Below are 72,089 nucleotides of genomic sequence, written 5' to 3' on the forward strand. Positions count from 1 at the left end.
TCATGAATGAGTAAAGAGTTAGCCATCTGTTGTAGTGAAGGATTTTTATCAAGAGTTTGTGAGAGAGCCCTCTCTGACCAAAGAGGCTAATCTTTGGTCTAAAGTCTGGTTGAAAGAGTTACATGAAATCTTGCTTGGTTGCAGCCCTCAGTACTGATTTTGTGATAACATTTTGGTGCGTCTGCCGGGAGCCTGAAGTCTATTCATTCCCAAAATCAATGGTTGAACTTCTGAAGGTAGCAGGAGCTCAGACATCTTTTTGAGGCTGCAAAACTACCTTGGCGACTCCACACATCAAATAAGAAATTAGAAGGTGACTCCACTGCTAGAAGATCAGTAGCTTGATGAAGTTTCAAGATGGATTCTACTGCAAGAATGAATGCCAGGTATGCTCCTATGGATCGGTCTCATATCCCTGGTTTTCCAAATCCTATGCCGGAGGTTGATTGGTTAGAGGATCTTCCAATATTCAAAGATGAAAAGAAAGATGATGCTGCTCTTCATTTGGTTAGGTTTCATATGCATGTACGCAGTCTTAAGGTTCACTTTCCTGAGGATTGTCTCATAAGGATGTTTATGGCCACTTTAGAAGGAAAAGCATGGTCTTGGTATAAAAGTTTGGAAAATGGTTCATTATCTTCTCTTGCTAATTTCCATAATGTGTTCTATGACATGTATAAAGAGTGTCATCCTTCCTTATTGTTGCTCAAAGATTGTTGTAGACATTCTTTAAATCTCATTCAGTACTTGGAGGATTGTTATGGTGATGATGAATTTATGGATGAAGAAATTTTAGAGGCTCTTCATAACAATGCATTCCAGCACCAAGGAGAAGATATAACATCCCATGAAACACAGCATGAAGATCAGCAGGGGTTTAGTTGTGAAACCCATGTTTCATCCTTTGATATTGATGTAGAGATGCAGCAGATTGGTCAGGCTTCAGATCATGATGAAGATGAAATTGATTGCACCCAAAAAGAAGAAATATTGGAGGAAATTTCCTATGACCCTCAGGCAGAGGAAAAACTTGCTCAATTTTGTAATTCCTTGCAGCAGCTTACTTCAAATAACGATCATAATAGTGAGGAAAATTATATTTTTTATGACAATCATTCAGAAAAGCAGTTGGATAGCATATCAAAAGAACCTTGTGTGGTTGCGAATCAGTTGTCTAAAGATGTGGAATATTATGATGATCATCAACATAACCATGTCTTCTTGGACCCTGTAAGTGAATATATGGACAAGCTTTGCACTCCGGTCTTTCATTTTCATTTGCATTATGAAGATCAAGTATATTATGAGTTGAGTTGGTCATCTCACTACCATGGTTATGTTGAGGTCGAATGCAGTCAAGAGCCTCCCATATCAGAAAAGACAATTGATTGGCTTTATTGGAAATATCATGTTGCTTGAGCTACAAGTGAAGTTTGAATTGTTAGGGTAGGTAGGTAGGTAAACGCAAATAAGCTCAAGGTCAACTGAGCATTTTTCAGTAGATGTAGTTTTCTTTCTCCTCAAGTCATGCTTGTCAAGCAAGTTTCTGTTTGTCATAAATGGATAAGGCACTGAAACTACAGGTTCTTAGTGTACCACAAGGGCACACTATCCCAAGTGGAGCCACTGTTATCACTAAAAATTCTAATGCCAAAATTTCTCAGACTAGCTTGAAGACAGTTTCGCAGCGCAACATCTTCTAGGTGATTTCGTAGCGCATAATCCATATTTTGCACTGGCTGCGCTACGAAATTGGGGATTTGTTCGAATCCATAGCAACTGTCATGCAAAATAGCTCTGGGGTGGATGCATTTTACAGGTGGCATGTTCTCAAGCTCCTACATGTATGCTTGTCATCAGTTCTGAATCTGAAGGGAAGTATTACAGGTGAAGGAGTGTTTTGAGTGGGATGGTAACTTTTATGCTTTGCATCCACCACTGTTGCCAAGCAGAGACAAAGGAAAAGTCTGAGGTATTGCAGCTGCAAAACAACCTAATCCCCAAAGGTGCAGATATAACAAGATACAGGGACTACATTAAAGATCTTGGTAAGAATGAAAGGGTTGAAGTGATTGCACTGCCGAGTTCCTTAGTGCAGCGTTCTGTTTTTCAAGATGCACTAGATTTGTTGGTTTCTTTAGATGCTCTGAAGGCACCATCTCATCATAGGGGAAAGTGTGAACCAACATTATATGGCAATTTGCTTGGGAGTCTTCCCCTTTCTTTGGAGGCATCAATGCTTGTCATTGAGTTTGGTCAGTGTGGCTTTCTTAGAGAGGGTGCAATAATTGGTTTATTGATGGATGCATGACCAATGCCTATCATACAACCATTTGGGCAGCAATCTTTGTTCAATAAATATGTGGACAACTATTATAATGATGCTAATGGATCTGTTGGTTCTTCATATCATACAAAGACTCTTATGGCAAATTTTTGTGCAATTCTGTTTTGGCAACGGATTTTGAAGGACAAGCATCGATTGCAACGACTCATTCAAGTGGCTGGCAATGAGATCTTCACAACTCAGACACATGATTTTGCTTCAATTTCTCCTAGGCTTGAGTAGGAGTGGTCTTCTTTCCACCATTTGGTGCCATCATCACTTCGTGCTATTGTTGAGACATGCCCAAGTTTCTCTGCATTTTGGAAGGTTCACCATTGTATTACAATGATTATGATTTCAAGCACACATGCTTTCTCTCTCCAAGACAACGTGAAGCAAACTTGAGTTTTGACCGTTGGCACTGAACTAGCAGATGATATTGTAACAAATGTTTGCATTCAGGCTTCATGTGTTGACTCAAGGTCCTGTCATCATGATATTGAAACAAGGCAAATAAGGCATATTTCTCTGTTTTAAGTTGTCAACTTCCAGGAGGTATTTAGAGCAGCTGAAAGAATATTTTAGAAAACTGAAAGAGGTTTTTATTCCTAACATACTGAAATAGAAAAACCTCTTTCAATTTCTTCAAATTGATTATGAGCTGGGAGAAACGAGTGACTAAAGGTTGCGCTACGAAACTGCTGTAGATGCAGTTTTTAATTTCCTGTTTTATACATAGTCTTCAAGGATCGATTCTGGGCAGCTGGAGTAAGGTTTCAAAAAACTAAAAGAGGTTTTTGTTCAGCACGGATTGGTTCACAAAATCCTCCTTCAGTTTTTCCAAATACGTTTTCTGTGAGAAGTTATGAGCTCTGTCCCAAGAGCTATTTTCAGGCAGAACAACAGTTTCGTAGCTGTAAGGAAAGGTAGCAAAAGCTTTGCTAGTCAGGTAGATGCAGTGGATGAGGTGTACACCTGGACGGTTTCAGCCATCAAACAAGCCAAACATGTCAGAAAGATGAACATAACCCTGAGAGCTAGAAACAAAGGCTTTGAAGAAAGAGGTTAGCAGTTTGAAGAAGAAACTAAGTAAACTAGCTGATTAATCCAAGGGGAAATTTGCTTTTCAAGTTTTGATAAATTTTGGCTGTCATCATTTTGAAACTTTTTGGAGCCTTTACACCTGTACAAAATAGCTGAAGAGATCACGGAGTTAAGTCATCAGTGCTTTAAAACTCATATGCTTTGTTTTGATTACCTACAGCAGTTTCGTAGCGCGCTACGAAACTGCTGTAGATGACTGTTTATGTGAAAAATTTGAGATTGATGCTGAGGTCAGCAAATCTTAAAGGGATGACTCGAGGCTAGCATGGAGATTATATAAAGCCATTCAGATGTTTAAAAAGGTGCCAGGTGTAAGTATTCAAGGAAAAGGTGAAATTTTGTCTTTTGTTAAAGTTTTCACTTTATATCCGAATTTTTAGGGTTCTGGTAGGGTTGCCGAGATGTTGAGTGGTACACCTGTTCAGTTTATGAGATGGCCAGATCATTAAGTTTCTTCCATCATACGTGACTATTAGAGGATTAAATGGCTTGAAGCATGATCTTAAATGCATGAACACTAATGGGAGGCAGAGACCGTGAACATAGGGCACAGATTCTTATTTGTTGATGAATCATCCACATATCAGGCATCCGAAGCTGCTCATTCAGTGAATGTTCTTCCAGCTTGGCTTGGCTGTTATTGAAGTGCTACAGGTGTCAAGTTTCAAGAACGCATCAATGCACACGAGGAGATAGACTTGAAGTTTCAATGGGAATGGAACCCTCTGTTTTCGCAGCACAATACCTTTGTAATTAATTAGTTTGTTTAAGATATAGATAAGATAATTAATGATAGAATTCCGAGCTCCCTTCATGCTTGTTGAGGAGTCTCAGGTAGTAGTATTTTGGTTTGCTATATATAGAAATGACTCTGATGTAAAAAAGGTTGGACATTTTATACAAAAACAGAGTTATTTGGGCCATTGTAAGACTTGTTACAGTAATAGTAAAACAGTGTTGATTTCTTCTCAAGATTCTCGATGGATTATTGTGTTCAAATATAATGGTGGTGTTTTATATTATATGTTCTTTTACAGCCTTGTTATAGCACAATCACTCAGAATTCATATCTTATGCTCTAACTTCCTGTGTGTTTGGCAAGCTGTGGTTTTTATGGAGTATGTTTGAACATTTAATGCAAAGAGCCTTGACTTCCATGAAATGACTATGTTTTTCTTGTTTACTTAGTGTATGAGACTCCATAGCCCAATGAGGACCAGTTTGATATGTATCCAACCAGCTTTTGTTTTCATGAATGAGTAAAGAGTTAGCCATCTGTTGTAGTGAAGGATTTTTATCAAGAGTTTGTGAGAGAGCCCTCTCTGACCAAAGAGGCTAATCTTTGGTCTAAAGTCTGGTTGAAAGAGTTACATGAAATCTTGCTTGGTTGCAGCCCTCAGTACTGATTTTGTGATAACACTCCCCATGTTTGCTATCTCTCCTTATGTTTGCATATTCCCCCCTTTATGAATGGAAAAGGTTTTTTTTTTTTACTTTGGTTATAATTTATTCCCCTAAAATCTTAACAACAAAATAATTACTTCCTTTGATTGCTCACTTATCATTTGTCTACAACTAGGTTCCCCTTATGAAGGTTGTGTTTATCTGTCCCTACATGCAACATTTCCTCTTCTATAGCTCTACTCTTGAGACTACTCCCCTTATGCTTGAACTTCCTTTTACTTCTTATTTTTGGGACTTCTCCCCCTGAGATTATGCTTCCTTTTGTCTATAACCTAATAGTTTTAACATCAAAGTGTTGCTCCCCCTGAATTGATGCTTCTCATTCTTTGAAACTCTCCTTATTTTTCCTTTCTTTCCAATTGCATTTCACCATTCACTTTAATTTGAACTACTAATTCATACCTTCCAATGATCTTCTTCAATTGACCAACTTCAATGGGCTTAGCTTCAATATATGCAATTGTATGCATGCTTCCTATTCATCTTACATTGGTGTTTCCTCCATTACTTTTCCTTGATGCAAATACAAGCCTTCATGCATGCATACAAATTCAAGTTCATTTTCTTTACCTCCCTTCATTTTGGGCCTGCATGCTTCTCTTTCTCTTTTGCTTGCAATGTTACTATATTTGAATTATCATCCTCATGTCTATCCTGCAAACTTTCCATTTCATCATCCTTCTCCTATAACTTACACTCAAAAGTTCCCATCTTATTAATGTGGCTTGAGATGTTGTAGTCTCTCACTTGTCTTTTACTGATAAGATGAGAGAGATAACACTCTCATACAACAATATTCTCCTTTACCTTTATTAAGGACATATACATTGTTTCAAATCCTAGTTACTTTTGTCCCCAGTTTTCCGAAGCCTTCTTTTCTTATTTCACATCCTTTAGAATTGAATGTGACCTCATGTCCTTTATCAACTATTTGACTTACACTTAGAATATTGTGCTTTAAACCTTCAACAAATAGGACATCTTCAACTTTAGATTTTTCATTACCAAGGTTAACTATTCCTTTTCCCATTATTCTAGTTGATGCATTATCTCCAAGAGTGACATTGCCACCTTTGACTTCCTTTAGAGAGATAAATTTGCTTTTATCTCCTATCATATGACGTGAACATCCACTATCTATATACCATTTTCTATCTTTATTTTGAACACATAGATCTAGACCAAATTCTATCTGATCACCTTGCTTCCTTCTCGATACCTTTGTTCTTTGATTTATATTTCTAACAACATCTTCTTCTCTGCTTTGGTTTAGGGGCCTCAATGTACCACTTCTACAATCTTGAGATTTGTGCCCAAAATTATTGCACTTGAAACATTCAACATGATCTAATAAGGGGGAAAATGAATTGTAATTTTTGACATCATTCTCATTAAAAATTCTCATAATGTTGCTCATACAATCATTCCTCAAGATCTTATATAATTCCTAATTGTATTCCTCATATAGGCTCTACAATTTTTTTCCTTACGACCAAAATAATTGCATGAAAATTAATACCCATAAAATAAATTTTGATTCCTGGATGTGATGAGCCTTCTCGATCAAGAAGTTATTCTAAATCATCTTGAGTCTTGGTTAGCCTTCACTTCCTTGCTTGGTGTTTATTTATTTCATTTGAGGATTAGATCTTTTCTAGTCCTCTCCTTCATGTTGATGTCTTTGTTTTTTATAGGGTCGTGTCTCAAATGATCCTTAGCTTCATTTCTAACATTTTTTGCATTGCTACTAGATCCTTTAAACACATTGTTATAGCTTTAGGTTCTTCCTCTTCTAGTGTCTTTAAGCTTGATTCTAATTTGAACATATCATGATCTTTTTTAAAACCAAGTCTTTTTTTTATGGCAAGTGATATTTGGCAACTAAGAATGTTATCTAATGATTCATTCCATTTTTCAAACTTTAAGTTCATATTCAACTGAGCATTCTCCTTCTCTAGATCCTTTCTTAATGATACAACCTCTACTTCTAGTTTCTTACAATTTATTTCCTTTTCTTCTAGTTGACTTAACAGTGAATCCTCTATTTTATTTTCCTCTTGTAGTTCTGACTTTAGGAGGATGGTTGATGCTTCATCAAAATCATGATATTTCTCTTCATATTTTTATAATATATCCTCTATCTCTTTATTCTTTCTTTTGAGTCTATCTATTTATTTTAGAGCACAAACAATTTCACCCTCAAGATATTTCTTACCTTCAACTTCTTCCTTTGAGTCTGAATCTTCATTTTGATGATCAATAGCTTGAGCATTCATGGGTTTTCCTTATTTAGTTCCTCTTGAGAATGATTGTGATTTCTATGCATCTTACTCATTGTTGGAGTAACCACAAGTTTGAATTCTCCCTTCTTCTTTGAATCTTTGGGGGTTGCTTCCTTTTGAGATGACTTTTTTTGTCTTCATTTTATATGTAGTGTAAATGTTCTAACCCTCATAGATGCTTTGCAGCTTGTCCCAAATTTCTTTGGCAGAGTTAAAATGAATCACCTTCTCGAAATTCGATTTTGATAGGCTACGTAAGATGATATCCATGGCTTATGTATTACGTTTAATATCCTCCCTTCCAAAAACTACACATTGCCAAGTATCAATTCCATGAGCCTTTATATGGTACCTCATTCCTATATTCCAAATTTCATACTTTGATCCATTCAACAATGGAGCTCTAGATGTGTAGGATTCATCCTGACTAGCCATGGTCCCTTTGAGATCTACCTTCCACTGGTTAGACTGCTACTGAAGGAACTTGCTCTGATACCAATTGTTGGAATTCACAATTATATTAAGATGGATGGGGGGTGAATCAATATAAATGACAATTTTTACTTATTTAAATCCATTCATACATCATGACATATCAACCTCATAAATTAAACAAGTAACACAAGATATATTTTGAAACCCTTATGGGAGAAAACCACAATAATTCTTTATATGAAAGATCTTGTAGGTATTAACTTGTTGCTACATCAATTTTTAGGCACTAACCTATTGTTACATCAATCACTTCAGCTTTTGTAGGCAGCAACTTACAGGAGACACCAATCCCCTTTTGTTGCTTTGTATGCACCAAACTAGTGGAGACACCAATCCCATCTACTACTTTCTAGTTACCCACCTACAAGAGACACCAATCCCCACTACTACAAATATTCGTAGGCACCAACCTACTTGCTTGATTTTTCACAATGTCTATTAGTTGTTTATTCTTTCACCAAGTCTTCTTTCTACTTTCGTCTTCATCATGTCTGTTAGTTTCTTCTACCCTCACCAGGTCTACTGGCTACTTTTTCCTTCACCAAGTCTACTGCTCCCAAAACTTGTTACTTTTGGCTTCTTCCCAAGAAAGAATTTGCACAATGTTAGAGTCAGTTTGGTCATCCCTCCGTCAGAGATCATTTCTCTTATTGCATTTCATTTTTTAGGTGTCTCGCTCGATTCACTCAATTTCATTCTGCTAGGGGCATGCCATAATCTGACGGAAGGGTCTTGTCATTCATTACCCCTCATGCCTTATCCATGCTGGCTCAGGTCTGTTCATCAAAATCAAGTTTTAAAGTCACTTACAGTGCTGTTTCAGTCTGTTGATCAGCGAGAGTCATTTCAGTCACTAGGTCTAGGGTTAGTTGATTTGGTCTTCAACAATGTCCAACAATGCCAGTAGACCCATGAGGGAGGTTCTTAATAAGTTTTCATTTCCAATATTTTCATCATCATATGCTCGACTATGACTTTTCTTCAAAACTAAATTCGTCATTTAGTTTTGTAATAAATTTCCATGTAAATGTCAAAAAAATTTCAGTTTTTGAATTCTCCAGACGCAGCCCTGGTCTTCCTTTGTCAAGACATGCCACTATCCCTGCAAAAATAGCCAAAAGATTCATCATTCAAGTCAATAATCAAGGAGGAAACAAAAAGACAAATTTGTATTAACTGTGAAAAATTGCCAAGTCAAAACATTACAAAGTGGGTTTGTGAGAAACAAAAATTAAATCCATCACTATAAGATATTCTCATTGTTTTGAAACATCCATTTGCATCCAAAGGTCGATTGAAAGCCGACTCAAAGTGGTGAGAGGGTGATTTTGTCATTGTGAAAAACCAAGACTGTGTTCAAGCCGGCGCGGCGCATAGAGCAGGTGGCGCGGTGCACTGGGGAGGCGCGACGCACTGGGAGAAAACGCGCAGTGTTATTTTACACGGGCGTGGCGCACTGGGAAGGCGTGGCGCATTGGGCGAGCTGCGCGGCGCATACAGCTGACTGGCCCGAAACGTTCCAAAATCGCCTCCAATTGCCAAAACCGCCTACATTATCTTGGTTTCAAGTAGGTTGTTGTTTATTCATCCAATTTTGAGGTTTATATTGTGATGTGTTGTGATGATTGATGTGGTGAAACCCTAAACAAATAGCTAAACCCAAAAACCTGCTGTTAGGGTTTCAAATTTATTGTTTGTCACCAAATTCATTCCCCCATCCCATTTCTCCCTTATTTTCATCATTCCTAAGTTTCCCTACTCCCTAAAATCATCAAACCCCTATCCCAAATTCTCTGTCCCAAATTCTCAAATCCCAAACCCCAAACCCTAACCCTACAAAAACTTTCCTAACCCTATACATAAAACCCCTCAAACCCTCCTACATTTCCCTAACAAAATTTGTCCCAATAGTCCCTAATCCCTTACTATTTTTCCCCTTCCTAACAGTCCCTTGTTTCATTTGTTTTCCCCTTGGTGGCATAAATTAAACACATCACTAAAGAGCAGCCCAACACAGTTTTCATACATCAGTAATCAGTTTTCTCCAAGGCATTTTGTGCAGCAGTCATGGCATCTAAGCATTCATCTGATTATGAAATGGAGACCCAAAGTGACTCACCCATGGAGGAACATGCACCCCGGAGGCCTCATAGAGGTGGCAGACATATCAGAGAAGAACCAATCACCTTCACTGAATTACAAGCCTGCCCTCTTGCCATCTCTTGTTTTCAGCATTAGTCATGTTATGAGTTTTGTCATAAGGTTGCTAATGTTCAATTTCATCATGATTTGGCTCGCTTGTTTGTACTGCATTTACATGGTGATCAAGTTACTTTGGCTGGTGTCACCTTCACACTTACACCAGAATCTATCTCACTAGCAACCGACATACCTAACGTTGGAGAGCCATGGAACAAGAGGAAGAAGATTGACCGGCAGCATTATGAGCCATATATTAAACCCAGTTTCTTGAGGTAGCTCAAGAGAGTGTTTCCATTCCGATATCTTAAAGATGAATATGCTCCACTAATGAAATTAATCATGAAGTATTTCAGCTGTGAGGGACGGTTCTCTTGTTTATATGCTTATCACATCAGGTTGCTCATGCATTTCACCCGGGTACGGATGATGAACATTCCTTATTTCATATGCCAGAACATAGAGAGGATGACCACCCTTGTGCAGCACAAAACCCCTCAGCAGCAACTTAACAGTGTTTATCATTTTGCTCTCATCAAGATTGTGGTGGTTCATCAGCTTGGATTACAGGGCATCACTTGGGATGATTTCATCTCCCGTGACTTCTTCAGAGCTTCACAAGGGCCTTCAGAGGCTGGACATGAGACAGGTGGACCTTCTCATCAGCATGAAGGCCATGATCCACACACTACTACTATATCGGTTTTCATTACTTATCAGAAGGGTACCAGGCAGTTGTTTGCGGCAACTAAGCGAGTGTTATCTCCACCCGGTGTGGAAGGGGCCTCGCTTCCGACATTAGCACCACAGGTACAGGACAAAGGCAAGAGGCCAATGCAGGATGAGGGGCCTTCAGGTGAACGAGAGACCGATTTCGTTCTCATTCAGGATGACGATACAGACATGGGCTCACAAAGTGCCAACCTTAGAGATATCATCCAGGAGCAGCAGACAGAGATCAAAGCCTTGTCCCTCGACTTGGAGAGGGCTAAGTGGAATATAAAATACTTGGAGTAGAGGAATAAGCAGCTGGAAGATCAGCAGGCGATTATGGAATTACAAAACATCAGGGAGAATCGTCAAGCTGCCCAAGAGTTTACTTCACTTGAGCAAGAGATCAACACTGATCGGGAGTCTTGGCTCGAGAGAGTCAACATCCACTTAGAGAGACTGCTAGACAAGGCCGATAAGGACAAAGAATTGCTGAGACACATGGCCTTCCACTACATGGCACGGAACAAGGTTTGCAAGGCACGAATAAGGAATCTAAAGGCAAAATTAAAGAAGGCAATAAGGAAGCAAAAGAGGCAAAAGGAGCATGATCGTCTTCGGATATTGGCCGAAGCCTCTTTAGCCTAGCATGACACTTGATAGAGAAGGTCCAGCCGAAATTTCAAGAAATTTGGAGCAATTTTTGGCATTTTGAAAAATTTTGCACTAAAAAACAGGTTTTGCCTCCCTATGCACCGCACCACATGGCGCTCGCTTTTGCTAGAGGGCTCCAAATCCAAAAAACTTTGTATTTCTGGATTTTTCATGATAAATTATGATTGTTGGTGCCTGGCCAAGAAATTTTGGCAGGTTTTGAGTCCTCAAGAGGCCAAAAACACTCAAAAAATGACCTCACTGCCCCTATTTTGACACATAGGAAGTAGTGTTGGGAGGACTGACTTTTGGAGGGGAAAATGGAGGCAAAATTGAAAAATTCCACTTGGGTTGGAAAGTAGACATGTAGAAATTTCCAACAAGCACACTTTGGATCAATTTGGACTTCGAGAAGTTCCTCAAAATCAGCTCCAAAGTGGCGCGACGCATAGAGGATTTTTGCCTATTTTTCACTGTTCAGCTCAGAAATTTGCCCAGTTTTGACCAGTTTTTCTTTTTGATGTTACATTTGACCTTTCATGATGTAATTTGATAACCATGATGTAATATTGGCATATTTTTAGTTGTTCTAGAGGATTCATTCACTAAAAAGTGAAAATTAAATGAATGAATCAGTTTCCTAGCATATAGGGGCAAGTTGTTTGATTACCTAGATTTTAGTTCCTTGTTTAGAATTGGTTCAAACAGCTCCTAGAATGATGAGCTCGACCCCTAGAGGCATGGGAAGGAGTTAGGCTTGTCTATATCATGTAATTTCTCAGTCATTTTCAGGGTTGGATACTTGGGATTGCTTGGCACTTCATTGTACATTTCATTTCTGCAATTTTGGCAAAGGAAAGACCAGGGTTTTGCAGCACTTGTTGGGATCCATGTGGCTCTGTGTTTTGATGGTGTTTTTCTCTAAGTAATTGTAAGTTTACTGATGTTTATGTGTATCATTTTCCCTTCTCTTTTCTTCTGAAATTAAACAAATGAGTGATTGAGGTAGAATTCATTGGACTGTTGTGCTCTGCCTTGAAATTTTGTTTAATTCTACATGTTTTCATCTGTTTGAGGAGGACTCTTGAGAAATTTTTTCCCTCCTTAGCCCCTCACCGGTCTGATCCATCCATTCATTCAATTCAAAGCATCAAAACGATTGCCTTCCTTGCCCCAATCAGAACTCTGCAAAAACTAGGCCTCATCCCCAGACCCAAAATTTGCCTGTCCCTTTTTTCCAACAAAACCCTTAAAAACTCAAATCAAATCCTTGCACTTCATACCTAGCCTAAGATCAGTTGTTAAATTAGTCATCTCAAGCCCCATCGATTATCTTTCGCTGAGATTGACCCGGAGAGAGCCCTCTCCTGTCCTCGTAGGGCTAGCTACGAGGTTGAGCGTGGTTTGATGTGGACCTAGAACCTTGTCTTTTCAGCTTGAGGAAAATCTAGGCTCTAACATAGTGGCGACCATACTGGGGAAGAAAATGGTTTGCTTGTTGATTTCATTTGTTTTATAAGCTACAGACGGAGCCTGAAGTTACGCTAGGTAGCCTTCGAAACGCTTTTGCTTTGCATTAGCGCAAGTAGATAAACGCTGCTTCAGTCAATCTCCAGTCTAGCTTGTAATTGTGACACTTGATTTGCAAATTACCCCAGTACATCTAAGAATTCTAAGCTTTTGGATGATAAGTTTAGAATTTGATAGGCTAAACAAGTTGTTTATGTCCCTTTGATTTCTTGAAATAATAACACACTGGCTTCCAGAAGACATACCAGAGCAAATCCGGATCCTGATCCCCCTCCTGTCTATGAAAATCCTAATGTTATTCCAAGAATCATTCACCAAGGAAGCTCTATCATTCCCGTGTTCAAAGCTCAGTCGTGTCCTGTTGATTTTGAGTATCTTGAGGATCAAGATTTTGATGAGCAGTTTGAGTTGTCTTTGTTTGAAACCAAGTCTGAAAGCGTTGTCGCTTCCATTGTCTTGAATCCCAAGTTTGTTCAAAATATTGAAACTGAAAGGGCTAATAAATCCATTGATGATTACATTTTGAAACAACTCCAGACTTCAATTACAGAGTAAACAACAAGCTATTCATAGTTGTATCTCTCTAGTTGTGTGAGGGATAAGTGTGAATTTGGTTTAGTCTGAAGCCTAAAGGGAAGATCCTTGAAACTATCATTGTTGAGGCCATCATGGAATGCCAACAGAAGTGTGTGGGAACTTGGTTTTGTCGGAGGAGAATGGCAACGTCAAGACAATGGTTGTAATCTCTTCTCGATTCAATATATATGCAACTATTAATTTATTTCCTACATGATGTGTCATCTTACATGATCATGGCTTAATGTTTCTTGACTTGTTAAGTAGGTTGAATTACAATTTGTCTATTATAACTGTTGTTGTTTGTTGTTGTTTACTTGTTTCAGGTGTTTGAAGAAGGAAACGAGAGATAGATGGAGTGAGAAAGCAAGGTCATCACCAAATGGGATAAGCATACTAAGAGGTAGGCCCTCTTAATTGGTTCTAACCTAAGGAAATATTCCATAGAATGTGTCGGTTGTGGCTAGACCCATTACCAGGCTAGAGGAATTTTTTGTGTCCGCACTCATAATTTTACTTCACCACACTACTGGAAGGGAGCTCCAACCTCCTGGCTCTTGTACTGGCCGATATGTTTACCAGTACGTAGACGCTAGACTACAGAAGGCTATGGCCTTCACTCTTCCTCGAGGGACCACGTTTCATAAATTTCCAGATTGGATACTCCTAAAATACAACACCACAATCTGAAGGCCACGTTTCATCCAATTTTCATATTGGACCCATTAGCAACATTGAAGCTCAAAATCAATCACCGCTGCAATACAAACATCAAATACATATGCATAAACCAATCACTGAAACTCAGTCATCAATCTATGAATCAACCATCACTGAATCAATTAATCACTAAAAACCCATCATCACTAAATCAAATCACAATTAATCAATCTAAACATTCAGAACATTGTCACCATAACACAAAGCAGAACCCAGAAATATACATCAACCACCAGAACCAACTGCAACTTCAAACATCATATTTCATAATGTATACGCTACTTCGATGTGTCGAACCAGTGTGTATACGCGCTTTTATCAAATCGAACAAGTGTACAAATCTACAAATACTAACTTAAAACATCACAACTATTCCAGACTTCAGTCATACCCAGATCAAAACATTTACAGTGTAAATCATGCGTTAGCATTCAGATCTAGACTATCCATGATCAAACCACATAATGATAATTCATTTCAGGTCTTATGATCCTGATCCATCATTAGATCTCATCCCTCATCAACCACTAAGGTTCATCCTTAGTTCAGATCAAGCAAAGCACTAGAAACCCATAACATGCATATTTTCTTTTGATCTCACTCTTCATAAGATATTCATTACTTGCACACTTATCCCTTTGATCTTCTCCTCCTTATATGGTTTTATTCATTTTTCAATACCTTGGACCAAAACCTTGATTTTCCATCCCATACGCACTTTTCCTTCTGTGAAAGTGTGTGCATACGTATACGCTCCTTTTGTTATGTTAAACCGCTTGTATATGCTACTTGGACAAAATGAACCAGCATATACTTCTTAAACCATTTCTGGAGTCTGATCTGTAATCCTTTGTTGTTAACCTATTGCACTGTGAACTGTCATCTATGTGAGTTTCCATCAAGGACAACACCTGTATCATAATGCCAACAATCTCCCCCTTTGGACTTGATGGCAACCACAACACCAAGATACTCTCCCCCTTTGACATCAAGGGCAAAGGGTGGACCAAGATATTCTCCCCTTTTGATATACATTATGTTGTCCATGCTCCCCCTGAGTACATGCAGAGTCTGCAAAGATATTTTTCAAAAGAATAACATGACTCTATAACTCAACTAAGTGAGTATGACTTCCCTAAGACCAATGACTCATACATACATCAATCACCCAACCAAGTGGGGATACACCAAATTTGACTCATCCACCCAACCAAGTGGGGATATACCAAATGTTTATACATGACTAAAATAGAAATTATTACATCATCCTTCCCATGCATAGTGGGGTTACAAATTAGGTATTTTCATGACCTTTACATCAAATGAAATACATGACATTTATAACAAGAACCAACAATCTAAACAAGACCATGATAGTCATCAGCAACTATCATACACCATATATGATCTGCACCATCAACATCTATCAGCAGCATCAAGATCAATAGCCTGTATATGTCCATCATCAAAAGAGTCACCTGAATCAAACAATTATGTGGATCAAGCAATATAATTATCGTCATGTACCAAAGTATTCTAATATAATGCCAATAATGCATTATTAGAAACATATGCTCCCCCTGAACCTGTGCCAACTGTTTACTATCAGATCTGATCATTTCATTTGTTAGTAAGAATTCATCAACTTATTACCATCTTATGAGGGCCAAAAACACTTCCACATATCATCAACAGACTGTAACCATCATCAATCAAAACATAATAGATAATTGATAATTGACTGAACCATATCAAATCCCTTTTCATGAGTCTGTCCCACTGCTTTTTCTTCAAAACACCATATATGCGACTATGTAGCTTCTAACTCGTGTACATACGCAACTTCTCTTCATAATAACTGCGTATGAGAATTGGAATACTGAAGTTTTACACTTTCAGCTCCCCCTAAGTCTGTTATGTCTGTATATTGTGTTATGCCACATCTTTCTGACGATACTTCCTTCTTCTTCCATATCTTCGAGTGTGATGATGTTTTCTCCTTTTGGTATAGTGGCCGAAGTTTTCTCCTGCATTCCTTTTCTATATGTACAAACTTGTTACATGCATAACATCTTACATGTTTCATAGTCCTTCTATTGCAGTCAATGGCTTTGTGACCAAACATATTGCAAGAAAAACAATATCCCTTAAAATACCTAGAAGTTGATGATCTTTCTGTGTGATGGTCTTGAACCAGTCTACTTCTACATCTCGCTGCAACATGTACAAAATTATGACATATAAAAAATTCAACATTATTCATCGTAGGAAATAACCGACTATCACTTCCATAGTTAGGAGTAAGAGATTTTATTTGAAGACTTTCTTTCCTTGGTTGTTGATGGGGTTGACCTCTTAGCTTCTTGTTGAGCATTTTGGATTTTGCATTAGAGTTCCTTGCTTTAGTTTGTGAGCTACATTCACCTTTAATAGTTTCATGAAAACCAAGACCAAATTTTATGGCAGGAGACCTTTGACTACGAAGAATATCATCCAAAATCTTAGTACCATCTTGAAATCGTAAAATTTTATCCTTTTCTTCTAATTTAACTTTTAGGATATTTATCTCAACCTGATATTGCTTTTCCTTTTCAAGATACTGCTTCTTCATGATTTCTTCATAGTTTCTTCCTTCTTCCACTTGTTACCATTTTTTGAGAATCCCATTTTCTTGTTCTTCATCTGCTTGAGGTAGTTCTTCATTCTACTTATTTGATTTTTCAAGATCTTCTTTTAGAAAGAGGATCTTAGTTTCAAGACTTTCATAGTAATTGGGTCTATCTTTAAGTCGCTTGATTTTTGTGCTATTTTCATTTAATTCATTTCTTAATGATGTTACTTCACCCTGTAGCTTTTGACATTGATCTCCTTTTTCCTTATACTGCTTCCTTACCTTGTTTCCTTCCTCCAACTGAGCTTTTAATCTGGTAACTTCTTCTTTGAAGGCACACTCCCTTTTGTTAAATAGATCTTGTTAATATCTAATTTTGTCTATGAGTCTTTTAACTTCTCCCTCCATATTTATTTTACTATCACTTTCAATATCTTCAACATTGTATGAACAGAGAAAAGTATCATCAGAAGAACAAAAAATTGATACTTCTTTTGCTTGTTCATCTTCAATCTAAGGTGATTCTGAATCTAAATACTTGCTTCCACCTAATGGCCAATTGTATCTCCTGTTGTCATTGTTCCTTTGAGATGTCTTCTTCTTCTGAGGTACTTTCTTCTTCAGCTTTTGTCTCATTGTTTCTACAGATCTCCTTCAAGCGATCAAGATTCTGCCAAAGGACCTCCTCTGATACCAATTGTTGGAAATAATACTGAGAGGGGGGAGTGAATCAGTATTAGTCAAATCAATAACTTTTTCTTTTCATACTCAAATTTATATACGTTACTTCAATGAAGGTAACTCGCGTGTACACGCAATTGTCTTTAAAGCAACCAGCGTATATCCAGCAAACTTATGATTCAGTTAATTCATCATATGTTGATCTTTAATCAGTGCATCAGCATTTCATTAACCATATAAATAGTAACCATGTGCAATAATAACAGAATAAACCATCACACATAATAAAAACACATGAACACCAAGATTTAAGGTGGAAACCCAATGCAGGACAAAAACCACCTGTTGTTGTCTTCTTTTAATATAAGAAAAACCTATTTACAATCTTGTACTAGTGCAGAATCATACCAGTACGCAGGCACCCACCTACAAAATGCTACAACCTTCTCTTGTTTTCAAGATACTACTGGAAGGGAGCTCCAACACCCTAGCTCTTGTACTAGCCGATCTGTTTACTAGTACGTAGGCGCCGGCCTACAGAAGGCTCCAACATTCACTTTTTCTTCAGCTACTACTGGAAGGGAGCTACAACCCCTAGCTCTTGTACTAGTCGATCTGTTTACTAGTACATAGGTGCCAACCTACAGAAGGCTCCAACATTCACTCGTTTTCCAATTGCTACTAGAAGGGAGCTCCAACCCCCTGGCTCTTGTACTGGCCGATATGTTTACCAGTACGTAAGCGTCGGCCTACAGAATGCTACGACCTTCACTCTTCCTCCAAGGACCATGTTTCATAAATTTCCAGACTGGATACTCCTGGAATACAACACCACAATATGAAGGCCACGTTTCATCCAATTTTCAAACTGGACCCATCAGCGACATTGAATCTCAAAATCAATCACCACTGCAATAAAAACATCAAATACATATGTATCAACCAATCACTGAAACTCAATCATCAATCTCTGAATCAAGCACAACTGAATCAATCAATCACTAAAAGCCCATCATTACTGAAAGAAATCACAATCAATCAATCTGAACATTCAGAACATTGTCACCAGAACATAAAGCAAAACCCAGAACTATGCATCAACCACCAAAACCAACTGCAACTTCAAACATCATATTTCATAATGTATACGCTACTTTAATGTGTCGAACTAGCATGTATAAGTGCTTTTATCAAATCGAACAAATGTACAGATCTGCAAATATTAACTTAAAACATCACAACTATTCCAGACTTCAGTCATACCCAGATCAGAACATTTACAGTGTAAATCATGCGTTAGCATTCAGATCTAGACTATCCATGATCAAACCACATAATGATAATTCATTTCAGGTCTTATGATCCTAATCCATCATTAGATCTCATCCCTCATCAACCACTAAGGCTCATCCTTAGTTCAGATCAAGAAAAGCACCAGAAACCCATAATATGTGTATTTTCTTTTGATCTCACTCTTCATGAGATATTCATTACTTGCACACTTATCCCTTTGATCTTCTCCTCCTTATATAGTTTTAGGCCTTTCTCAATACCTCGGACCAAATACCTCAGACCAATACCTTGGACCAAATACCTCGGACCAAAACCTTGATTTTCCATCCCATGCGCGCTTTTCCTTATGTGAAAGTGTGTGCATACGTATACGCTCATTTTGTTTTTTTAACTCGCATGTATACGTTACTTGGACCAAATGAACCAACATATACTTCTTAAACCATTTCTGGAGTCTGATCTATAATCCTTTGATGTTAACCTCTTGCACTGTGAATTGTCACCTATGTGAGTTTCCATCAAGGACAACACCTGTATCATAATTCCAACATTTGTTTGGAAAAGGATCCAGAAGAAATTTTCAACAATGCCTAGTCTCTTTAGGTTTTGGATTTGTCATCCACTTCAATAAAAGTATTTCCAACCTTGAAGCAACTTCAACAACTTCAACTTCTCAACTTGTCTAATTGCTCCAAGCTTGCTGATTTTCTTGATAGCCTCTATAGTGTCCTATCACTAAAGGTTTGGATTTGTCGTGCACTCCAATAAAATCATTACCTGAGAACTTTTATAATATATCTAGTCTTCAAGTTTTGAATCTTAATTCTTATTTACAACTAGATGAACTGCTGAATAAGAAAGGAGATCTTCAGAATCTAAAGCATCTCATGTTGGATGCATGCTTTAGTCTCAAGAATATTCCAAAAAACATTTCTTATCTCACTTCATTGAACACTCTCATTTTTCCATTAATAGAGTCTACTTGTGTAATAAGTGTGGAAGATCTCTCAAAGCTCTCCAATCTCATGGAACTGACAACTGTGGTGAAATAAAAAACTGCATTGGGTACAATGGATGAGATGAGAAGCCTAAAATTAGAATGTGACAATGATGCAGGTGCATATAGAGATGGCGCAGCGCCTAAGCATGATATTCTCCAAAACATAGGGAATATGAATAAATTGCGGGATTTTCATCTCATTCATTATTACAGGGCAACTCTACCGAATAGTATTTGTAAGTTACAAAATAACAGTGTTACTTTTGTGCTCATGTTACCAATTGGAGGATCTCCCTACGTTGGAGGAGACCAAAAATGAAAGTGCATGTGACTCTTTTCCCATGTTAGAAAAATTAGTTTTAAGAAACTTGCTCAGGTTAAATTCCAAAATTACAGGATCATCAGGTGAATGGAATGAAGAAACAATGTCCAAACTTCAATTATTGTTGATATTCAATTGTGCATTATTGGAAATATTTCTAAAGGGAATGAAGTTGCCTCATTTAAAAGAACTGTAAATTACTATGTGCAATCAGTTGATGGAGCTATACATTGGTAGTGGAAACTATTTATTGTTAGAGTATTTAACATTTGATAAACTAAACAAGTTAGAGAGCACAATAAATCCATTGCATGCTCAAGTATATCATGCTCCACGAATAATAACCAGGCATTCCATGCACAAATATTAGAGCTGCTTCATAATTGAAGGGACCTGCATACTATATTTAATCTCTAAATTTGATCTAACATCCATTACTACTTTGGAATTTCACACCACTACTGCCAAAACAAAATCTGGTTTTCAGGGATCAGATGCAAGGGCACTCACACATAAATTTTTGGTGTCCTTACTAATTTGTAGGTCTCTTTTTCAGGCTCCATAGATTAGTTGTCAATTGAAGTTAGCAAATTTGATTTCTAATTCAAACCAAAACACTGCCATCAACATTTGAGAGCATGGAATAATTTCGTAGCATATTTCTAAATTTTATTCCATTGACATGGCAATATTTCCCTCAACATTTGAGAGCAGGAACAAATTTCATAGCATACAATTTCTAAATTTGATCACAGTGACATGGCAGTGATCCCAAATAGTAATTGAAAAACCGTGGCACAAATTGAAAACCTTCAGTCAGCAGTGAATTGAGGATCAATTGAAGACATAGAAATCTTATTTTTGTTCTTGTTCAAAAAAAAATGCTAAATAGGGAGGCTAAATGCAAAATAAGGATGGAGCCTTTTTAACACTTAACTGACCCATTTCAAATAAAAAAAAAACCTAAATTATTAGAATTTTGGATATGCATTCCAAATGCGTGTATCTTCCCAATTCATTCCTTTATATATAAGTAATTTTCAAATCACCCATTCAAACCTTAGATTTATTGGACTGAGAAACTTAGATTAGCTTCTTCCCACAGTTTAGATATGTGCTCTGAGATATCTTTCACGTCCATATTTAGCTATGGTCAGAAAATTGACATTACTCCAAACCTCAAAGCTCGTCTTCACTGCAGTGCTCTATAATTTTGCAATGCTCCCTAGCCAGTAGAATGGAGTTTTGTTATCTCATATGTAGGGCATGTTTTAGGTTGCATCCCCTGCAAAGTATTTGGGTTCCACCATATTTCAAATTTAAATGAAAAACACATACAAAAGGGTAATTTTTGGTGGCATGTTGTCAAATAGAAATACAGGGAGCTTCCTGCATATCAATTTTTTTCCAAAGATTGTAATTAAAAGTTCAAATTGCAGTAAGTAAAGGTCTTGTTGAATTAGTTTGGGAATTTAACTGCATCCATGGTCTTTATTCCAACAGGGGTCACCTTCACCCATAATCAGAGAAACGTAAGAGTTTTCACCCCACTTATGATGACACTCATATGAAATATCACAAGGGTGGGAGGTGGAAAAATAAAATGACCCTACATTTTGAAAAGGAGCCATGCATGCAAAGGAAAAAGGGGAATTATAACCACACCATCGAATCATTCCCTCAAGTTTTAATATAAAGAAGGGACCGATAAAAGCCTCCTTAGTGAACGATAAAGATGGTTTCCAATTTCCCTAAAATGGTGGAACATGAGTATAATGCAAATATATTTAGGGAGGTTTCAAAGGAGGTTTTTTTGTTGGTTTTACATTCCTTTTAGAAGGACCAAAGTCCTGGGCCAAATGAGTGGTCAATAGAGTTATACTTGCACTTCTTTAATCTCGTTAGGGATGATATTTATGGATCACTGAGGAAGTTCAATTGTCCAGGAAAGTCCCAAGAAATTTCAATTCTACTTTCATTGCCTCATTTCCCCAATGATTTGATGAGTTTAGACCTATATCCCTGTGAAAATGTGTACAAGATTACATCTAAGGTCACATTTGTTAGGATTATTAAGCCTCTCCTGTCTCATTTCATCTTCCCTAAACAATTTGGCTTTTCAAAAGGTCCATTCATGAGGCCATAGTTTCAATCCAAGAAGTTTTACACTTATAAAGATGTCTCACTTCCATACTATTGTTCTTAAGCTAGATCTGTCTAATTTATTTGACAAGGCATCCTGATTGAACCTTAGAGTCTTAATGCACTTGGGATTCTCTTTACCTATGGATAAATTATGAGTTGTGTTTCCTCTGCTTCATTTTCATTATTAATCAATTGTTTGCTTAGTTTTGTTGGTTGCAGTAGGCCTCAAAAATGTTATTTATGAGACAAAGAGGCTCACACTTGTACAAGGGTTCCAAGGTAGAAGAGGGATCTCCATCACTCACGTCCTTTTTATAGATGGTGTTTTATTATTTGGCCTTGGCTTGGTGAGGGAAAGTCAAACCCTGATTTTTTTTCTAGATCTATAATCTACAACCACTGGGATGGAAGTTACTCTGGGTACATATGCTTTGTATACCTATGGGTTGAATGAAAATCTATCTAAAATTGAAAGGATATTCTCCTTTTAACATTTGGATTTTTGTAGTGGTCTCAAATACTTGGGTTTCTTTTTAAATCCAAATAATTATGGAAACGAGGATTGGAAATGGTTATTGTCTAGAATAGAACAAAGAATCACTATTTGGTGCAATAGGTGGATCTTAAGAGGTGGTAGGTGTGTACTCATCAACTCTATCCTTGAGGCTATTCGAGTCTTTTGGCACTCCCTAGCCCATATTCCTAAAGGAATCTTGGAGAAAATAAGAAGATGTTGCTTCAATTATATTTGGAAAGGAAGTAATGAATTCAAGAGTTCCCATCTAACTCAATGGAAATTGTTTTCTACTCCAAAGAAACTTGGTGGTTGGGGACTTAAAGATATTCACCTTTTTGGCTGCTCAATAGCACCAAAATCATTATGGAAATTGATTACTAAAGAAATCTTATGGAGAAGGATTATCATCCAGAAGTATATAGCTCCAAACTCTCTCCTAGACTGGATAAGGATAGAAAGGAAGAATAATCAAAATGTCTCCAATCACTGGAAAGCACTAACCGGGGCCTTTCTAGTGATTATAAAATACTTGGCTTGGAGGGTTGGGAATGGCACTCAGGTGAGAATTGGTTTTGATTCCATCTTAGGTTGTGGAAAATTTGTTTTCCTTACATAATAACTTGTAATGCACTTGTAGGGGATGGGAAGATGTACTTTAAACATGGTGGAAAAGCCTTGGTAAACTACATTCTGGTCGCAAGTTTGGCTTACAACACAGGATCTTGGTATGGGAATTGGACTAAGGTAGGCATTAGATGCATACTTGGCATAATTTTACGAGAACCCACATAAGGTTGAAGGATGTATTTGATGAACTCTGTTGGGTTGGGAAGAGTGAGGGGAACTTTATTCTGCTAAACTAGGTTATTTGTCTTCTCTAGCTCTCCATAGGTCAAGGAATTCGAGTGGTGGTCCAATCTGTGGAAGGTGGGAACTCCATCTAAGTGCATCATGTTTATGTGGATGGTATTAATGAATTGGGTTTTTACTCAGGATAGACTTAAAAAAAAAAACACATTTTAAGTGTTTATGTGGATGGTACTGATGAATTGGGTTTTCACTTGGGATAGGCTTAAAAAAAAATCATTATAGGGCATGTTTGGTGTAGTCTATGCAAATTCCAGGCTGAAACAAATACTTAACTCTTTATGAGCTTCTCCTGCGTTGTGCAGGTGTGCAAAGAAGTAGAGGAATTTTTGAGCCTGTTCAACTTATGGTGAAAGGGTTCCATTGTAAAAAAATTTAAGGAATGGTTTGACAAGAGAGAATTGAAGAAAAATCGAGTTGTTTCCTACCTCGTCATCTAGGAAACCTAGCTAGCAAGAAATGCCAATGTATTTGAAGGAATGTAGACTCCCCCATTTCAATTCATTGCTCAGGCAACTGCAATTTTCTCTATCTTCACGACTGTAGACAAGGTTCATAGGCCAAGTATGATGAGCTCTCCATTGATAAATCCTTCCCCTGGAGCTTCTTTGATGGGGCCTGTTAAGGTACAAGCCACGTCTGTGGTGAGGGATTTGTTCATTTTCTTTAATATTCTCATGTATTTAAAGGAAAAGAAAACATAGGAAGGGGGACCAATAATTTATGAGAATTTAAGGCTCTGTCGTTCCAATTAAAGACTGCTCTGAACAAAGGTATAGAGTCTAGATAGGCTTTAGGACATGGGTGATTGAATTTTCTTAGTTTGATGAATGACAAAATACAGGTTCAAAACACATGGTTACACTCTCCAACAATACTTTGAAAAGACCTACCCAGTCGTTTCTAGCTGATTCCTTTTCCCATGTATTTTGGAAGCATAACATGCAGGCAGATATCCTTTCCAAGGAACGTATTCATGGGTCGTAAGATCAAATTTCTGAATAAGAGTTTGTTGAAGGTTCCTTAATCTCATCTAGGATTCTTCTTGCCTCTTAATTGTAAGCGTGTGTGGGTTGGAATATTTATGTAATTATGTGTATCATTAGGGGATTTTTGAGGTCTAAAATGGGCCTCCTAAGGAAATAATAAAATAATAGTGGAAATAATAAAATAATACATCATCAAATTTTAGAGGAAAAAAAAAAAACCTATTTTTTCAACTCGTATTTTCAACTTATCTCCCTATGGGTTTACTCAAATTCCGAGTGGAAACACTTGTTGGATGCATAATTTGATTCCTCATCCAAGGAGTACCCATGTTGCATACTTTTGATGGACCCTACTACATGAACAATGAAAAATACATGAAAAATGTGATTGCAATCACATTTTTTCATGTATTTCTCATTTTTCGTGTAATTGGGTCCATCGAAAGTATGTAACATGGGTACTCCTTGGATGAGGAATTAATTCTTTCATCCAACAAGTACTCCCACTCAAAATTGAGTAAAACCTCAAGGAGATGAGTTAAAAATATGAGTTGAAAAAATAGTCTTATTATTTCATTATTTTTTATTTTTTTTTACTTTTTTACTCCAAAAATGGTGAATTATCACCCATGGTTGACATCTTCATATTGAATCCTATTGGTTTTTATAAAGTTTATTTTTGTTGTACATTTTTCTTAGGAGGCCCATTTTATACCTCAAAATTCCCCTAATGGGATTGTTTTAATGGACTTTGTTAATATGTTGACAACGGTCAAGTTGTCTTTGCTATAGAGTCTTTTTCTGTAGATATATAATTTGTAAACAATTTTGGAAACTTTGATAATCCAAATCATAGGTGGGCAAGTTGTTATGAAACAATTTATTGAACATGTGTAGTTGTTGCACTCTGAAGAATGTATTTTTTATTCTTCCTGGAATAGAAAATGCAATTTTTCCCGAGGAAAAGAAATATTGAGAGTTAAGTTTGCACCACCTTATTGATCTTATGATAAATTTCTCAATTAGGATCCTTCAACACTTCAATTGCATTTCTAATGTTTTCCTAAAGAAGGGGAGTTAGTGTTAAGATATCTACTGGCCTTAAATCCATTTCATCTCTCCCAATATATATGTATAATAGGGGTATGAATTGCTTCTTTGCATTGAATAATGCATTCACTAAGAATAAGATACAAATCACACCTCATTTTGATTGGTTTTAACAGTTGAATAATGTATGTGACATGTATATGACATGACATGTATAGACCTAGCCTACGAAATTATCTCTCTAATTCATTCAACCTTCCCCATGTCCTTAATGAGTTATTCAATGCAAGCATTGCAAATGGGGTCTAAAACAAAGATCAAGATTGGTTCTACACCATCAAGTCTACAAAAAACAAATATATGTTTTCATTTTTTACCCATTGATCTACATTTAAGGCTCAAACCTTCTAAACAATATCCCAAAGGATCTCATAGTTGTATATGTGATTTTCAAAGCAATTTATTTCCTTTAAGCATAAAGGATCATCACAAGAGCTCATAGGTATGTTTGGCGAGAAATGGTGGCTCCTATTTGTCCAATTCTCCATTATGATTAAACAACCATATTAAACTATTGTCAGTTTGTCTCCTTACATTTGTTGGTCCGCTCTAATTAAAGCCCCATCATTCAAGGTAATTCTTAGCTGGTTATGTTGAAGTGGCTTGAAGCCTTTGGTGCTCCCATGGTAGCTTTAATCATTCTCTTATGGTAATATGACCATGCACATTGAAAGGATTTAAGTTTTCTTAGAGTGATTCAAATATGGGAATGTGATACAAGTCCATCACAAAATGGAATCTTTTCACATAATATTTTATATTTTCTTACTACTGCCTGTTCATATAAATGTTGTGACGTGTATTTATTATATTTCCAAGTTCCATTCCCCTATCCGTGAAGTCATCATTTTTGTATTGTTCAGTAAAAGGCAACCTTTCATTGTGAAACCTATGCATTTCTCAATGCTTGTCCTCGAGAATTTCCCAAAAAAGTTTTGATTTAAATCCTTTTTCAATATGAAAATGGGCTATCACACATGTATTCTACCTTAAAACTCTTGTTTCAGATATTGTACCTATGCAAGTAGTTTCCCTCGCTGCTACTGGCTCTTTTGTTCACCAAGGTTACAAGTTTCGTCAGTCTTGTCCTTGCATGCACAATTTTTACTGTTGAACTTTTAGTCGAAGCTGGTGTATTTTATCCTCAACACCCTCTTGCCAAATTTTCTCCTCTTGTGAAATACTTTTCAAATCAACACTGTAAAAGTTCTCTTTGGTTTATGCTTTGCTTCTCTCTTTTCGAAAATCAGGACTTGTCCGCTCTTTCCTAAGGTTATTTCATTTTAGAAGTATTTTAATATGTTAGGATTAGAAGGTACTTCAATTATTATTGTAGGATGTTTTCTTAAGTTCAAAAAAAATTGTTGGAAAAAACCAAGTATTTTCAGGAACTCCAAAGACATTTTCGGAATGCTCTCCAGGATCTGGAAGCAATAAAGAAATTGGAAAACAATTCCAGGATTCTTAGGGTACCACATAGTCAATAACTATTGTCAATTGCCTCTTTTTGAATTTTGATAATGTATTATCCCGCGTGATAGAAGTGGATAATCAATGCAACTTTTTCATAGGTGAACAGATAGACCTTAAATAAAAATATTGTTATGATATTTGTTGCTCATTATTAGTTTTGTTGGATTCAAATTTTACATTGACGTCACAGATTTGGCAAGGATGAAACTGATTTAAAGAAGAGGAATTTGTAGTGACTAGGGGAACTCTAAAATGATTAAAATTATCAAGCATGAAACATTTTGTATAATTTGAGTCCATAAAGTATTTTTTATCGGAACTGGGCCGATGGATCACAAATTATGTGAATCATGTGTTTGAGGAAAATAAGATGTTGATCATATGATCATTCTAGTATCCATTTAATACTTGATAACTTGAATTAAAAGGGAATATATGCGAGGATAGAAACAAAGGACTTATATTTCCTAAGAATAGAAAGTATTATAGTTTCCTTAACTACATAACTGACATGAAGAACTATTCGCAAGTGGTCATTTAGTGTGAAATATTCCTTTTGTGGAAGAACTCATGTAAGATGGGAATTATAATTATGATCAATGTCACAAATACCATTTCAATGAATGTATCTTTGAAGTTCCAAGAAGAAACTATAACAAATATTGGGGAAAGTATTGGCAATCATAAACTATGACCTGAAAAACACAGGAAAATCAACGACCTCAACAACTTTGAAAAAATCAGAATAACCAGAGAAATGAGAGATATTTTCAGCACCAATTAATATCAGCATGAATATATTAATGGAGAAATGAAGATAAACACTTAATGAAAGGGGTAATAATAGCAAACATACAAGTACAATAGGAACTAGGAAATAATAAGGTCAAGATTTTTAAAGTCCATGAGACATGTCTATGTCACAGGATTTGCCGAAATCGAACCTTGAGATTTGAAATTCAGCGAATCTCAAGGAAAAAATAAAATTCGTTGAGTGTTAGGCCCCTATACTACTAGTGTAACCCCTTATTGTTATTAGTACAACCCACTTATTATATTGATGTACCCATGTTGTGCCCATATTGTTACTATTGTGCCACATAGAAGCCCACTATTGTTATTATTGTGCCCTTACATTATTATTGTTATGTTGGCTCTGATTATGTTATGACCCCTTAGACTCCTATATATAGAAAGGAGGTCTTTTCATTTGTATCATCCAAGAAATGTTCATTTATGTAATGTAAAGGAGGTTGCCCCCTCGAAGTGGTTGAATTCTAAGGCGTTGATCTATCTTTTCTATCTTTTCTTGAGCTGGTTTCATAACATTTGGTATCAGAGCTTTGGATTCTAGGGTTTTGCTGCTCCAAACAGGTCATCGTGGAATTTTCGCTATAACTTTTTTTTACGACGTTTCAGAAGCTAAAAAAAGAACCCATTTGAGAAGACATCGCGCTGAATCTCGGATCCGAATTTCAGAGATTTTTGCGCTATATTTGCGGAGATATGATCTGAGGAAGTTGGTCTTTTTGCAGACCCCTGAATTACATTCCAAACAGGTGACCTGGGGAAAATCATCATAACTTTTTCCCTGAGCATTGGATTGAAATTTCGTAAGAAGGTGCAGAAAGAGGACAGACTGTAGTTTCTTGTATATATTTTTCAGAACCAAAGGACAAAACAGTGACTCGTGGCCCATCGTACAAGTTCGCTCTACTGAACTAGTCTATAATCAGGTCACTATGGGAGATTTCGCATAACTCTTCCTTGGAGAATCCAAATTGGATCAGACTTGGAAAGAGGACACAGAAGGCTACCACAGGTTGCAATTTCAGAACTGGATGATCTGAAAATACAGAGATACATCAGAGGCAATATCGAGCTCCTACAAAGTGAAAAAAAGGTGTGTAGATTCTTTTAAATTTTTTGCTTAAGAGTGGTTTGAAAATTTATTTTGAAGGAATTCAAAAGGCTAGTAGAGCATTATTATCGTTAACTGATACCCCGAGGAAAGAAAATGCAAACAACTAGTAAGGAACCTGAAAGCTCTAGCATGACTCATGAAGAAGAAGAAGAAATGCTATATGATATATCAAAATTACAAGAACAAGTGCAACAAGTGTCACTTGCACAAAAAGCAACAGAATCTAAGATGGATGGTTTAAGGAAAGATGTAGAAGCTAAGATGGATGGTTTAAAGAAAGGCGTAGAAGCTAAGATGGATTGTTTAAAGAAAGGCGTAGAAGCTAAGATGGATGGCATGGAAGCTAAGGTGAATGGCATGGACGCTAAAATTGATAGCATGGATGATAAGATGGAAGAATTGAAGATAAATATGAATAAGTTGCTACAAGAAATGGTCACTAATGGTGAAAGGGTACTAAAGGAAACTCATGATGAGAACAAAAGAAATGTTAACCATGATTCCATATACTCTAATGTTGGATCAGAGACTCACAATATTCCAAAAATCGATATGAGGAAGTTTGATGGCAAGGATCCCGCCACATGGATATTACAGAGAGAGCAATTCTTTGATCTCAATAATGTGCAAAACAGACCAAAAGTACGTATGGCAACTTTATATTTGGAACCAAATCAGTTTGTATGGTATCAATGGCTTTGCTCTCGTAAACAATTTATCACTTGGGCAATTTTTACGGAAGAATTGATAGCACATTATGAGGATACAAAAAGCAACACTTTTTTTAGCCAAATGATAAGTCTCAAACAAAAGGGTTCAATAATGGAGCACATTGAGGAGTTCCAAAAATTGAACATAAGGGTAAAAGATATTCCAGAGGAGCACAGGATTGATGTGTTCATAGGGTCTTTAAAGGATAATGTCCAACATGATGTTCGCCTTTGGAAACCTAATTCATTAGAGAAAGCATTCAGGTTAGCAAGAAAAATGGAAAGCAAAATTATGGCAATTAGGAAGCATACCACTCACAACTATAAAGACGGAAGTGTTGTTGCCCCTTGTCTTCCACAACCTATAAGGTTGACACCACAACAATTGGAAGAAAAAAAGAGAAAAAGGGCTTTGTTACAATTGTGATAGAAAATGCACTAAAGGTCATAAGTGTGGGGAGAAGAAATTATTTTACATAGAATATGGAGAGGAGAAAGAAAAGGATCAAGAAACATCAAAAGAAGAGGATATACGCCAGGACCCCACCTCAGAGAAAGAAGAAATGAATCAGACCATATCTTGTAAAGCATTGGCAAGAATTACCACTCCTCAAACTCTCAAGATATAAGGACATATCAAGAAGAAAAAGGTGCAAGAAGTGAAAGATCACATCGAGAAAGAAGAAATGAATCCAACCATATCTTGTAATTCATTGGTTGAAATTACGACTCCTCAAACTATCAAGATAGAAGGACATATCAAGAAGAAAAATGTTCAAGAAGTGAAATATCACATCGAGCATCAAGAAATGAGTACCATATCTTGTAAAGGATTGAAAGAAATTACCACTTCTCAAACTCTAGAGATAGGACATATCAAGAAGAAAAAGGTTCAAGCAGTGAAAGATCACATCGAGCATCAACAACAAGTTCTCCAACTTTCAAAGGATAGTGCCACTTTGGTGCAAAATCAAATGAAACAACAGGTAGATCAACATCATAGTGAAAAATGTTTTGATGTAGGTGATTGGGTATTTTTACTGCTACATTTCAAGTAAGCTATTTATGATAAAGAAATGTTGGCAATACTACATGCACTTAAAAAATGGCGACCTTACCGAATGAGAAGACTCTTCAAGGATGAGGATGTGGAAGCATTGTTTTGTGTTATTTCTATTATCCAACCAGATTGGATAAACGAAGCAAGGGATGAATGGAAGAAGGACGAAGAAGTATGGCCACTTATTCAAAAGTTGCAAAAGATCTCAATTCAAACAATATTGCCAAAAATTGAAGAGGAAGGAAAAATCATATTGGAACCTGGAGCAATCACAGAAACAAGAACCCGACAGCTACGAAATCGATCAATTTCAGAGTATCTCATCAAGTAGAAGAACTTACCCACTGAAGATTCCACATGGGAGGACAAGAATTTTACACAGAAGCATCAAGAACTACTCAAGCGTTGAGGACAACGCTTTTTGAAGGAGAGGGGCATGTTAGGCTCCTATACTACTACTGTAACCCCTTATTGTTATTAGTACAACCCACTTATTATATTGATGTACCCATGTTGTGCCCATATTGTTACTATTGTGCCACATAGAAGCCCACTATTGTTATTATTGTGCCCTTACATTATTATTGTTATGTCGGCTCTGATTATGTTATGACCCCTTAGACTCCTATATATAGAAAGGAGGTCTTTTCATTTGTATCATCTAAGAATTGTTCATTTATGTAATGTAAAGGAGGTTGCCCCCTCGAAGAGGCTGAATTCTAAAGCGTTGATCTATCTTTTCTATCTTTTCTTGCGCTGGTTTCATAACATTGAGGTTCGGCAATCAAATTTGTCGGTTGAAGAATGAAAGCCCTTTTTAGTTCTTAGGAATGTATATGACAAAAGAAACAGAAGAATTTCATTTCGTAAGAATAACAAGCATTATTGTTGCCTTAACTTCATAGTTGGCATGAAGAACAATTGGCAAGTGGTCATTTAGTGTGAAATATTCCTTTTGTAAATAGACCTCATGTAAGATGGGAATTATAATTATGATAAATGTTACAAATACCATTTCATTGAATGTATCTTTGAAGGTCTAGGAAGAAACTGTAACAAACACACAAGTACAATAGGAACTAGGAAATAATAAGGTCAAGGTTTTTAAAGTCCATGAGGCATGTCTATGTCACAGGGTTTGCCGAATTCAAACCTTGAGATTTGAAATTCAACGAATCTCAAGGAAAAAATCAAATTCGTTGAGGTTCGGCAATCAAATTTGTCGGTTGAAGAATGAAAGCCCTTTTTAGTTCTTAGGAATGTATGTGACAAAAGAAACAGAAGAATTTCATTTCGTAAGAATAACAAGCATTATTGTTGCCTTAACTACATAGTTGGCATGAAGAACAATTGGCGATTGGTCATTTAGTGTGAAATATTCCTTTTGTAAATAGACCTCATGTAAGATGGGAATTATAATTATGATAAATGTTACAAATACCATTTCATTGAATGTATCTTTGAAAGTCTAGGAAGAAACTATAACAAATATTTGGGAAAGTATTAGAAATCATATACTAAAACCTGAAAAACATAGAAAAATTAGCAACCTCAACAACTTAGAAAAAAAATAGAAATTGATCTTGATTTTCTTAGAGATTGAAGCATACTCTATTGAATTTGCACTTTTGTACTCTTAGAGTATATTTAGTTGAAAAGAAGAAGAACAATATTGTTGACCTCATGAGTAGGGCCTTTCATATCTGGTACTTTTATCTTTATGATTGTGTTTTGTTTATGAAGTAATCTTCCTTATATTATCTTATGTATGAGATCTGATTTATAGTTTGACATTAAAGAACTTTTGAATAAATGTTTATGTTGTAATTCTTTATTGAATACATGAGCAGTTGATATATGCAATATATTTTCCACAATTATTTTGCCTAACTATTTAGTCAAAATAATTATCATTAACGATTTCTTATCTTATAACAATTGAATGATCTTTATTACCTTTTGCTTTAAGATATCTTTGTATATCGCATGATTTGAGTTATTCCCGAGTACATATTAATATATAGGTTAAAATAGATAGATGCATATGTTATTAAATTAGATCATTTTTAGTTAAAGCATTTCCCATTATATCTTATATCAACCCAATATCATCATGATATCAATTCTTGCTGGGAAACTGGTCCCATTATCCCCAGTTGGAGCCACTATACTAAACGGAAAAAGAGTTTCTTTTAAGGTCCGGATCAGGTGGTTATCCCCCATATTGTTGCAACAGAATTTCGGGGCTTCAACATTTCAGCGCTAGAAGGAGGGCCATGACCGTGAATGGCAAAGAGAATTGATTATAAAGCAAAAATCCATCCTAAGAATCGCTCCCCCTCTAGATCTCCTCCAACTGCTAGATCCCCATCTAGAACTACAATCCCAAGCTCTAAAGTTGAGAAAACCTCTCCAAAATCTCCTAGTGAATCTCAGAGAATAACTTCTTCATATTACAACCCTGAATCTCTAGAAGTTAAGACTTTGATGAAGAAGTTAGAGCAAATCTCTATTTCAACTGAAAAGCCTACAAAATCTCAGTCATCTAAAGGAAGTGTTTCCTCTGTTCTGCAACCAAGACAAATCTTGACTCATTCTCAAAGCGAGAAGACTGGAATTCCTCTTTTTGAATTTCCCATTTCTTCTTTCCGAAAGAAAACCAAGAAATCTGAATCACAGACATCCACTAGCAAGGTTTTATCCCATTCTCCACCTCAAACCCCTTCATTCCCTCCATTGTTTCCAACAACTTCCATTCCAACCACTAGTGCTAGTACTTCTAGTCCAATCTCCCAACCTGCCTCTTCTTCCACTCAAACCCCTCTTATCATCTCATCCACTCAAATTCCAATGACAGGACAACAACCGCGAGTACACCCATGGAATAATCTCTGTGTTGTAGCAATGGCAGCCCCTCTTCACCCTCTTCCTAAACATCCTGAAAAATGGTTACCCAAATGTAACCCTGATGATGGACTACCAGCTGAGGAACACCTCCATAACTATATGTTGGCCATCAATTTTAATGGAGTCGATGAAGAAGACTGCGTCATCAAATTATTTCCATATACTCTTACAGGATCAGCAGGATCCTAGTACTTTTCACACGTAAGCCTTAATACATAGTTAATGAGGTTTAATTGCATTCTCTTTTAACGGCTCGAGAAGATATATATTTTTTATCCGTGTTTGAAATAAAAGCTTCATCCTTACGTTCTTTCAGAATTCACTGTGTTATTGTGTTTCCACTTGTAATTATCGCTCTGTGTTTTTATCCTATTTTCTCCATTGCCCGAATTTCAGGTAATCTCTGAAGGAAACAATGCTCGGAAGAATGGCTAAGAAAGGAAAAAAATTGCAGAGGCTACTTCGTCCAAGGATTCAGACATGTTTCCACTCTTCTCCGATACCACATGCAATACGGATGGTGGAACTACAACATGGGAGGCCATGTATAATTTACTGGGGAAAGAAGACCCAAAGGAACTGGAAACCAAAGCAACAGCATATGTCGAAGAAAGTTCTGATGCTTCTTATTTCGAAGCAGCATGTTCTTTCCTACATAGGATCGCTACAAGGCCAAAAATCTTACCATACACGGATATGGTAAGATGGATTATTGATAATGTGGACATTTTAAACAGAATTCAGAAATTCCAAGCATGAAGTCATGGGGTCATTTAAACCAGACAATTTACGCTAAACGTACCATCTGCCAGCGCCACAAAAGATCTATGATAAAGTCTTTATTGAGCATTTTTCCAAAGAAAATGAAGACCCAATGGGCATCATGCAAAATTGGAGGTCTGGCTCCAACAAGTTCAGGCAGGAGAAAAGTGGTATGTACACAATTTCACCCGTGTCAGCCCCGCATAATTTTGCAGCTGCAATGTTGTGCAGACTATTTGGAAAAGTTGATACTACTAAGTTGTCTATTGAATGGGTTTCATTGATTGATGTGGTTGCTAATGCCATAATCATGAACTGGAGTAATATTTTGTCGGACAATTTGGCTATGGCCATCTGAGAATACAGAGACAATAGAATTGTCTCCACTCGAGTTATCCCTCCCTTTTACATGAGTGCTTATGTCATGGATGTTATATGTTTTTCTTCACATTTTCCAACCATGGGTTGGAAATGGACTTTAAAGGATCATACTCTCATCCGTGTTTATCATAAAGTTTTGTGGGAATCACAGCTTAGCTCCCATTTTTATAAAATTTGTCATGGCGTTATGTTGCCAATTTACCCGACCATTTTTTATAAGAAAGCCCCCAGGCTATCAAAGGAAGCAAAGACATACATCTTACAGGTGGCAAGATGGTTTGGTGAAAAATTATTTACTTATATCATAGTTTTTGGGAGTATTACAGCTCCTCATGTTCTTCCATATTATGTTCCGAATAAATTATTGGCAAGAGAGATTGTCAACCAAACAGTGGAGGATGGTATAACCAAAACCCTTAAAGAACAAAAGAAGTTCATCTAGCCGACCTTCCCAATACAATGTGGTGCTTCCGCATTACATGATTATGGACACGCGTTTAAAGAGATACAAAACATCACGTCCCTAAATCTGGCCACTGTGTCGGGTAGACAGTATGACCTTAATAAGGTCGCCTAAAACTTCACTACTCTGGTCAAAATCAGACAATTTATTCATGAGGCTGATGATTTTGATGATCTCCTTCATCAAGCTAAGACATTTTCACAAGTTTTACATTTAGCATCAATAAAACTACACCCAGCAAACCTCAACCGCTTCCACCTCTACAAATATAGGAGGCTAACAAAAGTCCCTTTGGACCTATTATAGATTGAACAAATAAGAGAAACTATTCCCAGCGTAAGCCTAGAGGAAAGTTCCAAACACAATTCTAATGAGGAATATCAATAGAAGTCAGTTCAAGGTTCAGAAGACTTTGAACACCAATCTGAGAATAAGGAAGCCCCGAGGAAGACCCTGAGATGGACACAGAGAAAAATGCTAAAGAAACGACTTAAAATGCCTCTGCTAAGAAACACATCGAGACTAACTCTTCACAAGTTCAAACAGAAAATATTGAAGTCATCAATATGGAATAGGAATGGGAGAAATTTAATAAAAAGCTCCAAACGCCACAAACAGAGACAAGTCTTGAAGGAACTTCTGGATTTCAGACCCCACAACACACTCAGCGGGTTATAAATCCATAAACAACAATATAAGAAGTTATAAGTACTCAAGATATTGAAGTCATCCTGGCACACCCAACTTCAAAAATTGTTTTAAAGATTGAGGAAATACCACCACAAGACATATTCTACAGCCCAACACATAAGGTTGTAGTAAAAAGGCAAAGGAAGAAAATAAAATTGGATGTATCTGCAATAGAAACTCTTGGAAGTGAATCAATGGAGGTAGTATGGAAAGACATCCCTATTGATCCATTAGAAAATCTTACAAAGCTATCACAATTTGCAGCGCCTATGCAACTGCAACAATTGATAAGGCAACAGAAGTTCAACTTTTGCTTAAAGAAAAAGAAGAAAGAGTTCAGCTGCTTGAACAACTTGAGCAGGAAAGACAGAGCACCAACAAGCAAGTGGAAATGCAGATGGCACAGCTTCAACAAGATTTTGAGCAAATGAGAGTACAACATCAAACAGACATTGTAGAGAAGAACTCACAGATTCACCAAATGCAAGCTATAATGGATAAATTCAAAGACAACCCTCAAACAGATGAATTCATTAAAGAGGCACTTGAATTAAATTCTTTGTTGTCACAGCAGCAAGAAATGTTCTGCCAAAGAATCTCATCGATCAATCCCTATTGTGAAACAAGTGGTAAATTAACCAATCAAATGGTTGATCAAAGAGATCAATAAGAGGATTTCAGATTTTATTTCTTGGCAGGAATGTGAAGAAGGAAGAAAAGTCGATCTGCCAAAGATCGAGGAGTCCCACAAGGATATCTTATTCACAGATTGGGACATATAGTTAAAGCAAGTAGAAAGGGCAGCAACAAGAGCAACTAGTACAGCAAACAATATAATTGAGGCAGTGAATGAAAACCTTCACACTACCAATCTTATCAAAGAATGTAGGCCAGAAGCTCTCCCAGACATCAAACAGTTAGAAAAACAATGGAAAGAGACTGCCAAAACAAATGCAAAGGCAATCAAACAATTGTCTAAGCTTGATTGGGAAACCTACTGGCAGTTTCTGGTGAAACCACACAGTCAATGGATGACTCTATGATGTTTAACCAATTCTACTCAAAAGATGGTGCCACCTCTCACTGATGTTGTATTCACGAGACAATTGAGATCTAGAATTGACCAGCCACCCCAAGTGAAGCCAATGATAAACATCTACGAACTCAAGGACCGAATGATTGAGTAGGACCATTCAATTTGAAGAAGTTTGTCATCGTTTTATTTTCTATTTTAGTTTTATTTTACTTGTTCTGAGGAAGGTTGTTTGAGACCTCCTCACTTTTTTATGTAATAATATATTTTTTTATACATAATTTGTTTTATTTAAACTCCTCTCATGCATTTAGAGAGGGATCCAAGATTTTATCAAAAACGCTTTGCAAAGGATTGCACTTCTATACTTTTGTGATTGTTTTGATGAGATAATTGGAACAAGATCTTGATTTTCTTAAAGATTGATCATACTCTACTGAATTTGCACTTCTATACGCTACTATACTATACTAAACTAGTCTCAACATATACTCTTCAACTTCATTGACTATAGCTTTAATAATATTACTTGCTAGGTATATGCTCTTAAGTTTGAGAAGGGCCAACCCAAAGTGAGGATAGGTTCCTTAGGTGGTAGTTATGACTAGCATAGTAGTTCCCTCTCAAGTTACACCTTGTAGTTTAGGTTTTTTAATCCAATTAAGAGCAAGTTGGGGAGGTAACAACTCAATAACAATGAGGCAACATTAATTCTCCACCATTTCTTAATATGTTACCACAAGCAAAACAAAATAAATTATATGCAAAGGTAGTGTCATAATTAAGAACATCACCCATACCAATTGAATGCAAGAAGTACTATTGTGTTTTACAACATCACTAATATTAATTGAATGCATTACAAACTAAGAAACTACCACATACTTGATAGCTAAATTTTGTACCTAAATTTAGTACCTACATAATATCGTACATGCTAAGGCAAGATAATAACTTCCATGTTGACCAATGTTAATTTAACATTGACTAATGCAATTAGAAAGCAAGTATTTCTTTTTCAATATTATTAAAATAATTATTTCTTACATTTTATTGGACCATAACTTGAAAATCTTATTGCAGTTATTGCACAATATAATGCTATGTAGATAAGTGGATCACATATCTTATGCCATAATCTATAGATATGATTTATGTAAATCTTAATACTCCTATTATTAATAATTTTTTCATAACATTTATAATCTAGTAAAAACTTTGTTACCATTATTATTCGTTTTATTTTCTTATTTTAGAAAGTACATTGTTATGAAACCAAAGATAATATTCAATGTAAAGCTAGTATTCAATGTCAAGTAACACAAATAGATTGTTGTACACTGATGTCCATATGCAAAGGCAATGATGTAGAGACTTTTTGCTTACTATTCACAATGCTCAACAACACAAGCTAGCCCGGCAGCACCATTAACCCTGCCTTGATATATTTTTCGGTTTTGTATTAGAGTTGTAATCCTTGGTGATGTAAAAGTCTATTTCAAAACCACACCACGTTAGGGTTGTTACATAAAATGTAGCTCTGAAAGTAATATATTTTGGGAACCTCAAATTTGTATAAAGTTCGAGTCATCCTTTGAGCTTCGAACCACGGTGATTGATTTTACAGGGCATATGGTACACTCGAATGCAACGCAAGATTGTAAACTCATTTCCTTTTATGTAGCTATGACCAGAAAAAAATATGTGTTCAATGTATAATATAAAATAACAGAATGTCACATTTTCACCAATTAAAAAAAGCAACCTAAACAAAATAACGAAACAAACTATTTACATTGCAATATAATGAATTTCATTGAATAATCAAGACAGAAGAAGCCAAAGTAAGAGTAGTGCCTCACAAAAGCAACATCTCATTGTGAGAAAATCATGCATGCGGAATTTGAAGAAAGCCACAGCTCTCAAATGAAAACTCCATGTCCACTGACCATATAACTACCCCTGAAGAGGTTTTCCTCACTCCATTGCACAATTGGAGTTCCTTGGGTCTCCAATTGAAGTTTTTTAAATTCATTGAGTGTCAGGTAAGTTTTGTGTTATGATGATTATCAGTTAACACCATTTAGAGTAACAAACGCAAGGTTTTACTAAATTTCAACCAAAGCCTCCTCGAAGCAAGTGTCCCTTACCACTCATCTTTCAATAACTGGTCAGAGGAAAGGATAGTTTATAGAAAGCTCAATGCAGGCAAGTTATTGCATTCGGTGTCATGAAATTGGATCATAACTTATTCATACAAGGAAACACAAGTGTCTTATGTTATGTTAGCCTACTTACCCTGCCTCTGGCATATGCACCATAGTGATTGATTGGGATAAGCAGCTCCCTTCTATATCTGTTCACTTAAGCCGGGGAGGAGAATAATAAGTTCTCTAAGTGGCTAAATGCAAGAAACCAAGATGGAAACGCACAACTCAACCACAAAACCATGTTGTGTTTTAATAAAGTTCTTCAATCAAATCTCAAACACAATAGATGACCAGGTAAGACTGATGAGTCTAGTGCAATTGATGCAATCGTTTGCAAAACCTGATTCAGATTGAGTTTAATGATTAATTTCGAAGTTCGAAAAATAATTTCACAGTTACAAAATTATCAAGCAAACAGATGAGGCATAAACATGTCGTAACACCTTAATATTAATGGATCAATAACCGGATCATTAGGTATCCCGCTACCAGTTACAGTTGAGGGATCAATGAAAGTTGTGTACAATGTAAGACGGACATGCTAGGGTTTTAACTCGAAAGTCTCACAAAATAATACTCAGCTAGTTATGGGGAACAAATACGAAACTCATGCTCATAATATAAAAACAGCAAATGATGCAAACTCACAGTGGATGGATGAGGATTTTGGATATCGCTTTGGCAAAAGCTTTCATTACCTTGTGTCAATTCCAAAACTTGCAAACAAACAAAAAAAATCTCAACAAAGCACCATTTATTTATTGTGTTTGGATGCTTCATCCTAGGCTTTCATGCATAAAAATTCACGCTCAACATTTACATAGAAACTGGGTAGTTATAATAAAATTATGAAACCCCTCCCAGTAACGATTATGGAAGATAAAACCCGAGGTGAAACTTCCACTCTACTCTTTAAGGGCACTAAACACAGTCCCTGACTGAGTTCAAAATATTCTAGCTCTACAAACAACCCAAAAATCAAGAATGCCAACTGCCAAAACTTATAAGCTAGTTCACAATATCATCAGAACTGCTCACTACCTGCAAATAGAACAACATAACACATCGAGTAAACTCAGCTGCAGCAATTAGAAACTTGTTTTTCAAATTTTAGTAAATAACTATGCACTCATCAGCAAATCATGCACATAATTCTGTGATACTGAGTAACTCTTTAATATTTCATGCTTGGGGATCTTAAATGCAAGTAAAAAAAGAGTAGACATAGATAGTATGGAAATAATACCTTGTTTTCTATCACAGATTCATCAGGTATCTCAAGTGTAGCCCCCTGCTTTGCTTCAATTATAACTTTTCCCTGAAACAAAAGCAGTAATTCTATTACGAAAAAAAAATTAATTTCTATGAACAGTTGACCTCTAGAACCAATCATCACCACCATAATTTTGTTCTAGCTCAATAAACCATTTTGAATGGTGTTCAATTATTACTGAAAAATCAGTTTTATAGTTCAGAGAGGCTTCTTAACCTCCCGGGAGAGAGAATGATAGATTCATTGGTTTGAAAGCAGGCAAGTGGAAGCTAGGGACCAGTTCGAATAGGTTTTGCCCCTTTTGCCCCACGAAAGGGCACACTGGATTTGCAAGTTCCAAAATAGATAAACAATTTGCAACATTACTTGAATATGGAGAATACCTAGCACATTGAGAAGCAAGATGTTTTTTTAATATTATTAAGGTTCTGAAAGATGAGATAAAATAATTTTTATTAATATCCAGCAAATGACAATATATAGGTTAATGGGACTGCTAGGTTAATATGAATTAATACACAGTGGGGTGCAGCTCATATAAGAGGAGATCTCTCCTATGAAAGTTTTAGATGAAAAGCAGTTATTTTTACCAAAAAGTGGAATATCATTTCCGTGCAGAATCAGCCAGTGTTTATCAATTATGTATCGATCAATTCAATAATGAATGATAATATTGTAAGGTTCCAGAACTAGGGTAGAATAAGAATTATCGCCCATGCATTGTTTATATATATATATATGGAGAGAGAGAGAGAGAAACCACTCAGGTTTCCTTGAAAAAATATAATGGGGGAGAGAAGGAGAGGAAACACATCAACAGCTTGAAACAACAGGGGAATGTCCCAGACTTTCGCAAATGTTTCCATCTTCAGGAATGCATGGGTGAGTTTTCAATGTATTGTTAGAGTGTTCCAAAAATGGGTGCATTCAAACACCCAGGGAGCCATTTCTCGTATCAAAGTTCCCAAAGCACAACATGAAAATGAGAGCTTATGCATCTGTGATGATCATCTACAACATTTGTAACCATCCTAAAATTCCCTAAGTTATTTCCTCACACAAGATGCTTCAAGAACTAGCATATAAGCATGTATCTGAGCTACCTAGCAAAGATTAAGAAAAGATCAGGTTCAAGATAGATTTCTGAGCCTATTCCACAGTAGATGTAATGGATATTATTGTTGAGTAATTTGTCATTGATGTCAAAGCTCAAGTTCAAGATAGATTTCTAGGCCTATTCCACAGTAGATGATGAGAAAACCAATTATTCAAGAGCAGAGACAGATGTGGTATTTCTTATTGCAATAATGTTGAGGACAGATGGTGGTTGTCATATATGACAATAATGCACCTGCTTAAAGGATGAACCAAGCTGATAATTAGACCTTGATTCCCTGGCCATAAAGAAATACATCAGGCTAGTGACTAAAGACTGATAACCAGCCTGCAAGGAAAAGGATTGATGCCTACTGTGCTAATATAAAAGCAGCACTAATCTGTAAAATGTTATGAAAATACGCCAAATGAAAGGTTGAATGCTCCAGATCTGTCCTTACTCTCATAATACTATGCTTATCACTTCAATGAACCTGTCAAGAACAAAAATACCAACTAGCTTTCCAGAAATTTGTGGCCGTGGGATAAATTTACCTAACACCGGCTTGTTACAAGTATGACCATGAGTTCTCAAGTGTTAGAGAGACAATGAATTGGCCATATCTATGTGCTGGACATAAGAAAAGGGCAAGCATTACTCTCAAACAATTTTATAGAGGATTTCTATTCATGTCGGCTTCCATGTATTCAAGTTGGCTCCTTCTAGAGATGTGTCTATTCAACATGGTCAAGCAAGTATAAATAGAACCATGTGTCCTCCATTTTGACCATCCTGCTTGGCTGGGATACACAAAAGCAGAACGGATCTAAAGGAGGAAGAATAGGAATTCACAATCCACAAACTAGGAGCTGACTTAGGAGGATAAGGCGAGTTTTTCTTTTCTGAGTTTCTTTTCTGTGACTATCTTGGAGAAATTTGGCCTTACTGTGCAGGACTTCGGCACTAAAGGAACAGGACCTCGTCCCTCCTTAAAGGAGCAGACCTCAGCCTCTACTGAAGGAACTGAACCTCAGCCCTTTTCTGAGGATATACTTCAGAATTTTCGGAGCAGACTTCAGCTTCTGTCAGGAGCAGATTCTGCCTCATTTAGGAGCAGACTTTAGCCTAGTAAGAGCCTCAGAACTCAGCCCTTTTTGTGGAGCAGAACCACAGTCTTCAGCCTTCTCTGTCTCTGTGGAGCAGAATCTCAGCCTTGTCTCAGCTGGTGGAAGGACATTCGGACCTGTGATCTTAGCCCCTAATCTCAGCCCATCTTTGGAGTGAATTTGGAGTAGACTTGTGCAGACTCTGGAGTAGCTGTCGAAGAGATTTTGAACAGTTATTTGGTAATCTTTGGAACAGTTCTTTGATAATCTTTGGAGCAGTCTTGTAGATGAGCTTATAGACTTCTTGAAGCATCCTTAGAGCAGATAAAAGTAGTCTTGAAGCCATCATTGAGAGCAATTCTTTGAAGCATTGTTTGAAACATTTATTCAGGGCCTCTTTGGAGCATCAATGAAAACTCTTGGAAGCATCCCCTTCTAGACTTCTTGCAGATACAAAGATACTGATTGAGCAACTTTGAAGAGTTTTGATCAGTCCATATGAGCATTTATTGATGAGCCTTAAATCAGACCTTGAGTGAACTTGAAAAAGCGTTGGGACAGACCTATTGAAGCTTGAAGAGCAAACTTTACTGAAGCAGATCTTTGAAGCACACTTTTGAAGTATTTCTTGAGCAGACATGCAGAGCCTTGGAGACACTTTCAATGCCTTGCTGGAGTTGACCTTGAATTAAACCAGATTTTGAAGTATCTTGGAGGCCATTTGTAGCAACTCTAGAAGCATTTATTGAAGTAGGTATTGAAACAGTATGTGAAGTATTGTTGGAGCAGTATTGGAGACATCCAAGTATTATTTAAGTACTGTTGAAGAAATCTTTCAGATCTTGTTGAAGAAGTTTTTGGAAGACTTGAAGCAGTAATGAAACCACCTTAAAGGACTGACGCAAGTAGAGAGAGTTGGAGCCCTAGAGGATTGAAGTCTTCATACAAGGTTGGAGCCTTGTAGGAAACCAGGTTGGAGCCTTGAAGGAGATAGACTTATATTGTACAGGTTAGAGCCTGGTTGTTTGTAAGAGGATTGGAGTCCTCATCTTCTCTATTAATAAAATCATTTTCTTGTTGTATATCTTGTGTTTTGGTTTAATTAATAATCTTAACTGGCATAGTATAACAATTGTAGAGAAATACTAATTCACCCCCCCTCCCTTTAGTATTTCCAACTATTATAAATAGAAGCCTGCAAACACCAACCATGTCATTTATGAGGCTGACACTCTGATGGCACTTTTTTACAGATAAAATTAGCTAAGAAGAGCACACGATAATTGTGAAACCTAATGAAGGTTATTGTAACGTTATCAAATAATGCATTGCTACAGACTCTGAAATATTGCCATGGTTAGAAAAAGGAAGAGGGGAATATAAAAGAATTTATTGATGGTTTTAGCCTCTAGTAGTATTTCTGGTAAAAAGAAATGAGATGTTTATCTAATATATGGTGCAAGATAAGACATCAATATGGCTAAGACTACTATAAAAATTGGGCTAATAAACAAAAACCAAGTCATTTGGATGAAGCGACACAAGCTGAAGCAAGTAATAAAAAAATCAGGGTTTCTGACAATGATTGTTGAAGAAACTGACCTAAAGGGAAATAAAAAATGCTACAGAATTCTTTAATTGTTTGCTTTAATGCAGAGTTCAAGGGGCATTGTTGACAATTAAATGGGTTGCCCAGGTAATAAGCAGAAATGTATCTTAGCAGGTACTTGTTCATCATCACACTAAAAATTCTCTACCATGTAGATGCAATGTGACAATTTCAAACCCCTATGGCCTGGCATCTATCACATGGTGTGATTGAATCATTTAATCACTACACATATTTGTCAAGGATATAGCAAGCCTTGCAATTGTATCCAAACAATTGTGTTGGGAGTATGTAGATTACCAGTGGAAATGGAATTTCACTGCATAGTCACCTTGACGGGTTAATAATTTCCTCTATTAGAGGACAGTTGGCAAAGAAAGGTCTCACCCATGGGCATAAGGTAAACAATTTTCTTGGAGAACTCTCAAGTAGTCTAAAATATTCCAATCTGTGGACCTACTTGTTTTCACTACATTTTGTCAGTAGATTCCAAATGACAGCTTTTTTGAGCTAAATTTCAATTCTTGTGGGCCTATCTATGAATATTAGAAATGGCCTTTAGGAAGCCATTTCTGGACTACAGAACCAGAGCTTTATTCCTAGATTCTATTAACTTATCCCACTGAGAAAATGGATTAGGTGTTGAGATATCTCAAAGATTGCTTTTCCTTTGGGACCAGAGTACTTGGGTAATTGGTTCTTCATAACAATTTATAAGGGATTACTTTGCATTGCACAAGTTTTTTCCAAATGGATGCTGGTTGGTCACAAGCCTAAGTCATTTAAAAATGATGTGGAAATGCAAAGTTGCCAAAGCATTTTGGATCTTGATTGGTGCACACTGCATAGTACAATGTTCTCTTTGTTGCTCCCCTTCATTGGAAAGGCACCTTTTGGAATAATGGGATGTAATCATATTGGCAAGCATCTTCTCTTTCTGAAAGGGAAGGTGCCAAGCAACCTTTCAAGAGGCAACTACTCCTTTTAACTTGGTAGAAGTTTAGCTTTACGGTAAGTAGATCTAACTATGGGATGGATGGAAAGGTTTACATCTAATTCCCTGAGTAGTACTGACTTATTTTCTTCACTGCAAAAATAAAAAATACAATGAATAACAGTATGGTAACCTGCTAATTTAACAATGATATCTTAACCATTACAGAAGTTTACCACAAGATCCCACTCTTTGGTCAAGACTTGCAATCGAAGCCATGGTTGTGACATGCATGCAATTAGCCCTCTTCTTTTACAGTAACAAGTCTTCTAACCCTTTAAAAAATATTACAACATAAATGGCCCAAACAACTGTAGACCTAAGAACAATATGTTTGAGCTGAAAGAAAAGGAAAGTAAGACATAGTTGTAACAAAGTGGACCAGACGGGAGAAAATATCTAGCATAAATGGAAAAGAAAGGAAAAGAAATGATTTAACATGAGAAAACAATTCCTATTGACATTCATTTCATATGAATTTGTCACAAAGATTTCATGTCACCAAGGCAAGGCATTTCTTTCGTAAGTACATAACCATCTACTCTCGGAAGCAACTTGGTAATTATTCTTACAGTAACAAATTGACACTTCAGGCAATGAGTACGCTAACTTGTTAATATACACATATGCCTAAAGCATAATAACTTGTTAATAAATTTTCCTTTTTGTTAGAAAACCCATGAGAAAAAAAACTTGCTAACCTTCAGGATGACTCCACTGCCAAACCACACATCACCTGACACCTTTAGACTATCAAGATCAATGATGCTAGGTATGGACTTGAAACGCTTTAGAAAGTTGCCAACCTGTGCATTAGACATTATAAGTATCAAAAATGGAATTATCATGGAAAAATGACTCTAAATACCAGAGTGGACATGAATGAAATGCAATCAGCCAATAAAAATCACCTTCTTGAATTCAGGACCCAACTCAATGGTGGGATTTGCAGGGTTGACTCTAGCAGGATTTCGGATGACAAAACCTTCCTCCACAGTGTAAAGATCCGACTGCAGAAGCAGAATTTAGAATGGTTAAAACTCTGCTAGAGACAATAAAAATATATAAGTATTTTCAAGTCAAAAGATAAGTGCTTCCCATTCAACCTGCACAAGTAGTAAATCTGAAGTTGCCTTCACTGGGAGAAAGCGTGATCTTGGAACATTGACACCAATTGCACGATCAAAAAACTGGGGGATCAAACAACAGCTGATGTCAGCTAAGCTTGCACAACAACATTGGAGAATCAAAACTTAAAATAAGTAGTCAATCAATGCTAGAAGAATTAACTGCAATGCATACCCTTATAGCAGCACCTGCAGCCGTTTCAAGCTGAAGCACCTTTACCCCATCTACTTCCTGTAAAATTAGAGACATATAAATGAAAATATCATTTGCCTAGGCTCTCAAGCACAAATTTACAATTGTTGTTCAAAGAGAACCACTACTTATTTGGGAATGTGGAAAAGAATATGTATTGCCTTTGGATTTGGAATTATCTCCATTTTAAGAGCATCAGCCTCCACAAGCCTCTTAATCGCCTTCAAGTTCACCCATCTGCATGTTTACATAAACATTTTGCATAAGACATCCTCCAAATCACCTAAAACTGTAATGAATAGAATAATGCAACGCATTTCACTCACAAATTATTGGTATTGAAGATTTTGAACTTTTCAATCGACTTGAACTCGCCAACCTGAATGATAAATCAATTAAGCACTAAAATCAGTTCAACGTCCTATAAAAAATTGCATGAATTCATTATCTTCAGTAAAACCACAAGTTTCCCAAAACCTGCAAATTTGTATTGTCAAAAACCAACTTAAAAAATCAACATAACGTACATGCTCCTCTGGAACCTGTGCAATCTCTAGAAGCTGCAATAAAAAATCATTACAGCACAGTAAGTTGATCATGTCATATCGATATCATCAACAATCCAATATTATATACCGTTAAAATTACAAATCAATCTAAAATGCCAGGAAAAATGAAAACCTAGAGCAGTATGTAGAAAACCCCTAAGCGTACATACTCGTAAGTACAACAGGTATATAATAGGAGTGAAAAAAGCACAAAGCTAGACAATGGTAATTAAAAATAATATAAATAGAAAGCATAATCCATGTTAATTATAGAATGTGGATGTCAAGTCACCTCAGAGATAGAAGTAGAATGAGGGGAGAAAGACTCCCCCATCGAGTCATTTGTTACTAAGGGGCTGATACAGTGTCTGATAATCTCATCCAAACAGAAAACCAAAGCTTTTCTCAACAAGTTCAGGTTTTTTGAGAGTTGAGACAAATGGTTCATGTTGGCCCAAGATTACACATCTTGGTCTAAAGGAGTGCGTGAGGCAACAATCATTTCTTGCCAAAATCGAGGGAAAGAAGGAAGTGAATAACCTAACAAGGTTTGTCATGGGTGAACCATATTTAATGCCTAAAATGAAAAAAGGAAACAAATTATATTAATGTCCACAATAAATAATGTCAATGAAACTATAAAAAAAACCACCTTAAAATAGTGATCAGGGAGAAGCCATTTATTTATTGAAGGTAACAATGTACAATACACCATTTCCTATCAAGTCAACCACCCTAGTCAATGGTCAATAGGCTTCAATCTTTTAATAAATGTAGGGGACACCTCATTTTATTTCATAGTTTATGTTTAAAGACACCTATCCTACATAGTTCTTTAGCAAAGGTATTACTATTTTACTGAAAACATGTTTCTACTTTTTCTGTTCATTCAATCTTTTTCTGTTCATTCAATCTTTTTCTGGTTGTTCTGTTCATTCAACGTTAAAGTCTAGATGAACTAAATTAACATATATATTGCTACAACGAATTTCTGGATTTCTAATGTGTAATGGAATGGATATCCTTGGCATTCTATCCATTTTTAAATGCATTCCAAAAGTTTGGGAAAGTTTAATCTTTGCAGATCACACTTTTTCCCAATTCATCTTAGCAGTGTCTATGAAGGCATTAACTTCACTCTAAAAATTAAAGACTTTTTTTCTAGGTCATCAAAAGCCAGATGGCTCCCTTCCTTCAGGTATGACAGATACCTCCTTGCTGTATCCCAACACCATGCCTACCAAAAATCTGTTGTTTTAAATACCTCAATTATCAAAATATTTCAAATTTCTAACCAAGATCACTCAGAAAAAGAGAAAATTTTCACCTTAAGAAACCTTTAGAAATGTAAATAAACCTAGAAACCACACTTCCAGCCTTCCTCATAACATGCTACCACCTACTTGCCAACCTTCCCTTCATTCATGGAACACAACATCTTCAAATCTTTCCTCCCAACTCCCTTTGTAACAAACCACCTTCATAACTATCAAGGATAAATTGACCACTGCTTACATCAAGGTATATACTCAACTCCATGTTCATGTGGTATTTCATGCATTGGCCAGACTGGACATTCCATGGAAGCTAGAGTTAAAGAACACATTACTGAATAAATCATAACAACAATGGTAAATATCACATATTTACCCTTGCTGAACAACCCAACTGAACAAAATATGCCTTGACCAAACCAAAGTCCTGTTCCTCAAGACTAATTAGGAAAACCTAAGAACATGAATATAGAAGAATGTTTAACGCTTTGTCAAACTTAGAAGCTTCTTGTTAACATCATTTTTAACCAAAAGTGTTATACTCCCTTGTTAAGTTGTTGCATTGTTGATCCCCTGCCTCCCTTTCCTTCTCCTAGTTTTCCTTGTCCTTCTCCTTTCATTTATTTGATTGTTAGATTTGTAATCACCATTTCCTCAATCTTCATTTTTTATTTCTCCCTCTCTCCTATAAACTCTCCTCACAAAGACTTTTATTTGCTCCTATTCTTTTTATACCTTAGATCTTAACCTCAAATAGCTCCTAACCTCTTGTTTCCTTCCTCCCTGCCTCTTTCCTTCTCTTCCCTTCTGACTGAAGTGTTATTTATTTTGAAGATGTTGAGCTATTCCTTCCTACAGTTTGACCTGAATGCCAGCATTCTTTTTCTTCGTGTTCCCTTTACCTTAGCTCCCTTCTTCCCTTCTGACCAGATTAATCTTCATTTATAAGTGGTTGAACTATTCCTTCCCACATTTTGACCTTCACTCCATTTTTTATATATAGGGACTTCCATTTTCTTCATGTTCCCTGTTGCATTGTGCTTCTAGGAGATAACTTCTGCACTCCCTTAAATATTATACTTTCCAATACCTTTCACCTATTTTCATTAGGAGACATTGATAATTACATTTCATTAAATTTTAATTTCAGATATCTTTCCGATTATGTTATTTTGTTAATTTTAACATGTTCACCCAACCTCTTATATCATACCAACCTGCACCCTTTAATAATGATTGTTTCTAACTTTTATAACCCTAACTTCAATGCCCCATTAGAATTTACATCTTATAATCTTTCCTTTCAAGGCTTTAACCCTACTTTCCTCTGATTTCCTCACACTTGTTCCTCTTTCTGCATAATGATGAGTGATGTGTTACACATAAAACCTTCCTGACAACTACAGTATTCATTGAGTAATTAACATAATTTACACAATTCAAGTATCGCGTTTCAAGATCAAAAGAAACAGCATAAAAACATAGAGCTAATATGGGACAGAATAATTGCTTTATAAACTTTTGCTTCTAAACTGTTACAAACATACGAATATGGTTGTACTGCAACTACATTTTCTTCATGTAGATCAGAGTTAGCTGCTTTAGTTGTTCACATTATTTACTGATATAAGAATTTTTTTAGGATTTCAAGTGATATAGAAATAGAAGGCACGGCAACCTTACACCACTCTCACCATGCTCTTTTGATATTTCATAGCTTACACCTCTCTTCTCATCCCAAAGTTGCAATAAACACATTAGAAATTGTATAACAACATCAATATACTGCTTAGTACTTAAAGGCAACAGAGGATTAGCTTTCACAAAGTTAAAAATGCAGCAATATACTACATTAGAAATTAGTAAAATGTACATCAAGATTGGTACCTCCACAAGCAAACCAAGTCCCATTTCTACATGGGCAAGGAAAGCTAACAAATTTACTTTGGCTATAACTTGAAATTTACTCATATCTTTCATAAAAATAGCCGTGCTGGCTGAAAATGTAGTGACTATTATCTGGGTTGAATATATTGGCTCAAATGTTGAACAAAGGAATTCTCTGATAAGGTTAGGCGTGGTAATTCAAAATCTTATAGATGGCGATATTAAAGAGGCAAATAACGACAACATAAACAAAAACTGATCTGGGAAATTAAAAGCACACATTAGTTCCATGTTAATTTACATATTTCTCTTTCCAATGTAAGATTTAGGCCAATCTTAATAGCTTTCAGATAGTTATAATAAAGAAAGAAATAACAACCACATAATAGGATAAACAAAAGCTAATCTGGAAAATCGAAACACCAGGCAGCATAAATCTAAGTGCACATTAGTTACATGTCAATTTAAGCGTTCCTCTTTCCAATATCACAACTAGACAGAGACAATATTACCTGAACTCTGCCTTCATAAGAGATAAGCGTACCACCTTTTACATCTGCAAGCGTTTTGGGAGTGACCTGCATGTAGTTCCTTGCATGTTTAATCATAGGCTGCAAGCTTCCATATTGGACAATACAATGAATTTTTCTCACTTACCTCCATGCAGTATTCATTTTTATTTTTGACCAGATGATTCAAAATTTCTAATAGATGGTCAAGAAATTGCCTGGTATCACAAAAATAAATTTGTTCATGGCATGAAAATATATAGAAGGCCCTGTGGTCAGGTACAGAGTCTTACATATAAGTCACAGTAAATGAATCGCATGTTGAAAATTCTACAATTAATTCCCCAAAAATGGCATTTCATAGTTTTGGACTGTAGAAGTCCCCTACATGCTATACACAATTTTAAGTTAAAACTTTGAGATAATGAAAAATACGTAAAACACAAGCGCAAATAGGATACTGAGATCAACTATTGCTCCCAAGTTGTCTGAGTTAGCTATAAACACATACTCCTTACCCTGTGAACCATAGACACCGTTAGAAACAAAGTAAGAACACAGAGACACCATTGAAGGCAAGATATGAAATATTATATCCATGAAAAAACCACAAGCATCTGAAACCAAAGAGTTGAACAAATGAAGCAAAGAACCTGTGAGAGTAGTTCATCAAGCTTCCCACTGTTCAAAAGAGCAGGGAAAACATCTCCGTGGCCAGGTGGGTACCTTCAACCAAAAATAAGCAAACAATCTGTAAACATGAATAAATATTTATATGAAGATACAGCTTCAAAATAATATGTATTTCTAACCGAGACAACACACATGACTTGATGTGATTGTCAACTCAAATTCACGTTAGGAACAAATGCCTTTCATATATTCTAACACATCAAAATTGATAGCCATGACTTTTAGTGAACAAATCCACACGTTTAAACATTATAAGGATGTATATATTATAATAGTCCATGTCCATATTATGGTGTCACGCCTGCAATAATATTTTAAAAAGGAAAAGCCATTACTACCCCCATCCCCATGAGCAGGCTGGTTACAAAACTCTGAATACTCTATGTAAGTGTACTGAATATTGATGTAATATACTCAAAATGTGCCTCCTCACGAAGCAAGCTGCAAAACCAGTCCAGATCGAAGCAAACTTTACTAATCCTAATGACCTCAAACTATAAATGGAAAATTCCAATGGAGTAATATACAAAGGATAATATTTCATGTAAATAAATCAAGTGAAAGCAACAATGTTGTAAACCCATGGTTGCGTAAGACACTCTATTAGCCGTGGTTCTTATAACCAAAAATTTGAAATGATTAACCCAACCATAAACTTCTAGCTTTCAGCAATCCTTAACCAAACAAATAGAAAATGCCTAACCAAATAAAAAACAGAACGATATGGCAAGAAAACAAAGGTCAATATCGTTTTTATACGCCATAAAAATTATGCATTTTTAGCTATTGAATAGACAACCAAAAGCATGGTGCTAGGCATAAAACCCTTGGAAAGGCGATCGTAGTCGTGTTAAAGTACACTTGCATGAGTTTCAAAAGTACAGTCACTCTCTTGTTGCAAGAATTCATAATAACTCACGAACAATGTTTGTTAAACCAGTCTAACTTGTTTAATTTTTCTATTAAGCTCCACACTATATATGTTATATAGATGATAATTTGATATATATGCATTTAAAAGGAAAACTCATTTTTCTAATTGAAGGTCATTCAGAACAGACACTTTCAGAACAGAAAAGTGTCATTAAAGGTCCTGTTTCACCTAATTGAAATCTTGAGTACAACGTCAAGAAACTCACCATGCTTCCTTGTCTGTACGACCTTTAGTTGGCCATGGTGTCAAATCTTCTGCCACCATGCGTGGATATTGACTCTGACGACACAAAAAAACATGTTAACATTGTTACTGCATGCAGACAGAACAGAGCACAGAGAAGACACGAAATCAAATTTAAATAATAGCATCTGTTAAAGTTAATGCAAATGTATATCTCCGACCTGGTTGAAGATGTGGATGTCAATATTTGAGCCAGAGTACTTTTCTACAATCTACACAATGCAAATTCCATGTGCAAAGTCAAAATTTCAAAAGTGGTTATGGGAATTATAGTAATCAACAGTGAATAATTAGGAGCATTAAAAAATACTGCCATTTGGAAGCATATAATGTATTACCTTAATTGTATCATCATGTGTATTAAATGAATTCATCAGCACCAACGGAACTTTGGAATCGTATTTGTTGTTCAGAGACTACAATTAACAAATCAAATTTATGAAATTAACTAACAAAAGACGCCAAATAGAAACAAAGCAAAAAAGAATATTTCAAGCAGCATTCCACTGCATTCATTTTAAGTACATATATTTGTAAATCTGAATAGATTGACACTTTACCTCTATTTGCTTCACAATCAAGTCCAGAAATGTTAGGCCATTTCGTACTTCAATGACGGATCTGCAGATTAAATGGAATAGCTTAAGTTTCAAGTCAATTTCAAAGAATTGCCAATCATCGCAAGAAAGAAAGTTTGCCCATTTTTTAAGACTGCCACATATATTACATTAGAAATCAATATACATGCACATCAAAATTCAAGATGGGGACCCATCTACGAGCCAAAGGGCATGCACACCAAATCCCCCTTCGTACATAAGCAATGAAAGCTAGCATATCCGCTCAAGATTGCCCTTTTTCTAACATCGTAACGAACTATGCCATAGAATAAACCCCCATTATTTCAGAGGTTTTCAAAGATGTAATTTGGCCTTCCAATTAGATTAAAGGATTTAAATAGAAATTAAAATAGATAAAAGGAAAAAGCAAACTGCTTGAATTTTTTTGGTAGCTTTAACCAGAAAAGTCTCATAGAACAGTACTAAATTATATATCACAAAATTTCCATCACAATTAAATAGGTCTTACAGTAGGCCACAAAAACTGAGAATGTAATAGCAATCTTATATTTTGATGGAGCATCAAACAGCAAGCCTAGCCTAGAAGTAGCAGGGAGTTTTTGAAGAGGAAAATATACTTTCCTTGCATCGGTTTACAATCAAGTTGAAATCAAGGAGGAAAAATTAGTAACTTCGTGAATCTTTTAGGTAGCTTTAACCAGCCAAGTCTCGTAGAAGAGTACTCAAGTATATCTCACACAAAATTTCCATCACAATTATGTAGGTCCTACATTAGGTTAAAAATGGGAAATGTAATAGCCTTAGAGGGCAAGACTGGCCTAGTAGAATGGAGAGAATTCTACTTTCCATACATGAGTTTACAATCAAGTTAAAATCAAGGGGATTCCACTACCATAGATCCATCTTAACCTCTCAGCACTATTTTACATATAAAGTCAACCTTTTTTATACTAGCTAGCCTTTTTTAGGTGTTACACACAAAAGTAATGAACATCTCCCCCCAACCATGCTATAGAGCTTCTCGCTTGCCATAGTGTAAGAGATTTTGATCGACAACTTAAACAAGAAGAATAAAGATTCTTCGTGAGAATTGTGGAACAAGATCAAATGGATAATAGAGGGCTTGGGAAACCTTGAAGCAATATGCTTCAACCACAACAGAAGATCTTCCAATCAAGTAGCCAATTGGCTGGCAAACAGGGCAGTATCAACTACAAAAGGCAATCAAGTTTTTGAATATTGAGGCCATTATAAAAGAACATGGTCTATGATCTCAAATATTTGGAATAGGAACAGAGGTAGTGATCATTGTACGATAAATGAAGACTGGAGAACAATAGATATTGTCCATTACGTACAACTCAAGTGGATCAATCTCGAAAGAATGATGAATCAGGGGCTGTGATGAAGAGGATGTAACCCAGAAAGAAGCTCAATGAATACAGAGGCAGACCAAAGATAATCAGCGTTCTATACTGCAAACACCTATCTGTGCATATTAGCCTTGTTGACCATTTTCAATAAGGGATCAGAGATCTGTCCCCAATTCTTTTGATACAAGACACTGGTTCAACAAATTCATGGATTTCTCGGAGAGGAGGTAGAACTTCTAATCCAAGCAGCTTTGCAGGTTAACGTGAAAGAATTTAAAATGCGAAGGAATATTCAGTCGTGCAGAGGAACTTCAAGCAAGCCAGGTAAATTGAAACATAGATTTTATAACCTGGTGCAGAGGAACTTCAAGCAAGCCAGGTAAATTGAAACATAGATTTTAAAACCTGGATTAGATTCTGGAGAATAGTCTATCAAGCATAAGGCCTAAACTGGTTGAACTAGTTGATATTTGCGAATGGATTGAAAGGAACTCTTTACATAATGTGCTATGGGACTCGAACAACCTGAGGGAGAAAGCCATAAATCAAAGTCATCAGATGAAGCTCAGCCTCCACTGCAGTCACATGACTGTAAGACCCTACAGCCTGCAAGGTAGATTCTTGATCTACTCTGCTATGTTCCATAGAAGTCTCAATTGAATTTTTCGGTCTATATATTATAGTTTCTGTTTAATTTTGTATACTGTTATTAACTAAACAGTTAGAGGTCCGTATGTCTGGAAAACATACCCAGAGGCAATTTCGAAATGACTGTAGCAGATATCAAACTAGATATGCCTATCAAAATCCGCCCAGTTCGTATCGGTGGCATGTTAAATGCAAATTATGTGTCTACAGTGGTGGGCCCGCTTTATGTATTACTGGTAACAATCAATAGGAGGCAAACAAGATCGAAACAGAGAATAGAGTTTGACGAATTTGCACATTGAAGAGTATGGAATATATGTCTGTTAGAAACACTTACTTGGGCCCAGTACAACCCATGGTTGTTCCCAAACCGCCATTAAGCTTTAACACAACAAGCTTGTCCAAGAGTTCCTTGGTTTCCGATGGATCTGCAAATTTCATAAGCATCTATTTTTAATGCAGACCCAAATTAAATATCCAGATATGCTAAACACAAATATCCAATCTAGAAATTTGAGACGCCAACATTTAATTGAGAAATATCCAATATATGCATTGTTTGATAATAGATCACAGACCTTCTCCCAAAGCTGCCAACGAATCGTAGGGAACCACGACCTCGTCAGTCGGGGTCTTGATTTTTTCCCATTCAATCTTCTCTTCTTCGCCGCTGCATTCATCAAATTCCAAAGAATATTACCGGTTAGTCGAAGCGGCAGGTCACGGCGTCGAACCCCGGGGGCAGACAAATAGACAATTAGATTTACGGGACCGTAAATTAAATGAATAACCAAGGTCTGCGAATATAAGCTGAGAAATATTGACTCAGTATTCGAAATCCGTAAAGATGCAATGGCGAGTCGTTGGCTATTAGTCACCTGAGGAAGCGAGAAACCAGTCGCACAAACCCTTCCTTCTCATTATCACTGCAAGCATTAAGTGTCCATTACATAGTGACATATCTTTAAATGTAATTTAAAGGCGGCGGATCTTTAAATGAAAGCAACAGAGGATTTTACTGTTAATACTTACCTGATCTGGTTCAGCTTCGTGACCTCGGCTAGAAGTTTAGGGATCCGATCGGTTTCGGTTGCGGGTGAAGCAACTGCTGGTGCTGCAGCCATTTTCGGTCGTGATAGAAAGATCCCCGTCGCGGACAGATCAGAGCGTGCGTAGAAGACGAAACTGTTACGCACTTATGCTTCCTGTTAACGCTATCTTGAATACCGAAGAATTATCATATAAATCCCTTCAGCGGATCAATCGTAGTGTTGCCACCACCTCCTCCTCCACCTCCCTTTATGTTCAGTAGGAGCGGAGCAATGAGAGTATATTCCGGCGAATTATGCGAGGAAGATGTGCAGTCACGAGATTTCGTATGTACACCGCCGGGCTCTGGAAACCAAGATGTCTCACCCAAAACCAGTGGCGCCGAGATCACGCAATGCTGCGGCACTCTGGTTTGCCACGTGTTATGCCATCCGATGATGTGGGCCTTCCACACAGTGGGATAGAATAAACTTTGAGAAAAGGTATATGCCAGGTATTGTTTGACGTGGCGTTCGTTTGATGGCTGGAGCTGCGTGTACAAGTTGATTAGAAGTTAGGTGGAATTTCTCTGTCGGATCTTGTTTCAACCATATTTGAAACAAAAGAACCTATGATTTTGAAACGCAGGTACTATGACTTTGATAATTTAATAAATAAAATATATGATTTATTTATATTTTTTCGGGGATTGAGATATATTTGGGGAAAATTTTGGGGTTTTTTTTGTCATTATAGCATTCTGGTTAAACCTCTCGTGGTATATTTAATTTTTTCTGGGTTGGCATACATATTTTGATGGAATTTTCTGTTTCGGCATTTTTTTGGGTTTAGAATATGGTACCAAAATTTCCCTTTTCCAATTGTGTTGTTTTAAATAACTTATTTGGGGGCAAATCTGTTATTATGGTGTTTGGTAATTTAATTCAATGGAAACAGTGAGGTTTAATAATTTTTATAGAGGTAGTGAGGTTTAATCATTTTTATAACCCTAGTCAATTTAATAATTAGCTTCGTAATTTTTTAATTATATTTTACAATAATTAACTACTTAAATTATTTTATTTTATTAAATATATAATTTATTTATAATTATATAATATTTTTGTTTTATTTTTTATTATAATAAAATTATTGTAGTGAGAGATTTTTTTAAAATCAAGTAGGTAGAAATGTTGTAATATATTGTAAATTTTTTAATTCAGTCAAAATAAAATAATAATAAAAATTAAAATTACTCATGGTATTCATGTAGAATATAGTCTATTGGGCCTGGAGTATGCCCTAAAACTGCTTCTGCTTGGCTAAGAGCTCGTCTTCCTCGGACGTAAGGAAAGAGGTTAACGGCCCAAGACCCAGAGGCATCTGGCAGGAGTGAAAGTCTGCTCCCTTACGGACCACCAGCTGGTTATTTCAGGTGGCGTGGTTTTCCTTGATAACAGTGATGTGTCAACTGACATTCGGATAGCAGCCAGAGATGGCTGTCCTCACTGTTGGTTTGACAAACTGAGTTTGATAGGTTTTTCCACCTTTTGAAAAAAAAAAAAAAAGAATATAGTCTATTTAAATGTGGAAATTAAGTGAACCTATATCTATCTTAACTCTGGATCTACAAAGCGTTAAGAGGGATCAAATCTCTTAACATGCAAACTTCTTTTAGAATCAAAAGAGATTTGGGATCAAATCTCTTGACATGCAAACTATTTTTGGAATGAAAAGAGATTTGATCCCTTTCCGATAGATCCAAAGTTAAGATGGATCAATGCTGGTTAATTTTATAAAGGTTTATAGATACTAACTTGATCCAAGTTTTTGAATATTGAGGCATTCTGCTTTCAGTTTTTGTATCTCTTTCCTGGCCAATAAATTTGGTAGGAGTGAGGACGAGAGAGCAATGGAATTCATGCAAATTTGTTGTATTGTTTTGAAGAATTAATAGAAGCTTGTTGACTAAAATATTATTATATTAACAAATTGTATTTTCAAATTATAAAGATTTAATAGTTAATTATTTTTAATTTTTTACATTTAACCTAATATTGTTATTGTTATTTATATTTAATTATGTTATAGTCATTCAAGTGTGTTATAGGTTTATATTATAGATAATAAAAGAGATCATTTAAGTGATGATAGGTTATAATACTAGCATGGTCATATAAATTAAATGACCTGTAAATGTCCATATGCACCAATTCATGATAAGTATCAAAACATCTATTTCATGATATATCTCACATTGCCAAGGTTAGAAAAATCATAAAAAATTAACTAAATTATTATTAATAATAATCATAAAAATAATTAACATATAAATTGTGTGTGTGTGTGTATGTGTGTGAAACAAGATTCTTAACCATGGACATTTACCCTCACTTTGTCGTAGAGATTCTTAATTTGTAAATAAGCTTTGTTACAATATCATGGCTTATCAATACCACATGCCCAAAAAACTATAACTCATTTCGTATAACACTTGTTCAAATGACAAAGATTATGTGACATTAAGTACAGGCTAGGGTTTCATCCTAGTCGAACATCCCTTCCATTGGCATAAACCTCTCTGCAGACTCCCACAGTGTGGTGTCCGCAACTCTCTAAAAAATGGCAAATTCTCATAATTTAGCAAATAAGTCAATCTCTCTTGAAGGATCTGGTTCTATAAATTCTTCCTCCGAGGTAGCTCAAGCCAAGGTTTTGCATAGTGCCATGCTAAAATCTAGATTTGTTCTTTTGATAGTTCAAGAAGCTCCTGCTCTTAATGTTCCCTTAGAGGAGGAAACCTTTAGCAGTGTTTTTTTTTAGATCAAGGTTTGGTCTGCAAATTTAATGGTATTGGTCGCAACTGATTGATTTCCACAATTAGATTTCTGATTCGTGGAAACCTTTATTATTTAATGACCTAAATATTTATCCTCTGCCTCGGGGTGCTTTTGTTGTTGCCTTTGATAATATCAAGGATAAGAAGATTATTTGTGATTTCGAGACCTAGTTTTGGGGTAGTTCTAGTCTCTTCTTGCAACCATGGTCTCCTACTTTTAATATAGTTACAACTTTGATCTCCACGGCTCCAGTTTTGGTAAGACTCCTGAACATTCTCATGCATCTTTGGAATCCCTCATCATTAACTTCTCTTAGAAATATAATAAGAAATCGTAGTTCAAAAACTATTTTTTTAAGGCCACTTATGCTCAAATATGCATGGAGATGGATTTTAATAAGGGTTTTCTTGCCGAGATAAACCTAACAGCTCCAAACTATGTATGGGTTCAAAAGCTTGATTATGAAAATGTTTCATTTCAATGTCGATCATGTTATGTAAAAAGGCATGTAATAAAAAATTGCCCCAAGCGATTGTAGAATAACAAGAGTTTGGAAAAGTAGTCAGAGGCCCAAATGGTGGGAAAGAGTTCAGAGTGAATATTATATGGTATACAAGGAAGAAGAGACCCCGGATAAGGAAGAAGCAAAAGACATTCATAAAGAAGTTCTTGTCAAAGAGGATTCACTGGAGGAAACAAAAATCAATTAGGAAGAAGTGCATGTCAAAGAGGATCCTTCGGAATCAGTGAGAGATGAAGCCCATATTCAACAAACCCTTGTGAACATTAGATCCCCTTCTAAATCATCGGGAAACAAGGTTGGAAAAGAAATTTCTTGGGTTGATGAGGCAGATGAGGAAGTACCTACTAAAAGAGACAAAGACACCAAAGATCACCCATAGAATGGTGACCCCTCAGATTTAGCTAAAAATACAGGTTGGATCCAAATTGGGAAAAATGCCAAAAATATCTAACCAAGAAAAACGATAAGTCAGTTAAAGTCACAACAAAAATCAATGAGAAATGAAATATAAATGTATTTGTATTTTGGGAGTATTTTGGAAAATATTTAGCTGGAAAGGGAATATAATTTTTCTATTATGGTGTTCCCGCTTGAGAGTTTGGATTGAGCCATCGTGCTCATTCTCAAATCCACAAGGGATATTGGCAACACAAGAGAAATGTAATGGTTCTAGGCCAAATCCTCATATCTCGTTCTTAATATAAACTTCTATATCTATTTCTTAAAAAAACACTTGTTCATATGACATTTTTTTAATTAATTAAAAAGGAAGAAAGAGCATAACTACTTTTAACATAAATCTCAACCTTTGATATGTGACTATTTTTTTTTTTTACACGTGTGATTCACGGACATCCACAGTCACTGGGTGGTCGCTACGCCCATGAAAATATATGAGCTTAATCAAGGGTATCAAGCCCTATGGCCAATAGCTAGTCCTAACCCCAAGGGCTTCGGGGAGAATTGACCCTGTGACCTCCCGAATGGCGAGGCACTTATTTGACGAGTTGAGCTAATCCTTGGGGCTTATTTGATATGTGACTACTACTAATAATATTCTAGAGTTAAATTAAAATTCTAAAAGATATTATTGAGATTGAAATCATGATTTTGTTTTGGAGTATAATGATAATAATGACAATGGTTTAGGGTAAAATATTATTTGAAATTTTTTCCAAATTTATTTTCATGTTTGAAATATACTAAGAGAAGTGTTGAAAGATCATCATAGTTTGTTAAGGTTTTCAAGTTTAGATATAATATGAGTATATTATCTTAAGAGATTTTGGGAATTGACAACCCTCAATATCACTATAAAACTCATAAAAATATATTCATATTTTAGCAATGAATCAAGATAGAAATAGATTTTTGAAATTTGAGTATATTACTTTTTTATAATATCTTAATTTTCTTTTTTCTTCTAATTTATTATCACACTAAAATATATATATATATTGGTTGTATATAAAAAAGTGGATTTTTAAGTGGTTAATTTATTTTTTTGCATGTGAGGTTTTGAATTTTTAATGAAATGTATATTAGAAATATTGTTATTTTAATCTTTAGAAAGAACTTGTGGTATAACTAAAATTAAAATAACAATATTTCTAATATACATTTCATGAAAAATTCAAAACCTTACATGTAAAAAAATAAATTAACCACTTAAAAATCCACTTTTTTATATACAACCAATATATTATTTTAAATAATTAAATTTTTCTTACACACCCAATATATATAAAAACAAATAATAAACTAATAACTATATTATAAACTTTTAACTACTTCCTTTCTTCTTTCTTTACATATATAATTAATTTAATTTTAAAGTACTAAATTATATGAAAATGTGAGTATTTTATTTTTCTTTACATTTAAATCTATAAATTTTATAACATATTTTAGCTTCAATAGACTTATATTGTTGTATTTTGTTACATTAATATTTGAGTTTTGACTTTAAAAATTGTAAACAAACTTCTAGAAAATATAGGTATGACTATAGTCACTTTGCATATTGAAATTTTGACCTTAACATTGACCAATTGTAAATTTTGATAAATGAATGAAACCATGATCATATTTCTAAATCCAAATAAATAATTTTCAAAGCTGTCCCATAAAACCGTTGCTATGTCATACCAGTGGGTAGAACGTGCAAATATACTTTAATTTAGAGCAACACGTTGAGGCATTTTTACACATCAGATGTGTTTTAAATTATCACGAAATTTATTTATTATGTTGACAGCTCAAACAAATGTACAGTCACAGTGTAGTTATTCAAAAACTTTGGTAACTTGAAATTCCATGTACACATCACGAATATCAAATATATATAACCATAACTTTTGAATATATAAAATCAAAGTACAAATATTATTCTATTATAGAAAATCTTATTTTGAATATATAAAATCAAAGTATAAATATTATTCTATTATAAATATTATTTTATCTAGAAAAAATCGCTTTGCCACAGCATCTTATCATGGGCATATCTGGATTTAGGTTTTGACATGACATCTAATATTTGCATGCATAAGTAGTGCACATGAATCTATTAATTCAAATCTCATATTTAGGCCATATTGACATCCATAGCCCCTTTTGTCAAGGGCTCTAAAGTTCCATTCAAAATCAATGCCCTGGTTTGGGTTGCTTTTAGGTTAGTTAGCAAATAAAAACAAAACATAATTTTTAAGTTATAATTTTATTATTATTATGAATATTTTATTTTTTAATTAAAATATTAGTTTTATTATTATGAATATATTTTTAATTAAAATGTAGGTTTTATAGTGTAACATGAAATAAATGTGTTATAGTATGAAATAAATGTGTTAGTAAGTAAATGAGTGAGTGTGTTAATTGGGAATCATTCAAGTTGTTGCGAGGAGGATTGTTATTTTTTCTATTTAGGTTCAAGTTTTACTTATAATATGTTCACTCTTAGTAAGTTTATTGAGCTTTGATTTTGCAGAGCCTAGCTATGTAATGGTTTCGTATATTATTAATAAAATACATCACTGAATTCATAAGGACAAGGAAAAGAGTATAGGGGGCTATGATACCATGAAAGAGAGCGTTAGCTAGAGAGGCTAGACCATGTGAGCTTTTTGGGGAAGCCATATAGCATTATGACAACATGCATATTTAACCTTACCTTTTTGGTGGTGTGGGGTTTACTAGCTCAGTATTCTCATTCATTGTTGGTATTCTTGCTTCTTGGAGGGGAGAAGAATTATATTATTGAGGGTCATTATTAATGGTTGTGTGTTAATACTTATTATTATTCTAACCTAAAAAGAGGCTTGAGTGCCTCTATGCAGTGTGGCATTACTAATGAAACTCTCCATGACTATGAGTCTTTCAAGCTTCTAGCAACGAGATTTCCTTACTAGTAGCACTAGAGCCCTATATGAAAATGGAATAACTTAAGGGTTTGCATTGCAGAGAAAGGGATTCCTTTCCTTGGTTTATGTAGGCTAAAGGGGAAAGAGAGTTGGAAGTTGAGATTGTTATTGGACTAGTTGAGCAAACATTTACAATTGTGATTGTCGTGTATTTGTGCGAGTAGAGAAAGCGTGTGAGCTAATTGTCTATGAGTGATAGAGTTGGCCTTGGCACCCATCCTTATGCAATCATAGTCTTAATTCGAGGGTGGCCTCTTGTAGAGAGTGAATATACAACAAATCTTATGCTTAGGTGGAACATCTGACATCTACTATCAGCTAGTGAAATATTCTTAAAGATAAGTGTTTTTTTGTGTTCTCTATGTTTTTATTTCCATTATGTAATTTATTGAATTTTTATCTATATTTTAATTTTGTATATGAGCTTGTAAGTATTACCTTTCCTAGTTGACTGCATAAGCATGTGCTTGTCTTGCATGGTTTCTTTATTTTCTTGATTATTAAAGTTGACATCAAAAGTTCAAAGTTTGCCAAGAAATTGGATTTTGAGGGTACTCGAGCATGGGGTATATCACAAATTAGTATTAGAGTGATGTTTGCAACACCTAGGTCATATGGGTCAAGGAACTTATGAAGTTTTTGTGCAAAGGTTGAGCTAGAGGGCTCCTCAACTATTGGAAGCATTTCTTGACATTGCAAATATTTGAAAATATTGGAAAATTTAGGATTTTATATACGATGATGATGAAGCCATGTGTGTGATGATGTGGTGGCAGTGACATGCATGTGCCACAATGGTAGGATTTCTTTTTCTTTTTCTTTTTTCAGGGTTAGGGTCTTTAGTGTGGCATGGTGTGTCTACTTGCTAGCATGGGAGCCACATCATGTCGATGGATTGTGGTACCACATAAGTGGTATCTAGACCTTTTGAAAGTGATATTGAAACTTACAAAAAAACTCGACACTAACTTGAAACTTACATGGCCAAATGACCTTTTTCAAATTAACTTTCCCACATTTAAAAATATTGATGTGATCTTAGCTCTAGATCAAGGCATGGATGATCTCCATTTTTGAGTGATGTGTGCATTGGGGGAAATGGTAAAGGATCGAGGATAGGGCCCATCCGTTGCCTTGATTGTTGGATGACTACCAAATGTAAGTGTTGATTTTTATGTAGCATCGGGAGGTATTCCCACATGCCAAAGAGGTCTCCAAGTCAACCTAAGGAAATTAAAATAAAATAAAATAAAAATTTGGGGCACCAAGTCGGCCTAGGAAGACAAGTCAACCCAACTCATGAAAGGGTGTGTCCCTTGTATAAATTTACCCCCATTTGACCAGTATATATAATTGATGTGGCATCACATTTTCTCCACCAAGAAAGCAAGTTTCTTCTTCATATTTCTGAGGTCACTTAAACAACCACACATGTGGATAAAGGAGGATGAATTGACTATTTTGACCGAGCTAGAGAGAGGGTTGCAGGGCCACAAGGGTTGTAGGTCGTAGGGTTGCAAGCCACAGGGATCATAGGCCTGTTTCACCAGAACATTTACAAACATTGATTTCTGATCTATTTCACTGGTTTGACCAACGTTGACTAGCTAAAGTTTAACTAGGCTTAACTGATAGTTTGACTTGGATATTGACACAAATTTCTAGACAATTTTTTTTATTTGTAAACCTTACTATAGAATGATTTCTCCTAAAGAAAATTTGTTGGGTTTCCTCCCATGGTTGGGTTTCCTCCCATGGTTGGGTTTCCCAACGTAATAACATTCTCTATTATGCATGGTTGTCTTTTTATGATCTTTGTTGTTTATGTTGCATTTATTGTTGATATTTTATGTGTATAATTGCTCAATGATACCAGTGGCATGAGATAAAATTGATTGAATATCATTAGGCAGTAATTATCAAATTATCAATTTGTTTTTCTACTACTAACCTTGTAGAAAATTCGACATGGTATCATAGCCTTGTTGAAAGAGCAACCATTGAAGTCAGCTCAAGAGACAAATGTCCAACAACCTGATTGGATTTTTGATCTCTTATCAAAATGGTGCTAATTCTCGAAATAGAAGACATGTTGGATGAGCTTTGGGATCATGTAAAGGAATTCATTCCAAAGTCAGAGGGAGTTGAGGAGAAAGCTAAGAATAAAAAGAAATAAAGGAAAATATCTTTGGATTTGCTCTTTCAAGCAATATTGGCAGTCATGTTTGGTTGGTGGACAACAATTCTTCAAGGCACATAATAGTTTTTTGGGATTCTCTCTCTAGTTTGATAGAGAGGGAAGACTATACAAACTGATGGGATGACCAACCCAGGCATTGGTCTTACAAAGCTCCATATAGATCATGATGGTGTTTGCAGGGGTTATGCACTTGGTAAGAATGCCAAGGGTTCTTTTTCGTGTTGTGATAGTATATCCAAGGGGATCTTGGATATAGTGCATTCTGGTGTATGTGGATTAATGACAATTTCATATTTGGGTAGCAACTTGTATTATGTGACATTTTTTTCCCGAAAAAACTTGGATCTACTTCATGACGACCAAGGATGAGGCCTTCAGTAGGCTCCAAGAGTTCAGGGCTTAGATAGAAAACTTGACATGGAAGAAGATCAAGGTTTTGAAGTTAGATAATGGAGGAGAGTATACTTCTAAGGACTTCTATGATTCTCTACAAGGATGGAAGGATCAAGAGGGTGTTGAAATTTCCTACAATACTCTGCAGTTGCTTCCTTAATCAAGAGATAAGTACTTACAATCATATTTTTTCTCCGTTGATTATTATTTTTATTTTTTGGTTAGCCTCTTGTCCTTGTATTTTTTGCTTGGTTATAATTTTTCTTCCATGACTTCTTGAGTGGAGTTTGAAGAAAGGAATAATAGATCTATTATGGAGATTCCCAAATGAGATGATTCGTGCAACAAATAACAACATCAAAAAGTACGAACCGAAGTTTTTGGCAAGAGGGTTCTCCCAGAAGAGGGAGTGGAATATGAGGAGATTTTTTCTCCAAGCACAAAATGGTCAGGTTCTTGTATGGCCTAAGAACTTGAGCATAAACTCAACAAAAGTGATTGATGTTCGAGAGGGAGAATTGTATAAATTGATAGGGCATCCAAGACAGTGCCAAATGACTAGAAGAGCTTACGATTCTAAGGAAGCAGACAATTAGGGAAAATGGAAAGAGCAACCTTCCAAGATGATGTCATGGGTTGAGATTATTAGACTAGATGCTCAGAGGCAAGAATTCGTTGGGAGCAGTGTGCCATCTATGAGGGGACCATGCCAAATGACAAGATACACTGTAATGATAGAGGGGGAAACAATGGTAGAGGGGGAAAACAAGATTTCCATAAGAGGATCTGCTTCATTGTCAAAGGGAGCACCTAGTCAGGGTGACCAAAAAGTAGTTGTGGTGATGGATCCAGTGAAGGAAGCCAACTAATTTATGGTTGAGCCAAGGCATGCAATGAAGCATGTGTTGAGGTACCTGTGTGGTACAATTGGATATGATTTGAGATCTGTCTCAGGTGGTGAAGTGAGGTTGTAGGGATATACAAATTCATATTGGGGTGCAAGTGCAGAGGATAAAAAGAGCACCTCTAGGTACTCCTTTAGCTTGAGATCAACTATGATATCCTAGTTTAGTAGGAAGCATAATTCTGTCACACTCAGTATAGCAAAGGCATAGTGTATTGTAGCTAATGTCACAAGTCATGAAAGTATGGCTGTAGAAGCTTCTTCCAAGACTCTTTGATTAGGTCACTTCGTCCGAGACATGGTACAAAAGGGAGTAGTGAAACTCCAATACATATACACAGATGAGCATATTGCAAACATTCTCACCAACCCTCTGTCTAGAGCGATGTTTGTATACTTTAGTGATCCAAAAAAAATTGTTAGTATTTACTTAAATATAAATCTTCATTTCAGGACCTTTAAATGAAATTATTCGCATGTGAACATGAGCAACACATTCTTTCAATAATACTTTACCAACACATCAACATTTTCAAGGAAGCAAACATTAAAGAACAAGTAATACAAGCAACTTGATAACATAGTTCACCCTGGGAGAAGGGGCTACATCTCCAGATTTGTTTCAAACTACAAATTGCTTTATTAATTCTGAGGTAATCTCCTTCTTACAAAAATGGTTGAAACCATCTCACCATATGTGGATCATACTCCATAAGGAGTTGCCTTCTCCTACACAAAAGGGCTTAAGGCATTCAGATAAAAGACAGTTCACATCACCAAAAGGCTACATTTTCCCTCAATACAAGCTCCCAACTTTGAGCTCTTACGAATCTCCTCCAAAAGATCCCTGAAAGGCTCCCTCAAAAGCTCACACAAGGGATTTAAATAATTTTCATGACTCAATAATCCAAGGAGACAAGATCCATTAAAAGAGGATCTATAAGGTTTTTTAAGAAAAGACAAGATCCACGAAAGTAGGATCTACAACCACTCAAGGGATAAAAATGAAAGACAATCCCAGCCATGTCCATGGGATTCTCAACTTCTCTGTAAGATTAGGAAACTAATTGTCACACATAATTAATTTCCTTTTTTAACAAAAATTATGAAAAATGCATGAGCACTTTAAGCTCACATAAAGCATTAATTATTTCCACATTTTCCCAAAGTTTTATATGAGCTTATTTTTGGTGTGCAAAGATAATAATTTCTCAAGTGGGGATCCCCCCGGATCATTTAGAGACAAGCTCCACATTATGCAAAATGTCTCCCTCGTTGAGAGGGAGTATTGATGTCTTTGCAGGATTGAGTAGACCATCTGCTGAGAAGTTACATGGACTTGGTTGGGTCATGTTGATTTGGCCAAGGGAGATGGCTACATTCACCTGAGAATCCATGAAGGACTTTGGCTAGGTCATGTTGATTTCACCAGGGTGAATGGCTCAGGGAAAATGCAATATTGGACAGATCTTCTCCTGAGAATCCAAAAGGACTTGGCTGGTTCATGTTGTTTTGACCATAAGAGATAGATGAAATTCACTTAAGAAGACATAAAGGAATTTGGATGGGCCATGTTGATTTGGCTAGGGGTGAATGGTCCAGGGGTAGATCCTCTCCCGAGAAGCCATGAAGTACTTTAATCGGGTCATGTTGATTTGACCATAGGAGATTAATACATTTACCTAAGGAGCCATAAAGGACTTTGGTCGGGCCATGCTGATTTGGATAAGGGATACTCACATTGCGTACTCCAGGATGGAGTGATCTATAGACGTGCATGTGAGGGAGACACTACATCAACATAGCAAGCTCATGAGAATTTCTTAAGGAAGGAGAAATTTCGGCTAAGGGGAAATATGTTTGTAGTTAAGGAGAATACTCTCTCGCTAAGAGGAAGTGTTGATTTTTGTGTCACATCGAGAAGTATTACCCCATGCCAAAGAGGTCTCCAAGTTTTCCTAAGGAAATTAAAATATATTTTTTTATTTTTTGGAGCACCAAGTCGGCCTAGGAAAACAAGTTAGCCCAACTCATGAAAGGGTGTGTCCCTTGGGTAAATTTACCCCCATTCGAGTGGTATATGTAATTGATGTGACATATCATTTTCTCCACCAAGCAAGCAAGTTTATTCTTCATATTTTTTAGTTCTCTTAGACAGTTACACATGTGGATAAAGGAGGATGAATTGATTGTTTTGACTGAGCTAGAGAGAGGGTTGCAAGGACTATAGACCTGTTTGATCAGAACGTTGAGCAACATTGATTTATGGCATGTTTGATTGGTTCGACCAACATTGACTAGTTGAAGTTTGACTAGATTTGAATAATAGTTTGACTTCGATATTGGCATAAATTTCTAGACAAAATTGTTGATTTGTAAACCTTGGTAAGGAATTATTTTTCCAAAAGAAAAGTTGTTAGGTTTTCTCCCAAGGTTGGGTTACCTAGGGTAAAAGTATTGTCTCTATTATGCATGGTTGTATTTTTATGATATTTATTGTTTTCACTACATTTACCGTTGATATTTTTTTGTGTATAATTGCTCAATGATATCAGTGACATGAGATGAAATTGATTGAAGGTCATTAGGAAGTAATGATCAGATTTGAAATTTGTTTTTCTACTACTCATCTTGTAAAAAATTCAATAATAAGGTGGATAGGTAGTTGCAGGATGGGACCCTCCTATCCTATTGAGGGTCCTAGAGGTCATCAATTGGAATTAGGGAAAGTGGGCTCGAGAATTAAAATTAATATTAAAAATATGGAAAAAGGATGAAAATGAAGAAAGAGGAGACAAAGAAAGATAAAGGGAGAATAAAGAAATGTAAAGGGGAAGGAGAGATAAGGAATATTGGGTGATGATAGGGTATGTTTGGTGGTGACATAGGTGACTTAGCACCATCCCAAGGTGCCATGTGGACCCAAGTGCCATGTGAGTAAGCCACATCAATAATTATATTGTGAAATTGTCATATTTTCCTATGGTTTTCAAGTCATAAACTTCTAAGGCATTTTTTAGGGTCTAGACATCGTTTTTAGATGTTGGAAAATCTTGAGAGCCTATATGAAATAACACATATGGTGAATGAAAGATCCCAAAAACATCTTTCGAGTGAGATATTGTAAGTGCAAAATACAACTAATATGCAAAAGTTACACCTACACCAATATAAACAATGGAATAATGTACTAGTTCACTTCGTGGAGGCATAAGGGAGCACAAGAGTAGTTAATGGAAATCTCTCTACAAATGAAGCCACTCATGGAGTTAGAGTTGCAATCTGGGATTCCAAACGTTTAGGAAACTAGCATAAAGATGCTTGTAGCATCAAAGGAAAATTGGAAAAATAGACCAAACTTTGATAGGCCATAACATTCAAACTCTTGCTTAGATGTGAACAAATGAATAGTCAATAGAAAGCTTGAAAAAAACAAAATTTAGTCATCAAGCTAGAATTTTGATTATAATAGAAAAATTCTCAAGAAAGTCTTTGTCTTATTTAATTCTTCCTAATTTTATTGCTCATCTTTCTAGTGATTTGATAAAAAAAATTGTTGTGCTTATTTATTTATGTTTTTCCTTATTATTATTTTTATTCCTTCCTTAAAATTTTTCCTTAATTTAATATTTTTATATTTTATCCTAACTTTTCATATTCTTTAACACTGAGTTCACTCATTTATTTATTTTTATTTTTATTTATTTATATTATTTACATTCTAATAATATTCCTTTTTTATTACTTTCGTCTACTTATCTCTTTATTGTCTATTAGTCATGTGTATTTTTACTTTTAAAATAATTTTTATTTATTTTATATTAAATTAGTTTTTAATTTTATTTTTAACTTATATTCTTTACTATATATTTTTGTCTTTGTGATTTTGTTTGATGTGTTTGATTTTTATTAAAATGTTTAGTTTCTATTTTGACTTTTACTAAATTAGTCTTTTTATATTTTGATTTATTTTATTTTATTATTTTGGATCTGTTGAAAAATGCAGCAAAAGAATCTCAATTTGATTTTGCCTTGATTAAATTAAGAAAATTTGAATTTTCGCATTACCAGACAATTTGGATGCAGTTAACTGGTGTGACATGGTTTGTGTCCCCCAGTTTATGTAGTAAATTCGAGTTGGAAGAGTTGTTTTCAGTTAAACTAGTTCCAACTATTGGAGGAACTAGTGGAAGGTAGTTGTGTAGTGGGACTTCAGTCAAACTTAGTGATCATCTAGTTAACTCATCAATCAACCCAAAATAGCTTAGTGCATGCAGAGAATTCGAGTTCCCCAGCTATAGTGTAGATTCCAAGGTAGTGTAACATCAATTGTAGACTAGTCTTGAGTGTATAGGTGTTGCATGCAATCAGATGATCAACCTTGGGAATTGTGCAATCCATTTTGGAGAAATTCCTAAATAATGTGATCTAATTTCTCAAGGAATTGTGCAAGGAAATAGGGGCTCAAGTAGAGGCATAAATTAACTAAGTCTAGTTTAGAGCTTCTCAATGAGTAGAGAGATAGGTTATTCACTTGCAACTTGTGTTCAGTTGAGCAAAGAAATTGTAATACCTCTTTTCATCGGATTAATGCAAGCAAGCAAGCAAGGGGTTTTTAGTAGATTACTTTCCCTTAGAAAAAATATTGTGTGAATGTGTGTTATTTCTCATTGCATGTTTGTGATTGATGTTCTAAATGGTTAATTGATTTCTGCAGAGCAGTAGAGTAGGTTTGTATCTTGTGATTTTGATGAAAACTTCATGAGCAATTGCAAATCTACACCATAATTTATACAAGATCTTTATTTTCTATTTTTGAGCGTTAAGTGGAATGAATATATATTTTTAATCTATTTATGTATAATTTTTCTATTTAGTGGGGATTGTTTTCAATGTGTTATTATTATTATTATCCAATTTTAAGGTCACAGCCAAGCCAAACACCAAATTGGTATATGAGACCCCCTTGTTTGTGGGACAAAGGACCCACCTCTGCGCAATGATTTGAATGCTAAGTCTATGAAGGCATACATACTCTACGGCTTGTGACCTCTTAGGAGGAAACACATATTCTTAACCAATAGGCACACTCAAGCTATATATATATATATATATATATTCTTTATCATATTTTATTATTTTTTAACTCTTAGCTATGTTTTAATATGATGTCGTGGCCTTTTCTTGATATATATATACATACATATATATATATATATATATATATATATATATATACACACACACACACACATATATATATATATGTATATATATATATATATATATATATATATATATATAAATTTTTCTTATATACCATGATTTTTAATTATTTCTGATTTTAAAAATTATATATATCTATATATATATATATATATATATATATATATACCTTGTGATATGAATTATTGTGTTTGACTTGATTTATTTATTATTTTTATTCTTTATATTCTTGGATTCCCCGACCCCTTTTCACAT

At 35.7% G+C, this 72,089-nt stretch overlaps 1 protein-coding gene across 2 annotated transcripts; it reads right to left on the reverse strand.

Moving 5' to 3' along the window:
• Positions 1-39,946: 39,946 nt before the first annotated feature.
• LOC149234632 (UTP--glucose-1-phosphate uridylyltransferase 1-like) lies at positions 39,947-56,729 on the reverse strand. 2 transcript variants are annotated; one of them, XM_089371893.1, is made up of 21 exons: positions 56,330-56,729; positions 56,176-56,223; positions 55,876-55,967; positions 55,635-55,725; positions 53,256-53,316; positions 53,034-53,111; positions 52,857-52,907; positions 52,658-52,731; positions 51,479-51,551; positions 51,287-51,344; positions 50,974-51,020; positions 50,829-50,927; positions 47,135-47,167; positions 46,934-46,986; positions 46,769-46,844; positions 46,590-46,646; positions 46,394-46,477; positions 46,199-46,297; positions 45,989-46,093; positions 40,456-40,527; positions 39,947-40,250 (listed from the first exon to the last, which is right to left on the reverse strand). In XM_089371893.1, the coding sequence occupies exons 1-21, from the start codon at positions 56,419-56,421 to the stop codon at positions 40,218-40,220; spliced, it is 1,476 nt and encodes a 491-aa protein (XP_089228019.1). In that variant the 5' UTR covers positions 56,422-56,729; the 3' UTR covers positions 39,947-40,217. The 2 variants fall into 2 exon arrangements, with proteins under 2 accessions (XP_089228019.1, XP_089228020.1); XM_089371894.1 differs by having other exon boundaries at positions 50,829-50,894; positions 56,330-56,724.
• Between the last annotated feature and the right edge of the window lie 15,360 nt (positions 56,730-72,089).

This window comes from Pinus tabuliformis, chromosome 8 (genome assembly GCF_031772625.1).
Source record: "Pinus tabuliformis cultivar Carrire ecotype Pingquan chromosome 8, CPIR1, whole genome shotgun sequence".
Classification (NCBI taxonomy): Eukaryota; Viridiplantae; Streptophyta; class Pinopsida; order Pinales; family Pinaceae; genus Pinus; species Pinus tabuliformis.

Bases quoted from the DNA above. Each gene is read 5' to 3' on its own strand.
- LOC149234632 (XM_089371893.1), bottom strand. From the start codon at position 56,421: ATGGCTGCAGCACCAGCAGTTGCTTCACCCGCAACCGAAACCGATCGG. The intron at 51,021-51,286 runs GTATCCTATTTG...ACCATCTATTAG, and splicing joins GGGAGCAATAGTTGATCTCA to AAATTTTGAATCATCTGGTC. The intron at 46,845-46,933 runs GTGAGTGAAATG...GTAAACATGCAG, and splicing joins ATCTTCAATACCAATAATTT to ATGGGTGAACTTGAAGGCGA.